Here is a 72,089-nt window from a genome sequence, read left to right on the forward strand (position 1 = left end):
ACGGATGGCACTCTCATGATTAAGTTACATTATGTAAGGCTCCATTTTAGAAGACTGCAGTGAGTGATTTTCCTGCTGGCCCTGAAGAAGCAAACAATCATACTGTGAACAACCTATGGGAGGGAGGTAAGTGCAGGTGGACCCGAGGGTGGCCTCCACCCAGCAGACAGCCACAAGGAAATGAATTCTGCCAACATCCCTTCAGGATTCAGCTTCACCTTGGAATCTGATTCTCTCCCAGTCACGCCTCCAGATGAAAACACAGCCTGGCTGACTCCTTGATTGCGGTCTTGTGAGACTGAGCAGAGAATCCAGCTACACCATGCCCAGACCCCTGACTCATGGCAACTGTGAGATAACAAATGTGTCTTTTTCATCCTTATTTCCCCATTAATTCCCACCAGCTGTATCCCAGATGGGTCTGAATTGTGCTATGCATGTTAGTCTCTCTGGCTGAATTTTTGTTCCCACCATTCCTTTCAATCCAGAATCCCTCCCTTCCTAAGTGCCTTATCTAGGAAACCTTCTGAACTTCGAGACCACTGGACCATTGCTTCCACTGCATTTTTTTTTTTTTTTTTTTTTTTTGCCACACCACGCGGCTTGTGGGATTTTAGTTCCCTGACCAGGGATCGAACCCGGGCCCTCGGCAGTGAGAGCATGGAATCCTAACCACTGGACCACCAGGAAATTCCCCCACTGCACTTTTTATTTGCATCACTTGTTTGTCCCTGATTCATACACTGCTATATGGCCTCTTCTGAAATCTTATTTTTATGAAAATGTTATCGAATATTGATTTTATATATATTACAAGGAACATATCAAATGAAGTCGTAAACTCACTGAAGTTCAGGATTCCACGTTGTGCACAGCATACTGCTGGGAATACACACCTCCATATTTAAAATTCGAGTTACATGGAGCAGTCAGCCAAGCGTGGTTGGCCACTCATTGAGACTCTCCGTAGAGCCAGACCTGAGAACATCCCTCAGTGTTGTCCTCATCTCCCTGAGCTGCACTTTCCTTTACTGAAAATTGAACATAATGCCACCTACCACAATTATTTCAAAGACTAAATGAGACTAACGTGGGTGGCTGACACTTCATAGGTGCTCAAAAAATGTGAGATGAATCAGAATCCAGGATGGCAAACCTTCCATGTGTAAAGGCTGCACAGACACGACAGTGGGTGGAATTATCACAGGCAGGGCAATACTTCAAAGTGCTCAATGAAACTGAAGAAGCTTGTGCACACAAAAGGCCAGTTTAGGTAACTGTGTTTAAGTTTTAGTTTCCTTTCTAAGTAGATATACGCGGAATGCAAGGCCAGCGACCGACTTACAAACACTGATCAAGCGTGGGGAGGGATCTGAAGGAATGCGAGTAGGTCTTGCCAGGAAAGAAGTTTGCTGCTTCTGAAATGTTTTGGTCTCAGCCACTGGCAGGATTGATCGATTGCAGTTAGCAAAGCGTCTTCTGTACAGCCTGTCCAAGCATCTGTTTCTGTACCTCTGCACAACTGTTGCTCAAATTCACTCTTCCTTTCGAATTATCATCTTTGAAGAGCAAGAGAAAAGTCCATCCAAACCACCGTAAGTATCCTAACAGCTTCCAAGTCCTTTAAATGAGGGTCCTTAACATTTCCCCTTACCCCCTGCCTGGGTTCAAACTTCAACTCCCAGGGTTCGCCCAAGTCCCTCCCCTTGCCCTGTCATCTAATGAATATGCAAATGACATATAATTGGCAGCCAATGGCGTGGGTTCTGGTCACGTGGCACCCATGGTAGGTGAGCGGACAGAAGTTGTGTGTCGGTTAACAGAGACAGCTCTCAGTCTGGGGCGAGCGCTTCAATGAGCTTGGACCGATGCTCGGGCAATAGTCCCTGCGGCGGCAGCGGCGGCGGCGGCAGTAGTGGTGGCAGAAGAGAGGAAGGGGGAGGGCCCCGAGGGCTACACACGCTCACACTTTCAAGTTCCCTTGGAGGGAGAAGAGGTGCGGCTGCAGAAAGAGGAGGCCAGGAGCAGTTCCATCCGTCCCGTCCCGTCTCCCCCTCTTACTCTTGCTCCCTGCACCCTGGCTCTGCGAGAGTTGAGGGTTCGGGTGGCAGTACGCGGCAGTGAGGGCAAGAGGGCCAGGAGAGTGGGGACCGGAGCCAGGGGTGCGGGGGAAGATGCCCATCCTGCTGTTCCTCATAGACACATCCGCCTCTATGAACCAGCGCACTGACCTGGGCACCACCTATTTGGACATTGCCAAAGGCGCTGTGGAGTTATTCTTGAAGGTAAAGGGAGGGGAGGGGAGAGATGGGGAGAGTTCCCTAGGGATGGGGGTGGTGGTGGATTTAGGTGCTTCTGTAACGTTGGTATCGCCCCCTCCTCCCCCCTTCCCTTCGCGGCCCCCTCCGTCATCCCTCGTCCCGCAGCTGCGCGCCCGGGACCCGGCCAGCCGCGGAGACAGGTACATGCTGGTCACCTACGACGAAGCCCCGTACTGCATCAAGGTAAAGGGGCCATCCAGGGGGTGGGCCGGGCGGGAAGCGGGAGCCGGTCGGCCTGGGCAGCCGAGCCCCCCTGCCCCCGCCCGAGGCGGTCCTGCGTCGCCCGGCGGGGCGGGCGGGGCGAGGTGGGGGCGAGGGCGGGAGTGAGTGGCGCCTCCGCGGCTTCCGAGGAGCCGCGGCGCCGGGGGTCGGGGAGGGGGCCGGGGGAAGGGCGGCCCCGGGGAGAAAGCGCAGGAGAGCCGGGCCGGTGGCGGCGACGAGCGCAGCCGCCTCGGAAGATGGCGGACATTTTGCTTTTGTATGAGCCGGAGAGGGAGACCGAGGGCGCTGCTGAGATGGAAAGGAGGGAGGGGAGGGAGGAGAGGGGAAGGAGGGCCCGAGACCCGGAGGGAGGCTGCGGGCGGGCCCGCCCCTTCGGGGCGCACCGCGCTTGGTGGAGGCCGAGGGGCCGGACGGAGCCGGCGACTCCGCCCCGAGGTGCTGCGGGCTCGCGCGCGGGTTTTCCTGGAGCCCTGGCTCCGCCCCCGGCCCCTCCTTCCCCTCCTCCTCCCTTCCTTCGCCGCTTCTCCTCCCCCTCTTCCTCCCGCTCCCCTCCCCTTCCTGCTGAGAGCGTGGCAGAGCCGGCCGCCGGCCTTCAAAGATTAGACTACTGCTTTTGCGCTTCTGTGGTCCCCACCCAATGGAAAATCAGTCCGCGGAGCCAGCCTCCCAACCCCCAGGCCCGGAGAAACTCTTTTCACTTCTTCTCCGGCATCGGTCCGGTTAAGCCCGGCTCTGTTACCTTAGCTACTGTTAGTGTTTGATTGGCGATTCCACCCAAGCCGCGACAGGGTGGGGCGGGGAGATGCAGAGTCTGAACCCGCGGGGACAGAGCTTTTTAGGGACCTGGCCTACCTATTGACATCATAAATTAGGTTTGTGTTAGTCACGTAGGGATTTGTCCAGGGAAAAGAAAGGAAGGAAGGGGAGGACTCGCTGAGCGCGGTTACAATAGTCAAATGCGATGACTCGAACCACAGGGTTCTGACCTACAGGAGAGAAGTAGGGAGCACTTCACCTCCCTACCCTTGTCCTAATGGTGAGGAGATAAAGAACTGCTTTGCCTGCAGTAGCCTGATAAAATAGAACTCAGACTATTAAAGCAACCTGCATAAGAGTCCTGCTTGCATATTGAAAATTTTAAAATACATCACCATAATCCTTGACGTCTTTCGCTAGATACCCTCTTTTTCTCAGAATTCTCTTAACAGGGTCGGGGAGGCACTGGATGTGTTGTAATCCGTTTTAGCCGAGTGAGGTGTTTGAAAGAATGGAACCTACCAAACTGAATAGTTGGCTATAGAGAGCGTTCCTTCAGAAATAAAACCAGAGAGGCTTTACTTTTGTAACTCGTAGCTTCGGTTAACAGTTTGATTAGTAGGTTCCCCTGAAAACCGGTCTGGTTTTGATGCTTTGTTTTCCGTTTTTGATTTATCTATTTAGAAAAATGGAGCAAGTAGACATCTTTAAGAATGCCATAAGCTTTTTAAACATGTCAGTTTCCTGCAAGGGTGTGACCATTTCTTCCACATAGAAAAGCAGATGTTTGTCCATCCTAAGTATGAAAGTCTACACCCTTTGAGTACTAATACAGATAAGAACCCACCGTTTGTAGTGTGGCCATTTGAAATCCTCCTTAATTTGAAGTAGTAAAAAGGATAAACTACAAAGCAGTGTGCCTTTTTTTTTTTCTTGAAAGGAATAACTTATTTAACATTTTCCTGAATGCCAAGACTCATAGTTTAAACATGATTTTTGATCTATAAAACTTTTATGGCAATAGTTACAGAATCTTTTGAAAGGAAAAAGAAAGTCTGGCCCCCTTCTTAACAACCATCATTACAGCGTTTCACCTAGCATTGTAATCATAGTGTACACATTACTTTGAGTTCTGCCTTTTCCACCTATTTTGTCCTATGAATTATTCCCGGTTGCCACATAGTCTTCATACTTAAAATTTTTAGTGGCTATGTAACTTATCCATGGTATTTTAGAGGCTCCAGATAGTTCTGTGAACAGAGGGGAAAAGTTGAATTCTGTTTTTAGTGGAAATTTCATCTGTCAGCTCGTTTTATCTTGCCATCTTCTACACTACATTTTTTCCTAAAGTACAAAACCTTCTTCCAAGTTGACTTTGATCTTTCTTTTCTTATGCAGGGCAGGTATGGGAAGATACTTTGTATAATACTTTCAATTGCTGATCATGAGTTATCTTCTTTAGTCTTTAGGCTTCTCTAAAGTCATTCAGGTTTTTTCATTTTACTCTTACATGGTAACTACATGTGCTAGGGAATGGTTAATGATCTTAATGATGCTCTTGTCATTTTGCTGTCTATACCTGAATTTCTAATGATATGCCATATTTTGGTAGCATTTTCTTTCTGTGAGTCCCTTTCAGTCACTCCCTGCTGCCCGCCCCCATCCCTCCCCTCAGCATGTGGTAACTATTTGTTCTTTTGCTTTTAGGATCTAGCCATTTTGGAAGGTCTGAAATTTTAGAACATTTGGTGAATTTTTCTTAAAATTTAGTCTAATCTTTCACTTGCTAATAGCTGGGAGCCATAAATGTCTGTTTTCTGTCACACTGATTATCAAATAGGTCTTTATTTGACTGTCAGCAGGCGTCTTAGTTGCTACTTAAAACTGCACTCTTCGCTAGGAGCCTGAGGTCCTTTCAGCAAAGTGATGTTAGATAGGGTTTTATTTGTTAACTTGTTTTTCTGCAGAATAACGTGAAGTGTATTTTTGGATTTCTGTACAGTTGGAGGGCCATTGTTTATCTCTTGTCAAAGTAACTGCCTACTTATTTCTCAGGTCTTGGTTATATCCAACTCTAAACACTGCAAAACCGATTTTTTTTCCTAGTAGAAGATTCAGTTCTGCTGGTGGTGTAACAGGCGTGAGTTGTGCATTTGGTTGGAAGGTTTTTTTTCCTAATAGGCGTGGAACTATTCCCAGTATATCCACTTACAAGCTCTGACAATAAATCTTGTTGTGAAAAGTTACTGTGACTGGAATTCTTCACTAAAGTATACCGTTGAGCATGTGAATATAGTATTTCACCCAGGACTTAGTAGCTTCTTACTGCATACCCCTTAGGACATGGCTATGTGCTCTTTTAAAATTAGTCATACCTGTTACTTGCAGTCAGCTGGGCATGGATGGAATTAAGTTTGATTTGGGGAACCATATAAAAAGCATATGAAATGCAAGTATTTTGTGCTACGTCTGTTTCAAGTGTTGCTTTGTAGACAGGTTTTATACATAGTGTCACAAATGTTAACACTACATTTATACAATGGTATCTTTAGTGTACACAGCTGGGATGAAGCCTTTTAATATTTTTAAATTTCCAGTGTATCCTTATAAGACTAATACATGGTTTTAAGAAGTGGGGTGGGTTTTTTTTTTCTTTTTCTTTTTTTGGTATAATAGTTCTTAATAGTTTTGGCTGAGGTTCTGCTGTCTTGTATGTTTTGTTTTGCTATGAGTCATAATTTCCTTTTATTCAGTGAATAGCAGAGGTAAGCTTGTCGCTACTACTAACTCTGAGGGCACCAAGAAGAAAGTGAGCCGTGAGACTGGAGTAGATAATAAGTATTCAAAATGGTTTGATGTTTGAAGCTACTTTCTTAAAGCGATTTCTTTTTTATTGAAGGAAATGCTTTTTTTCTAAACATAAAACTGAGTCATTTTTCTAGAAATAGCTGAAACACATGTATAAATCATGTACAGACTTTTTTTTTAATAAATAGGGAGAGTTGTTTCAAAGAAATATCCCAAGTCTGTAATTTGAAACAGAGAGCATTTGAAAAAGTGCAATTTTCCCTTGAGTGTTGCTTTTTCACATCCTGTAGCCAGCCTTGCTTACTGGTATCTGTGTGCCTTCGTCAACATGTATCAGCAAAAGGCAGTATTTTGGCTTACAGATTTAAGAAGTAAACCTATGCTTTCTAAAGGATCTGTGTTCCAAGCATTTAGTGGTATTTTTAACTAAGGCTTAACTTTTTCATATGCCCATGAGTATATTTTACGGGGTTTATTTGGAAAAGGAGTGACTTTTAGGGGAGCCTTTCATTGTGGTTGGAAGCTAAGGAAGTGGTTTTGGGTGAAACAGTGGCAACGTGGCCTGTGAGAACAACCGGAGGCAATGGAAGGTGCATTGAAAACTCAAAATGCCACGAAAGTGGGGCATTGACTTTTATAATTAGTTGTTCCTCCCCTGATCTTGCTTCCTTTTCACCTTCCTCATTGGCCATTTGAAGTGTGTGATGATAGTTATTTTGAGATGAAAAAGGGGGAGAAAAATCATCAACAAAATGAAAAGGCAACCTGCTGAGTGGGAGAAAATCTTGTCAAATTATATACCTGATAAGGCGTTAACATCCAAAATATGTAAAGAACTCATATAACTCAATAGCAAAAAAACTAAACAGTCTGATTAAAAAATGGGCAGGGGATCTGAATAGACATTTTTTCAAGGAAGATATACAGATGGACAGCAGGTACATGAAAAGATGCATAACATCACCAATCATCAGGGAAATGTAAATAAAACCACAATAATATCACCACAGGCCTGTTAGAATAGCTATTAACAAAAACACAAGTAACAGGTGTTGGAAAGGATGTGGAGAAAAGGGAACCCTCCTCCACTGTTGGTGGGCATGTAGATTGGTGCAGCCACTATGGAAAACAGTATGGAGGTTCCTCAAAAAATTAAAGATAGAACTAACGTATGATCCAGCAACTCCACTTCTGGGTACTTATCTGAAGAAAATGAAAGCATTAACTTGAAAAGATATATGTACCCCCGTGTTCATTGCAGCTTATTTATAATAACCAATATATGAAAACAACCTAAATGCCCATTGATGTATGAATAAAGAAAATGTGATATATACATACAATGGAATATTATTCAGCCATAAAAAAGAAGGAAATCTTGCTATTTGTGCCAACACAGATGGACCTTGAGGGCATTATGTCAAGGGAAATAAGTCAGACAGAGAAAGACAAATACCATGTGATCTCACTTAAATGTGGAATCTAAAACAAAACAAAACGAAAACAAAAACAAAACAAGCTCATAGATACAGAGAACAGATTGGTGGTTGCCAGAGGCAGGGGGTGGAGGGTGGGCAAAGTGGGTGAAGGGTGTCAAAAGGTACAAACTTCCAGGTATAAAATAAATAAGTCATGGGATGTAATGTACAGCATGGTGACCATAGTTAACACTGCTGTGTCGTATATTTGAAAACTGCTAAGAGAGTAGATCTTAAAAGTTCTCATAAGAAAAAAGAAAAAATGTTGTAACTTTGTGTGACAATGGATATTAACTAGCTTTTCTGTGGTGATCATTTTGCAGTATATACAAATATCAAATCATTATGTTGAACACCTGAAACGAATACAATGTTATATATCAATTAAACATACATACATACATACATAAAAAGTAAATGCTTCCAGACTTCTATCCAACCTGTGAATTAAATATAGTTTACTGGAAAGAATTTTAAGAATGAGGTACTCTGCCTGATAGCTCTTTTTCTTTGTATAAGACTAGAAGGAGGAATTAGAACTTTAGTGAAAGCTTATACAGAGAACCCTCCATCGGTCATGTGTATACTACTATGTTTATCTGCACTTTTGTTTGTTTATTGTTTTGTCTTGCAGCGAATAAAATATTTCTTGTTAAAAAAAAAGAAAGAAAGAAAAGGGGAGTTTTAGGGGTAGAAGACTAGATCCCTGGTCAAGGGAGTAAGTGCTACTTTCACATTAGGTACCAGCTGGGAGATGACTAGGGAGTGCTGAGACAATTATGGAGTCCTGTCTGTTCTGTATCCTAAACCTGTCTTGTATCCATTCTTTCTTATTTGCTCCTCCCTTGTTTCAACTTTCATCTGGACCATTGTTTCAGCAGGCACTCAGTTGGTCTCCCTCCTGGTCTTGCTTGCCACTGATTCTTCACGCTCATCGCCACTAGATTGCTGATTCTTAAAATAAAGTAAATTTAAAAGTCATTCCCCTACTAAAAATTCTTCAGGGACTCCCCATTATATTTCAGAATAAAATCCAAACTCCTTAACCTGGTTTTGCCAACAGTGTCTCTCCACACTCTTCAGAGTCACTTCTCCAGACTCACCCTGCCTCTTGCTTCTGTGCCATTGCATATGTTGTTTCCTCTGCCTGGGACACACTGGTTGGCCTGACATGCCTCACGTCTTCATTCTACATTCTCAAAAGTCATCCTGCCCCTCTGCCCACCCCTACTCCAAATAGTGTAACAACTTCCACTATGATCCCTTAACCCTCTGTCTAGAACTTAACCCAGAAAATGCTTCTTGCTTCTTCCTGCAATCCCTTCCTCCCCTGAAGGTAGCCGTTGGTCTGACTTTTACCACCATTGTGGTGATATGACCAAAATGGTGTTTCTGGAAGATAAGTCTGACATTGGATTGCTACTATAGCAATCTAGGCTTTCGTATACCATATGTTCATTCAACACCCTCTGTGGACTGTACTATACTATACTTGGGGCCGAAGGTGACACCAAGAAAGACTTGGCCCAAGGGGAAATTGGAATAGTAAAAGATATGGTCCTAGTCCTCAAGGGTCTTGAGAATAGTCATTGGAAAAAGGTGACTGGAGAATGTGGATTAAGATACGGGAGATGTCAACAACAGTGGACTCTTAACCAACAGATTGCAGGTGAGGGAGGGAGAATTGACAGGACCCAGTGATGATTCAGTTTATCCAGTCAAGATTGCAACTAGTTAAGACTGGATCGCAAAAGGGCTTCAAAACCTACAAGCTAGAGTTTGTACATTTCTCCTGGAATGAAGAGCTATGAGGTGGATTTGAAGACAAATAGGGTAAGGCTTGTTGTCTGTGTGCTTGCGTGGTTATTATGCAGAAGCGTACGTTGAGGTGGGCTGGGGAGATGAGAGAATGAGAGGTGGGGGAGATCTAAAATATGTAGTTGAAATTGCCTAGTTTTGCATTAGTGCTGGCCACTTGAGAGCTTTTGACTTTGAGGTTAGGATGGGGGTAGGAGGGGTGGCAGAAGGGCAGGGCACACATAAGGAAAGGGCAACTATTGTCCTTTTCAGTTTGCCTTTGCTTCAGGAAGATAACTAGAACTGTTCAGAAGACAGGGTTCTCAGTTTCACAGAGTGTTCCAAAATGGCAGCTGTTCCACATCTCAGGGAGAAATGTGCTTTCCAGAGAAGGGCAGGATTGAAGGACCCTCTGAATGCGGGGAGGAGGGGACAGGGATGAAGAAGGGAACCAACTGGCTTACTTTAAGTACTTAAATGAAAAACTCTTTGTAAACATGGCTGGCAGTTCCCTTTTACCAAGAGTGTAGATGAGAGATCCAGGCAGTCTCTTTGTGTGCCTATTGGAAGGTTGGAACACGCTATCTCCTAGATACAGTGTTCTAAATGGTGATTAGGTTCCCAGACCTTCCTCCCCAGGAAAGCCTATTTAACCCTTAATGCCACTTAGCCATAGAACTATTGTGTTTGCTATTGTTTCTACTGGGAAATGGAGTTGGGTTTCCAAGGTGCTTTGTTAAAAACACATCCTTTCCCCCCCTTCTTCCTCACAACTCCAGGTGGATTAGTGGTCCCAGAGAGGGGTGGGGACACTGTAAGAGCTCCAGCAAAGAGGGTGAAGGGCTGAGGTGTCCGTGAGTCATTCATGTCAGATTGGCTGTATTTGCGCCGTTCAGTACAGCACCCGCTAGCCACGTGTGGTTATTGAGCCCTTGAAGAGGCGGCTAGTTTGAATCAAGATGTGCTGTAAGTGTAAACTGAACACGGGATTTTGAAGATTTAGTACCAAAAGTATATAAAATATCTCATTAACAATTTTTATATTGACTACAAGTTTAGACAATATTTTTGATATATTAGATTAAATTAAATATATTATTAATCTCACCTGTTTCTATTTTTTTAATGTGGGTACATGAACATATAAAATTACATATGTGGCTTTCACTGTGTTTCTATTGGACAGCAGTGTTGGTCTCTGTTTTTTCTTAACATATTTATGATGTTCATGTCCTAGAAATTGTTTCTGAAGGGGGATCCTCCCTCTCAAAGTTCTGTTTTAAGTGAGCACCTCCATAATGGAGTCATTTGTGCATGAAAGGTTATCATACAGTTCAGAGTTGATTGGGTTGATAACCCTTGGCCCTGGGGTAAAAATATGAAAGCATCCCATTCTTGTTCGTATTGAAAGCCAGTTTGGTTGCTTAGACTTTTGGATACAGTTGGTGATCCAACTGGTTGGGTTAGAAGTTTTTTTCCTGGGCTAAGTAGAAAAAAATATGTATGTGAACTCCTAATGTAACTACAGTAATTCAGAATTCTGTTTGTAATATGTGGTCACCAGTGGCACAAAATGTTCCATGCTTTTAGTGCTATTAGAAATATGTAACATATCCCTTATTAGATTTACATAGCTACTTGGCCCAAGAATTCCCAGGAACAGTATTCATCAACAGAAACAAAGAGGGGTCTGTATCACTGCTCTTGTTGAAGGGTTTCTTGAGGTTCCCTAGCAAGGCCCTTGTCTTATATCATGGGAAGTCATCAGTAGCATTAAAAGGAGGGGGGAGGTCCAAGTGGAGCCATGGGCGGGCTCCCATGATTGTTACTTTCTCTAAGCTCAATCCTCCTAAGGGGGATTACAGGAGTGACAATGTTATTTTTTGTTACTGTAATGGCTCCCATTTAAGGAATAAATACCAATGTCTAATTCTGAGCCTGGGTGAGAGTACAGATATGTTGATGAATAGCATGTATATGGTGTGGAGCCATTTCACAGCCCTAGTTTTAGATCCTCCTAAAACCTATCTTATAGTCAAAGGTGTTATCTGGCTTTTACAGATATGATTCGACTTATATCTACTTCCTTATAATAATGAACAATAATATAATAGCTTTCTAATAATAGCAGCTGACATTTATTGAATAATGCTTGTGTACAGGGCAATGTGGCAATGAATGTACAGTGCTTATTTCATTTATCTTCCCAACCAGCCTAAATCACAGGTACTATTATTATCCCCACTTAACAGATAAGGAAACTGGGGGCCAGAGAGGTTAAGTAACACAACTGAATAGTAACCCAGGTCTGTCTCTATTCCAAAGTCTTAAGTAATGAGCCACTTCACTTTCCCTATCAACTATGGTAGAATATTCCTTTTAATAATTTCTCAGTGGTATTTTCTCATTATGGTATATGTCCTGGAATCATGTTTTTTAGACAGAATTGTCATGCTGTTATTTATAGTTGCTTTTGATATAACAGTGTTTGATACTAGAGCAAGCACTCGATGAATGAAAATGACTACTGCTAGTGTTACCATTTTTATTATTTCTCTGATTCTTTGTAGGTGAATAGCATGGTGCATTTGTTTGTGAAACACTTTGGTCTTTGATATCACAGTTATGCCCCTACTCAGGGAAAGAGATGGAGTTGTTGGGACTCTCAGTCGATGGAACTTGAGATAGTTGGGGAGTAGAGGTTGAGCACTGGGGCCTAGGCCGAGTAGGCCCCGTGGGAAGAACGGTAGGCTTGAAAAAGCAACAGGGTGGTTTTTGGCGATCTAATGGCCTCCAGAAACTGATACATCATCTTCACCCTGTCACTCTCCTGATAAATGTTTCTCTTGTAGGGAAAAGAAAGACAGTCAGTGTACTCCACAGTAGCCATTTAGTTTCCTTTAATCCACAACCTGTGGGAGAGGCAGAAGCCATTTTGTAAAAGGCCTGAGTGTGCCATACTGCCTTCGCCGAGTTTTATCTATCAGCCTGTGCCTGATCTAATGGTCCGCTCCTCATTTCAGCCAGATCTCCCACTCTCCTCAAGCCACACCCCTGCCATAGGCAGATAGCTTTTCCCCCGCTTCCTGCTTAGTTACGTTGGTAAGGGATGAATTTCAGAGGATTGGAGGTGCTGCCAACTTAGCCACTGGGGTCTTAACCAGAGAAAAGTTACACGAAGGCTTTTGTGCCAGATGTGCCAGATGTTCGTAGAAAAAATAGAATTCTGTATCTTAAAGCATATGTGCGTGATTATCTTAATATATATGTGCCTGTATCTTCAGCCATATGCACCTGCTCTTTCGTTAGTTATATCCTGCCCCGTTAAGTCGAATAGTTCACTAAACTTAGTACTAAGAACCAAACTCTGGACTTGAATGTTATTGAACAAAAGGCTCAAAACGTTTGTTTGTGTGAGTAGGGAGTAGTACTACTGAGGAAAGTAAATATAGTTTATTAAGGTCTTAGGATTTACTATATAGCTACTTGGGCTAATTTACTAATGTTTATTCTTTTTGTCCTTGCCTATACTTGAAACTGTTAATGCTTCTTCCTTCCAGAAACTTATCACCTCCTCCATTCTGTTTCTCCACCCCTCTCTCTGATAATTCTTTCCCTATCTGCCAAATTCTTTCCCTTGCTGAATGCATCCTGCCTCATTCATGATTTCAAATATTCCTTCTACTCCCCAACTTCAGCTTCTCACCCGGGCATCGCTAGCTGACGACGGGACATCTCTCCACTTGCCTGTCTATCCTGCCATCAGCTCATAGTTAGCATGTCAAACAGACCTCCTTATGGCTCTAAAACTATCCCCTCTTGTATATTCCCCATCTTTTAGTCACTCAGGATTGCAAGGTGGACATTATTCAGCTTTGAGCCTGTCCTTCCTTCTTCTTCTGAGGCCTATCCCTTTGCAATGTCCCTTACATATGTTCCTTCAACTCAATGTCTGCTGCCAACACTTCGGTCCAGGTCCTGACTTCTATGCTTTGGCCACTATAACAACCTTCTTATGTAGTCTTCCAAGTACTTCCCAAATTCCTACTCTCTACCCATACCAACTGCTAACTTTCTAAAAAAGGTGGTTTCACCATATCACTCCCCCGCTCATAAGCCTTCAGAGACTCCCCAGTGCCTATGGAATCAAGTCAAAAGTGCTCAGTCTGCCATTCTGAGCTCTCTAGGACCTGCTCCACGTGTCTGTATAAACGTATTTCCCATCATTTCCCCGCAGGAGCCCTGCCCTTCAGCCAGACCTCTCTCTTCCACCCCCTGAGTTTGTCTCCCCACTCCTGATGCCAACTCTTAGACCATCAGTTAACCAAAGGGAGAAGAGAGAGAGAGCCAGAGGAGCCGGAGGCCTGGGGGAGGAGAGAAAATGAACTGAAAGCATGCCAGCGAGGGTGTGACTTGAGGGGGAGGATGTGACAGAAGGTGCTTTAAATGCTGTTATAATGATGAGAAGTTGTAGGAGGAAGGGGGAGAGAGCTGGACTCTGACGTTTGGTGGTTGATTAGCCTGAACCAGACCAAGATGTTTTGATTTAAATTGGCCTCAAGATGCCGGGAAGCCCTGCCGTTTATCTAACCAGTCCCTCTCTGCCTTTGTCTCTGTGCCATAAGATCTTTAGAAAGTAAGGAATGGCCATTCTGCTCTCTCCTGTCTTCAACTCTTTCTGTAATGTTTGGGTGGCTTAGTCTCACTCCTGTCCTTGTGTATTTTCCAAGGCCACTTTTGTTGATTTTTGTCTTGTGTATGTGTTCATAAAAATATCTCCTATCAGAACCCCAAACCTAAGCAATTGAACATGTGCTCTGCATGATAGCGTTTTTTTGTTTATTTGGTTGGTTGGCTGATTTTTGTTTTTGTTTTTTCTAATAATGAGTATTGGTCAGTAGCTACAGTTGAAATGAACTGGGAGTGAAAGAGGAAACTTAACATTTATATCTGACCGAGTTGTTTGGTAAATTCTTTGCAACTCTATGGTATTTTTCTTTCAGTAACAGTTCAGTTGCCTCTTGGACAGAGGAGAAAATTTGGTTTCTACATGTTAGCATCCTCTGGTGAAGATCAAATTTCTTTTGATCTTATGCTTTCACGTGAACTCTGAGAGGTGTGCTACTTCATAATTTTATCTTAATTCCCTTGGGTAAGAATTGAAAAGTCATAAATGAATTTTGCAGATATTTTAGACTAATCCTTATGATTGTTAATCCACTAAAAAAAAACCCTCATCCTAGGTATCTTAAAGAGACCAGTAACACAAAATGGTGAACTTTGTGAGGGTGGAATCAAACTGAATCATGTCTTTGCCTGGTTTACTTAAAAATATGTGGTTATGAGAGTCTTTAACCATCTGCTGAAAAAACAATTCAGCAGGCCACAGACTGTCAAATAAGTTTCTGCAATATATTAGGGGGTCAATTTCTAAAAATTTTTTTAAAAAGTAGAAGACTCAAGTAAGCTAGATTTCTTTTTTGTGGTCTTGGCTGGTAGTATTTCCTGAAGCTTGTGGATGAAAATTGGTAGACTGAACCACAGAATGATAACATTCAGAGTTCTCTGGAAGAGAACTGATGTAATCAAATAAAATGGGCTTCGAGTATCTTAGCAAGTTCAGGACACTAAGAAGTGCCCCTGGGGAAGTAAATTTGACAAAAAGGAATCCAAGAGAACTGGATATTCTGTTTTGTTTTTTTTTTTAACATCTTTATTGGAGTATAATTGTTTTACAATGGTGTGTTAGTTTCTGCTGTATAACAAAGTGAATCAGCTATACATATACATATATCCCCATATCTCCTCCCTCTTGAATCTCCCTCCCACCCTCCCTATCCCACGCCTCTAGGTGGTCACAAAGCACCGAACTGGATATTCTCTTTTTTTTATTTTATTTTATTTTTTTACTTTTTCTAACTAACATTTTATGCTGAAGTAATTTTAGATTTACAGGAAAATTGCAAAAATAGTACAGAGCATTCACTTAGCCTCCCTTAATGTTAACATCTTACGTAACCATAACACATTATCAAAGCCAGGAACTCCCATTTACTCTTGAACCCATAGCAATTGTACTTTCTTGCCTCCAAATAAACAATGACCGTCACATCACTGAACCCAAAAGTCAGTTCTCAGACCTTATCTTATGTGACCCATCAACTCTCTTTTATAGGGCTGGTAATTCCCTCCTCCTCCATACACTTTCTTCCCTTGGATTCCAGGTCATTACCACCACATTTTCCTTCTTTGGTTTCATTGTCAACCCTTGCCTCTTCTCCTCGGGGCTCTTTGCTAGGTTTCTCTTTCTCTTTTTTTTTTTTTTAACCTTCTTTATTGGAGTATAATTGCTTTACAATGGTGTGTTAGTTGCTGCTGCATAACAAAGTGAATCAGCTATGCATATACATATATCCGCATATCTCTTCCCTCTTGCGTCTCCCTCCCACCCTCCCTATCCCACGCCTCTAGGTGGTCACAAAGCACTGAGCTGATCTCCCTGTGCTATGCGGCTGCTTCCCACTAGCCATCTATTTGACATTTGGTAGTGTATATATGTCAATGCCATTCTCTCACTTCGTCCCAGCTCACCCTTCCCCTTCCCCGTGTCCTCAAGTCCATTCTCTACGTCTGCGTCTTTATTCCTGTCCTGAGAACTGGATAGTCTTAAAACAAGTAATTTTACAAGAGAAAGCTGTATTAGTACACATAAAACACAGAATAATAGAATGTCTCCTTTGAACCTAGAACTGTATCAGTACCTTGAGTCAAGTGAGAAAACCACAAAAAAAAGTGAAATCAGACCAAATTGCTAGAGTATTAAGGGAAAAATATTGCGTCAGATAGGGTCAGAAAATATAGTGCAAGAAGAGTTTTCAAAGTTGATACAAGAAGCGAGACAATCCTATTCTTTCAATGATATAGCATCTGCCTAATGTGTATTTCATGGTTTTAACAACCTCCTTTAAAGTGCTCTAGCTGTAAACACAATTTAAAAAGACGTTTTATATGGAGACACACACAAAAAATAAAATAAAATACTGAAAAAAAAAGACATTTGAACATATTAAAGTGATTTCAGCTGTTACAGTGTTCTGTTTACCTAAGAGGGCAAGTAAACCTCATCTTATACGTATCAGAATTGGAGTCCATTTTAGTTGTGAGAAGAAAATTCTCGAAGTTGAAAACTTTTAACTCACACAAATATTCCATATAAAGCTAAGGGCAAAGACCAAGGGAAAAGTCATTTGTCTTCTCAGGAGAGAGAGTTGATTGGAAAAGCAGGGCTTCTTATTTTTCATGTCATCCTGTCCCACTGGTCACTTTACCAACACAAGAACAGTTTGTGATGACAAAGATGATATAGAATGTTAAATTGGAGAAGAAAGTTAAGTTAGTTGAAAAATGCCGTTGAAGTTGATTTATTCAAATTGTCTGGGTTGTTGCAGAGCAAGTTTCTCCCCAACTTGTGGAGGGCAGATGGAAAAAGGAAAATAGTTTATCTTTCAACAAGAGAAATGATGGCCCTGCTAAATTTAGACTCTTTGGCTTTAACTTGCAACATCTGGGAAAATACTTAAATCCGTTAATCATCTTGTTTGTAAGCACCTAGAAGAAGAGCCCAAGGTTCGGTATAGCCCTCTATATGAGTTTATGAAGGGCAAATATTACCAGGCTGATTTCATTTCCTTTAATAGAAGTTAAAAACTCTTGTCAAGGAGAGGGAAACAACATGTATTTTCTCTCTGCAATCCAGTGAGGCTTTTTATTCATTGTGAAGGGCTTGCTAACAAGCTAGGAAGCCTTGGATTGAATTGAACTGCTCTTCAGGGTAGGGTCCAAAGAGGCTTTTGGGTGCATTTTCCCAAAATGGGTTAGTGCAGTGGCTCAGCACCCAGTCAGAGGGACAGAGCAAGTGATGCCCTTCCAGTGAGAGGTTCTCTCGCTGCATGTGAGAGAGCCTGGCTTGTGACAATCTGTAATAGAGAAGGATTATTTTTGCTGTTTGAAAAGATTCACTGCCATTCTTTCAGGAGCTGTCACCCTAGAGGATTTTAACTATTCAACTGTTTTTTTATTTATACATATTCCATTTATATGGTCTTTTAAGGGGCGCTTCTTCTGTGGAAAGCTAGATGCAGCTGCCCTAAAAAATGTTTTTCAGTTACCTTGGATGGAGAAGTTAATACCGTGTTCATTAAATCTGCACTATATACTGAGTCTAACACGATCATTTATATTTTGGAAAAGGATTGCAAGTGACCTTCAGAGATAGAGCAGGCGTTTACAGAAAGGGCCCTAACACCACTGCCACATGGCCCTCTGGCTCCCGAGTGCTCCTGCCACATCCTCTTCAAGGACAGTTGATCTGTTTTTATCTCTTTTACTTGTTTATACTTCCTGGCAAGATTTCCTTGGAGGAAAGGGTTCTTCATTTTAAAAAATAAAAATAAAATAAAAATCAATGAATCAGAGAAATGGTCCTGCCGAAATGGGATGAAGTTCAGGAAGGACAAGTGTTCGGATGCTGAGGTTTGGGGGAGCCATTAAATAACACCCCTACCTTTCCCTCCTCCATTGAAACCAATGGAGAAATAAGACACAGGAGCCAGCCAGAATTCTAAGTAACAGCGTTATTCCTGAGAAAAGCTAGACTGGAGGGTATAACTTAGATGTGTGTTCATAAAAAGCTTCCAAATAGTTTGCATGTTGACAGACCTCCACTATAGTTCTGTCATAGGGGCAAAACCTACCCTTTAAGCACCATATGGCAGAGAACATACCAGATAAGGACATGGAAATAGGGGTGCAGAGGGTAGTAGAAAATATTTCTTTTAGGCTTTGCCCTTCTGAGGTAAGGAGTACAGACTCTCTCCTTTTTGTGGTGATATGAGTAGGGAATAAAAGGCTAGTGGGCTAGTCCGTAGAGCTGCGGGGAGAACCCAAGTCATTGACAGACTGAAAGGCCCATACTCTTCCTGCTGATATTCAAAGATGTCTTTAGTTGGCTATACAAATTTAAACCAGACCTGAATTAGCATATTTATTAAGATATGAGGCATTTTCTTTCTGTAAGTCAGATTTATATAAAGGATGGATACAAGGTATGGAATGATAGGATATGAAAACTGGAAGGGACCTTAGAGTTGGTTTTCAGTTTTTTCATTGCTTAGGTGAGGAAACAGCCCCAGTAAGGGGAAACGACTTACTCTGGACCGCTTGTTTTGCTAGTTAGTTACAGCCAGGATTAGACCAGGGTCTTCCAAGTCCTAATTCACTGCTCCCCACACCCAACTGGTCTGCGTTCTGACATCAGGGAAAGTAGGCTTAAATTAATGAAATTTGGAAATTCCATTAAACTTATGAACCTTTAAGCTAGTATAACGAGACATGTCTATGAGGTGAATATGTAGAATAGGTAGAACAATCTCTAGTATAGTGCTTTACATTGGTGGGTTCTAAAGTTAGGCTACCTGGGTTCAAATCCTGGCTGTGTCATTTATTAGTTGTTTTGACCTGGACAAGTTGCTTATCCTCTCTGAGCCTCAGTGTGCTAATCTATAAAATGGACATAATAGCACCTGCTTCATGGGGTGGTTATGAGGCTCAGATGAGAAGGATAGCTATAAAATGCTCTGCTTAGCATAAGTGAGTTCCTGACACATAGGCACTGATTAATATTACCTATGATTATTATTTATCATCATCATCATTATTCTCACTTTACTTCTGGGAGGCTTTAAAAACTTGACCTGTGAAGACAGTAAACTCTTAGTTTAGGATTTCATTCACCCCAGGTTTTTCCTTTGTCCTAAATCTCTATTCTTTAGTCATCTCAGGTTAGAAGTTTTGTAATCATCTGTTACTCTGTCTCATTTAGGCCTATGGTCTGCCTGTCACCAAGTCCTATCTTGGTGGTTCAAAATGTTTCTCAGTTAACCCCTTCCTCAGGCCTAGATGCCTATTCTAACCTCCTAGCTTATTTTTCCTGACTACAGCTTCTCCTTCTCCAGTCTATCCTATAATTCACTGCCAGACTGACCTTCCTGAGACACTGTTTGATCCTGTTTCCCCCAGCCTTGGAATCTGTAATGAGTCTATTTTCTGCTGTAGCAAGGCCAAGTTCTGCCTGACCTTCAGTTCCCTCTAGATGATCTCTGTCCAATAGATATATAATGCCAGCCATACACAGCATTTCAAATTTTCTAGTAGCCACAGGTGACACTTTTAGTAATATACTTTATTTACCTAAAAGCATTCAAAACATTATCACTTCAACATGCAATCAATCGAAAAATAAATAATGAGATATCTTCATTCTTCTTTGTTGTTGTTCTAAGTCCTCAACATCCCATGTGTATTTTACATTTATATCACATCTCAAGTCACACTAGCCATGTTTCAAGTTCTCAGTGGCTGGGGGGCTACTGGATCAGATAGTGCAACTCCAGACTGTGCCTCTCTGACTATCCACTATCCCCCCAACAAACAAGACATACTCAAGTCTTACTTCCTCCTGGTCTGTTAAAACAAAATAAGGATGGTAATACCATGCCTATTTTATAGGATTGTCTTGGGCAAATGTGAAGTATGAAAATGCTTTGTAAGCTGTAAAGCTCCATAAAAATGTATGGAAGTTATTATCAGGAGTAAAGGTTTTACTGACATGAGAGTAGGATATCTTTGGAGTTACTTGAAAGAAAAGACTGTATTAAGAAGGTCAATGGGCTGTCCTGAATTCATTTATGAAAAAATCAACTGCAAGCAATGAATAAAGAATATAAACATATACTTTCTCCCACTAGAACTAATAATTATCTTTTTGGAAGAATTTTTCACATTAATAAGGTTCTCTAGATATTTAAATTACTCTGTAGGCCTTTTTTCCCCTTCAGCATTCTGAGGACTGGATTTAGGGGCATTAACTCTTCTCTTGAAGGAGCTAAACTGCTACCAAGAAGTTTATTGCTTTGGGTTGTAAATGTAGCCCATACACTGTGTAGTACTGAGATAGGAATAGCATTCAAATTTCAAGTATTGTCTAATTCATTGCAAAGGATTGGAATTGACCTAAAAATTGAATGCCAGTGATTCAGGTGCAGAAACAATTTGTAAAATGTTTTCAATTCATATTAGAAAGGAAATTTTAAAGAGCAATCATTCTGACAGATTGATTAGTGACAATTAGGACACATTATTTTAAACACAGATGAGTTATAGGGTGCTTGCTTAGGTGGTACTCAAACCTTATCCCAACCCTTTACCAGATCAAGTAGTTCACTGATTTTTCTTTAGTCATGCCTTGAACTATCTTGTGGCTCTCAGGAGTTCAACACTCGCTGCAGATATAACTCTGAGTGTACAGTGTAGAAGTTAGATTGCTAAATGAAGCCGTTCTGAAAAAAAAAAAAAGTCAACTTTGTAAAGTGGCTTCTGGGTGAAAGACCCCACCATTCACAGGCTTGCCCAAGCAAGAGAACTCAACCTAATGTATGACCCTTTATCTCCCTCACCCATGCCCCTAATTAGCTACTAAATCCTTCTGACTCCACCTCTGAAATACTTCTTTAATCTGCAGCCTCCTCTCCATCCCCGCTGCCCTCGCTCAGGCTTTCATCACTTTTCTCATAAGCTATTGCAACATTCTCCAAACCAGTTTCCCTGCCTCAAGCTTCAGCTTCCCCTGCACCCCACAATTTATTCTCCAACTCCCAGCAGAACGAACGATCTTGCTAAAATACAGATCTGATCATGCCACGCCCCTAATTAAAAACCTCAAGTCATTCCCAGGGCCAACAGATAAAATCCAGACTACTGAGCACAATGTACACAGCACGTTATAGTCAGAGCCCAGCTTATCAGCCTTGCCTCCTGCTGCGTACTCAGTGACGATAATCAAATTACTTGCGGTTCCCCAGGAAGCCCCGTCCTTTTATAAACTCTGTTCTCTTCCTTTGCCCTGCCCCCTCCACTCCTCACATCAGTGTGGGGATCCCATGATCTTCTCCTCATGCCATTAGACTTCTTCAAATGCCCCGTCTTCTGTGACAAGCCTTCCCTAGCTCCCTGGTCATTTGTTCTTTCCGTTTCCATAACTGCATTCCTTATTCCTTTGCGGCAGGAACTCCTCAAGGGCTAATTCCTCTTGATATCTCCAGCATGTAGCATTCTGCCCAGCATAGCATAGTTGGTCCATAAAAATTTGTTGGATAAATAAAGGAAAGAATTGATGCTATCCCTCTCCCTCACCTGCAGCTGTAGACCTTCTCTTCTACCCCAAATAAGAAAGCTAAGTTTTGAATTCAGTGTGATTTATAATCACCTGCTGATATTTCTAGGTATTTGATGAGGACAATTCAAATCATCATCCTTCCTTTTAACTAAAGTTTAGTTTGTCTAGTTCAGTAAGATTTTCCTTGGGCCACAAGGAATTATTCCCATCCTCTACTTTTCCCAGCTACTATAAGTCATATATACAGTCTGGCCAAAGGAATAATACATGGAAAGTTTCTACCTTTAGATCCTTTGACTTACAGGATATGTTAGGAAACACACACACAAAGAGGAAACTCACATTTAAAAAAAATTAATTAATTAATTAATTTTATTTTTGGCTGTGTTGGGTCTTCATTGCTGCACGCGGGCTTTCTCTAGTTGCGGTGAGCCGGGGCTACTCTTCGTTGCGGTGCGCGGGCTTCTCATTGCGGTGGCTTCTCTTGTTGTGGAGCACGGGATCTAGGTGCGCAGGCTCAGTAGTTGTGGTTCGCGGGCTTAGTTGCTCCACAGCACGTGGAATCTTCCCAGACCAGGGCTTGAACCCGTGTCCCCTGCTTTGGCAGGCGGATTCTTAACCACTGCGCCACCAGGGAAGTCCCTAAAAGCACATTTTTAATTTCACAGAATCCAGACTGTTGGACTGGAAAGGATCTTTTTTTTTTTTTTAATTAATTTTGTAAGTGAAATAGGGAGCATTTTCTTTTTTCTTTTTTTTAAATTTTATTTATTTATTTTATTTATGGCTGTGTTGGGTCTTCGTTTCTGTGCGAGGGCTTTCTCTAGTTGTGGCAAGCGGGCACCACTCTTCATCGCGGTGCGCGGGCCTCTCACTATCGCGGCCTCTCTTGTTGCGGAGCACAGGCTCCAGACGCGCAGGCTCAGCAATTGTGGCTCACGGGCCCAGTCGCTCCGCGGCATGTGGGATCGTCCCAGACCAGGGCTCGAACCCGCGTCCCCTGCATTGGCAGGCAGACTCTCAACCACTGCGCCACCAGGGAAGCCCCTGGACTGGAAAGGATCTTAACCAGGATCACCTTCACCTTGTATGGTTATGGACGTTGCATACTGTTCAAGCCTAGGGGGCGCCATTCTCATGGGTCACAATGTGAATGGCTCTCCAGGGTTGTAACATGCACAGCCTTACACAGTATCCCTTTTTATCTAATCCTCTTCATTTTCAGATAATGAAACTTAGGTCCTAAGAGACGACAGGTTTGCTCAAGGTCATGCATATACTTCATAGTAGGGTACAGGCAATGGGCCCCTTTTCTGCCTTTCAGTCACTCTGACCCAGATTGCTTTAGGAGGCTATGAAACTAGAAAAGATAGCGTTTGCTCTAGTTGTGTGGATAATGGTCTTTAGCTGAACATGAAACTTCAGTCATTTCGTTTAGCTCTGCATTATTTGCGCTAGCTTTCCACCTCCAGCTCTACTGGTCTGGTTGGCATGACTTGAACCTTCAACATATTACACTACTGCCCGCAGGGCTACCAAGACTCAGGTGGCCGTTCGTCCCACAAAGTTGCCGGGCTGTGCTGTCTACTGTCTCCTTTGCTGGCCTATTCCTCTGTGACCTACTGTTAGCTGCCATCTTCTTTTGGCTTCTCTTCTTGGCGTTTTGTGCTGCTTTGTCTTTATAACCACATTGCTGACCAGTCAACGTGATCCTTTCCTTCCGTTCTACAAATGATTCAATCAGAGCATGTTGGCTGTTGACCTTGGGTCTTTGGTTCTTTGCTGCTGTCCATAGCTGCTGGGGGTGCCTAGGCGATGCTGCTTCTTTGTCAAAACTTTTTGTTTCTTTTCTTTCTCCCCTATTCTAGATTTGCGCCTTTCTGAATGCTTAAAGATGCCAGAAGGATTGTCTCCACATTGTTGTGGCTCCATTCCTATAATTCCACCTATACTCTTGTTTAAAGTGAAAATATTGTTTGGGAGAAAAAAATCTTGGTTAGAAAAGTTCATGTAAATCAGACACTCAATAGCTAATTGTCTCTATCAAGGACGATGCATTTAAAAAATTACTCCTTCCTCTGCCCCGTACTCTGTGCTCATCCTCAGTGTCAAACTAAGGTAAATACTGAGGTGTTTTGGTAGGTTTGATTGAGCCTGAATAGCTAACTAGACTTCTTGAGCCAAAGCCCTCCAGCCATAATGGACTGAATGCATTGTTTGCATCTTTGCTCTTGATCATTAAGGCTGGCAGATCTTTCTGAACCTAATGGCCTGCTTTTGTTCCACTTCATCAGTCGAGATATAGAATAGAATTAGATTAAGGAATTATTAATTTGTTAGAGGTTTGATACTTGCTATTTGGTGGTTGTTTGCACTTTATATATTGTTCATTGTATAACTGAGAATTTCTTTGTAAATGTTTGGTTTTCAGGCTGGTTGGAAGGAAAATCACGCAACATTCATGAGTGAACTAAAAAATCTTCAGGCTTCTGGACTGACTACTCTTGGTCAGGCTCTAAGATCCTCATTTGATTTGTTAAATCTCAATAGATTAATATCTGGAATAGACAATTATGGACAGGTAAAAAAATTTTTGAGTGAGTATAGCTAATTTATTTTGGTGACTTGGGGTGAGAATTTAAAATTGGGCATGGCTACCAAGTTTTCTGCTCCTTTTTATAACGTCCAAAAGGAGGTCCATGTATCTTTTAAATACATACTTTAACAAAAATCCTTTTGGGGGAGTCTTTTATGTGGCTTGACCATAAAATAGTTAAAATTGCCTACGCATCAGATCATCAGCTATCATGGGATGAATAAATTGCTGAGAAATATTGGAACAAGACAATTGAAGAGAAACTTTCAGAGTCCTTAAGTCCCTCGTCCCTCTCAATTCAACGAAAAAGCTCTAGTATAAGAGGAAGGCAGAATAGCATTTGCTGATGCTATCATTACACTTTCCTACTGTAAAAACTCTGCTCACAATAACCAGTCACTGGCCAGCTTGCAGAGCATAAGTCACTAATGTCCCCCTCACCGTGCCAGGATTCTGAATGATACACGGGTGTGGAGGATGCTGCCATTATAATCCCTTTAATATCTTTCTTTTATGATTACTTGGAAAGCAGAGGGAGAGGGGGATTTGGATGTTATAGTTTGGGGTGGTTCCTGAATTATAAGAATTCCTCAGTTTATTCTGAATGTTACCTCTGCAGGGATTGTTATTTTGATTCCCACCCACTTCAGTCCCTAATCTTCTCCTTCTTATTGATCCAGGCAAATTTGATCACACACTTGAAAGATCACAGGCGAGGCAAATGTAAAAGTTGAAATACAATGTTATTACTTTACACAGCTCTAATACTTCTTAAATGTATTTTAGGGGAGAAATCCATTTTTTTTAGAACCATCTATTTTAATTACCATCACAGATGGAAACAAGTTAACAAGTACTGCTGGTGTTCAAGAAGAGGTGAGATTTCATTTTTTCAAATTTCGTTTAAATGGCAGAGAACATGCAGCTCTTTCAGTTAAGAATAAGTTTGATCAAACGTTCCATCTTGGTAATCCTTGAAAGATTGCCTCATTTTATTGACGACATCAAAGAAAGGTGAACTCTATAACTCTTGAACTGTCTTCATTTTTGTATGGGTTGTTATGATGAAACTTTTCCAATTTTGCCTTATCAGCTTCATCTGCCTTTGAATTCTCCTCTGCCTGGAAGTGAACTAACCAAAGAACCTTTTCGTTGGGATCAAAGGTTATTTGCCCTGGTGTTGCGTTTGCCTGGATTGGCTTCTACTGAACCAGAGCAGCTAGGGAGTGTACCAACTGATGAATCTGCCATCACACAGATGTGTGAGGTCACAGGAGGTATTGGCAATATTTACTATTTCTAAAGGAAAAATTCAGGGCAGCAGAGCACCGTTTTTCTTAAATGCCACATCCAGTCTTTACTTCTTTTCCTTCCGAATCTTTCAACTCTGCTGCTTAAGCTCATCGTCAGTGTGATGTTTGCTGCCAGTGTAGTTTTGATGATTTCAAGTTGTATTTTAGGATTTCAGATGCTTGTATTGTTAAGTAGTGTTTCATTTGATAAAACTTGTACTATTTGTTTTTCCTTCTGGTATAGGTCGCTCCTACTGTGTTAGAACACAGAGAATGTTGAATCAATGTTTAGAATCTTTAGTTCAAAAAGTTCAGAGTGGTGTAGTTATTAACTTTGAAAAAACGGGACCAGATCCACTTCCTATTGGAGAAGGTACAGTAGATAACCCTTTTTTTTTTTTAACCTTAAAGTGTTATATAGGAGAGTGATCTGAAGTTGAGAAAACATTGAACTAATCGCAATAGACGCAGTCTTCACTAGCCACACACAATCAAGTGGTTACAAACATCCATCCAAACAACTACCATTCATTCATTGCCTGTGGATACATTTCAGGTAGCCAAATTCTAGCTTTAATTCAATGTCAAATCTTCCTCAGAAAATTCTCCCTTTTCCCTACCCATTTCATATTCCTGGTCCCAGTCTTGGGATGACACTGAATTCTTCACTTCTCTATTCATGAAATATCTGGAGATTGACTACAGAGTGCCATTTAACCAGCCATCTGCTTTTGGTCTTGTGAGCACCAAACGTGCCAAGCTATCTTGATGAAATCTGTGAATGTTTAGCCAGGAACTGCTAATATTCTATAAGATCCTACACCAGTATTTTCCTGGCCACTTTTTAACTGCAGAACCTTTTCTCTTCAAATGAGATTTTATAGAAACTTCAACATCTCAAAATATGAAAGCAGAGCTACTTTTGTATTGGGAAAGGGAGTCATACCCCATTGCACGGCTTCCTCAGAGCTCTGTTCTAGGGCATCGCTTCTCCTCATTCCTACACACACATACATACATATGTGTACCTAGACTCCATCATCACCACAGTGCTGGTCTGATCTGATCCATACATTTTAATCGCCGTGCCCACAATTAGTGGTAGCTGCCTGGAGAAGCAAAAGGAGTAAGTGCAAAGGGGCAGAAAGACACACATTTCTTGCTGAAGCAGTGGATCCTGTGGTTCCTGACCTTTTTGCTATTTAGTCCCCAGAACCCTTTGAGAAGCTATTAGAAAAAATAGAGACCCCTCTCCCCAGGAAAATGGACATGGTCAACACATACACACATAATTTTGCATTTCATTTCAGGGGTTCTTGGACTCCAATTTAAAAACACCTGCTGTAGGGACTTCCCTGGCAGTCCAGTGGTTAAGACTCCGGGCTTTCACTGCCGAGGGCTCAGGTTCTATCCCTGGTCAGGGAACTAAGATCCCATATGCCGCGTGGCCAAAAAAAAAAAAAAACACAAAAAACCAAAACCAAAAACAACAACAACAACAAAAACCACCTGCTGTAGAAGACTGAGGCTTCACAGACCACTTTAAAGTAATTAAATTAGTTGTAAAGGAAGGACATGTTATATTGGTAACGATTGACCACTCAGGTCTATAATTTTGTGTTCATTACCTTCATGTGAACGGGGAACTTTCCTACTGAAAACCAATTTGATGGTGTCACGTAAATAGCTCAGACATTCTTTCTAGCTCCATTTCCCCTTTGTCCAGAGTTCTTAACCTTTGAGATTCTGGTGAAAGCTAAGAACTTTCTCCTCAGAAAAATGCACATCCCCAGAATTGTGAGCTCAACTTTAGGGGGGGTGTCTTGGTCCCCTGAAGCATTACATGTATTCTCTAGAGCTCCATGGGCCGCAGTAAATCCCCTGCTCTAAAGTAATTACTTGTTTAAAGTAATGCTTAAGTAAATCAAATGATATTGAAGAAAAAAATGAGACTCAAATCACTAACACATATCTTTTACAAATATAATTTAGACTAATGAATCATCCCCTTAAAGGTTATGTAACTCTGCCTTGTCCTGTTTTCCGGGGGCAAATGAAATATGCTAGTTCAAATGATTAAAATGCATTCAGGATATATTATTCAGCATTATACGATGCCCAGTTTCCATGGGATTTTAATGGTGGGATGGGCAAACTATAATGAATTAGTCCACATAAACTTGATGCATTTGCTTTGTGTTCCCTCCCCAACTATATACATAGATTGTGTTGTCAGCATTCCTTCTACCTTTTGGCGAATTTGCCTTCGTGGTCATGGGGTCTAACTGTTTAGTAAAGAATACTTTTTTTCAGCTAGTTGGAAATAGAAAATCTAAATAGAATTTATGACCTATTTGTCAGATTCGAAAATGTAAAACTATACCAGGGAATGAACAATTTCATTTGCCTAATTTGGAAAAATAACTGCTGTGGTTTATTTAGTGTGTTTAATTTATGTGTCCAAATCTCAGAAAATTTAAAACTAACTTTGTAACAGTTTTCCATATAACTACATATTTTGGTTGTAATTAAGGAGTTGGGGGGGGCAGGGTGTTGGATTAGAGGGGGTGGATTAGATGCTGAAAAGAGTTGCTAGAGAGAACATTCAGAAATCCTAGTAGAGTCACTTTTTACTTCCATCTTTCATGAATCACTGATTTGGTTTTGTTTTGTACTTTGCTTTTAACTGAAAAATCTGTACGAGAAGATCAGAGGCTGTGAACGGAAATTCATGCCTTAGTCTGTCTTTTGTTTAACTTTTAGATGGACTTATGGATTCATCCAGGCCAAGCAATTCATTTGCTGCTCAGCCGTGGCATAGCTGTCATAAGCTCATTTATGTGCGACCTAACTCCAAGACTGGTGTTCCTGTTGGACATTGGCCAGTTCCAGAATCTTTTTGGCCAGATCAGAATTTACCTTCACTAGTAAGTGTCATAAGACAAAAAGGTAAACACCATTCTGGATTTTCCATTAGTTGATTGCAGAGAACCTTTTAAAATAGCTTGGAAGCTTTTAAGTTGTGCCTTCTATTTCTTACTGAAAAGTCTAGCTTGTACCTAAAAGCAAGAGAGGACCTCCTTTCTGTTCTGGCATTCTTTCTTTCAGTTGCCTTTGCCACTTGACCTGCCCTCTTCAGATGTTAAAATATTGTTATTTCTGATGCTGTTGCAATCTGTGACTTGGTTTTTATTTCAGAGCCAGAGCCGCTGACTTGATTTACATGGTAAAAACAATCTCTAAAAAGGGCAGGCATTGATTTTCATGTACATCCCCTGGAAATTAGAACTTAGTTTGCACCTTGTATAGGTTCTAGAAACATATTCAAAGCAGAGGTCATTCTACTTCCTCCGAGGGAGCCATTAGACATGTAGTGGGACTTTGTGGGCCTACTTTTCAGGTTTTTGTAATCAGTGGACTTGAGTTCCTTGGCAATGCACCTTTCAACAATGGGTAATTAAGCAATATTTTTAAAATAATCTCTAAGCAAGGGTTTATCTTTTTGTTCACTGTATTTGGTGGAAGAGGGTTTGATATTGTAGTTGCTCCTAGCACCAGATGAATTGGCTTGGGAGGGGGGAAGGCGTGGTGTCTAGTAATAAGGGAAACCATATGAAACCCACTCTCCCTTTCATCTTCCTCCCTCCCCGCAGCCAATATAAAAAGGCCAGAGTAATCCTTGAGGGAGGGAGGGGGCACAAAAAGGTCACTGCTCTTCCAGCACCTTCTTGGTTCAGCTAATCTATAGTCTATCTAGGTTTTAGACATTTCTGACATGAACTGCATTTTCTCCTGGATTGCTATTTTGAGGCTCCTGCATTTTTTTCAGAGGTGGCCACGAAAGGCCTGAATGTACGACTGAAGGGCCATCTTCAGCCCCTGCCGTGGGTGAGGCTCTGTCTCCTAATCCCATCCCTTGGGGCACCAAGGTGGCACGCTTGTCAAACCTCAGGGCCCAGTTACTCTCAGCCCCTTCAAACCCCAGACTGAATGTTTCCGTTACAAATTTGCTTCATTATGGCTGGTGACAGGGTTTCACTCATGTCTTTTTTTTTTTTAACGACGTTCTATTTTTTTTTAATTAATTTATTTTAGTTTTGGCTGCGTTGGGTCTTTGTTGCTGCGTGTGGGCTTTCTCTAGTTGCGGTGAGTGGGGGCTACTCTTCATTGCGGTGCGTGGCCTTCTCACTGCGGTGGCTTCTCTTGTTGCGGAGCACAGGCTCTAGGCATGAGGGCTTCAGTAGTTGTGGCACACGGGCTCAGTAGTTGTGGCTCACCGCCTCTAGAACGCAGGCTCAGTAGTTGTGGCACACGGGCTTAGTTGCTCCATGGCATGTGGGATCTTCCCGGACCAGGGCTCGAACCTGTGTCGCATGCACTGGCAGGCGGATTCTTAACCACTGCGCCACCAGGGAAGTCCCCACTCATGTCTTTTTATAGATTTCAATCTAATAAGCCAGAAATATTTTGCAAGTTTGATTAAAATAAAAAATTTTTTAAAAACTGGAATAGAAGGAATTTCAGGAAACTCACACATAGCTCGTAGCTTCAGCTTTAAAAGCACATTAGAAGGCTATTTTTCTCAGCTTCCAAAACATCTTGTAGGTTTGTAAATCATAAAGCCAAATGAGCATGTTTTTCCCTTTTATGAAGGAAACAGGTGTTTTGTCGTATTCACATCAGCCTTACAGATCTCTCAGCAAGAGTAGGTAGAGCCATGTCTCACTCTTGACCCTGGAACTTGCCCTATCTCCTTTTCTCTCCATTTGCCCTTGCTGCCACCATTTCGCTCTCTGGTGCTCTCCATCCCCACAAGCTAAAGCCATTAATAAAATGGCTGCTCCATCAATCTGCTCTGGTACCCCAGGTACACGGGCCTTTCAGCCCAGCCAAAAGCATCCCCAGCTCTAGCGGTTCAAGGAAGTGTGTGGGTGTGAGAAATGCTGTAAAAATTCAGCTGCAAAGAAAATTTCAACCAGGCTCTGGAGTTGTGATGGGCTCCTTTTCAGTCTCTATCTTGCCTTTTCCATGCCTTTACAGTCATTCACCTTGCTTGTTAGTAGCTCCAGCTCTGTCATTACCTCATTAGAAAGCTTCATGGATTTCTTCTTCCCTAGCAGTGTCTGGCCTGTCTGAAACCTCATGGTACAAAGGAGTGAAGGGCAGGTAGTCCTTGGAGGTTGCAAAGTGGATCTGAATTTCAGAGTTCTTAATATTCAAAGCAGTTTTATTTTTTACTTCCCTGAAACCGTAGTTATGAGTGTTATAATTAACCTTTCTCAATTCATCTTTCTCAAAACAGTAGTCTGGATCTCAGCGATGGTTTAACAAAACATAAAAGGGTTGCAGAATTGTCAGAAATGTAAGCCCTCTTGATAACGGATTATATTTTCCCCTCTTGTTTTTTAGCCTCCACGAACATCTCATCCTGTTGTGAGGTTCTCCTGTGTAGATTGTGAGCCAATGGTAATAGACAAACTTCCCTTTGACAAATATGAACTTGAACCTTCACCCTTAACTCAGTACATCCTGGAACGAAAGTCTCCCCATACCTGCTGGCAGGTACTTATCCTTTGTTGTCAGCCAAATGTCTGGAACCACTCTGAGATCTGGGAATTGTTTTAAGAAGTTTCAAAGGTTAATCTGGGAATAGTCGAGCTGAGTCTGTTGATAATGTTTCTCACAAATGCTATCAAATAAGCAACAGGTCCAAGCAAATAATTTCAGACTGATATGAATCACTAGCCTACCGTACACTGCCATTTAAGGAAGTATGATCTGATGAAGCCTATGTATTTGAGGATTTAGAGGACTCCCCTAAAGCCTATCCAGGGACCCCAGGTTAAGAATCCCTAACCTAGGGACTTCCCTGGTGGTCCAGTGGTAAAGAATCCGCCTTCCAATGCAGGGGACGCGGGTTCAATCCCTGGTCGGGGAACTAAGATCCCACATGCCGTGGGGCAGCTAAGCCCGTGAGCCACAACTACTGAGCTCGTGTGCCTCAATGAGAGAGCCCGCGTGCCGCAAACTACAGAACCCACGTGCCCTGGAGCCTGTATGCCACAACTAGAGAGAGACCTGTGCACCGTAACAAAAAGATCCCGCATGCCTCAACAAAGATCTCGTGTGCCTCAACTAAGACCCGACACAGCCAAAAAACATAAGGAAAATAAATAAATTAAAAAAAAAAAAGAATCCCTAACCTAAAGGATGTAATTCTATTCAGCTATGGATTCTTCAGCTGAAGCAATGTTCTCAGTCCTTATCGTGAACTTGACAGATTGGAACTACAATATTTTTTTTAATTAAAAAATATTTAAAAATTTAATTTTTAAAATTGGGATGCAGGATCTTAGTTTCCTGACCAGGGATCGAACCCGTGCCCCCTGCAGTGGAAGTGCGGAGCCCTAGCCACTGGACCGCCAGGGAATTCCCAGTACAAGATATTTTTGACCAAAAAATAAATAAATAAATAAGCCTGAAACTACTTTATTTGTGTAATGTAATCAAACCCTTCTTCCTGTAGTACAAACCACATTGGTGAGTGTAGTGTGGATTTTCCTTGGATGAGGCAAATGCACAGGCAAATGCACATACACTGGCTCTTCCAAGGGTTATACTTCAGCCAGAAGGGCTTGCTGATTTGTTAATAGACTCACCTCTGGATTTTAATTTGTGAAAATCCGGACGTGGCAGTCACAGCCTTTTTATTTGAATATAATAAGGAAGCCCTACACTGTAAGGATGTTTGTTCTATTTCTAAACTACAGCACCGTATAGAAATCAGTAATTGTTAGGTTCTACTTACGCAAGGAACACTTTCAGACTGCCATCTGTTTCATCCTAAAATGTGAAATCATTGCTACTAGTTGCCTTTAAGCTACTTGAATTCTCCAAAGATGCTAAAACTGGGTAGAAAAAAAAGGAACAGGCATAAAACAAGGATGTAAAAGTGCAAGAAACAGAACGATCTCATAAATATAATATTGAGCGAAAGAAGCCAGACGTAAAAGATCACATATCATATGATTCGACTTTATATAGTTCAAAAAGAGGTAAGACTGCCTGACTCTGTTAAAAGTCGGGACAGTGATTTCTCTTGGGGGTACAGAGTAGTGACCAGAAAAAGACACGAGGGGGTTTCTGGTTAGGTTCTATTTCTTGATCTGGGTGCTGATGACACACGTGCGTTCATTTTTGAACATTCATTGAACTGTATACTTATAATTCATGCACTTTTTTGAACGTATGTTTATATTTCAATAAAATACACCCAAAATGTGCTAGAAATGTAGAGATAGGGATGATAGAATGCTAAGTTAAAATCAAGACAGAGGCTTGAATTTATGAATTGAAAAACATTTTGGAATAAAAGCAAATAAAATTATAAATTATACTTCTTCCCTAAATGAAACCCTCTTTTCTATATGGCACCTTCCTTGTAAATCTTCTCCAAAGGAACTTAAGAAATCCTTAAGATCCCTGCAGCACCCCTCAAATATGCCATATGTCTTTCTCTTGCATCTTACGTTACTTTGGTTTAGAGTAGTTTAATGCGATGAATTAGTGGGAGTGAAAAAGAATAAGATGAGCCAGGAGCTGGGAAATTTGGCAAAATCATAATGGAGACTGGATTCTAACCCTAGCTCTGCTACCAGCTATGTGGTCTTGGATCAGACACTTTCTCTAGACTAGATGGTCTCTAATGATCCCTTTGAACCCCCAAACTCTATGAATCTGCAGGTGATAAGAAATTTGGAAAAACTCAGTGGGCTTATGGGAAGGAAGGAAGGTATGAAGGTGGGAAGGGAGGGAGTAAAGACAGAAAGGGAGTGAGAGAGGAACAAAAAACAGTGCTTTTCCTTTCAGGGGAATTACAGGTCTGATCCTTGCTGGCCGTAACTTTTTTATCCTTTATGATGATTTTCCCCCTTTTCTATTATACACACTTAGGAAACTGGAGGAAATCCAACATGTTTTATTACAATTATCTGTTTCTATTAAGGTTCAGATTAAGACGTGAAATCTAGTAGGTGAGTCATGTTTTAGCACAACCCATTTTTTTGTGGAAGCATCCATTACATAGGAAGGGTTTATTCTTAGCTACAGCTAAGTATAGCAAGAATTTAGCGAGCTGGTAGGTGATATGGCTGGTACCAAGAATTAGCAAAGTGAGTGGGTTCTGTTCACCATCAGGGTTTGACTTTTGTCTTAAATAATCCTGCTGAAGGGCTTTAGAAAAGGTAAAGGTCTAGGTCCCTAAAAGTACGTACTGATGCCCTGATTTGGGCCAAAGAGTGAACATGGAACACAGAGAAAACATGATAGCCAGAGGACTCCAGAATAGCATATCAGGTGTATGGGACCTGACAATATAATACATATCAAATCAGGAATATCAATAAGGAATAGGATGCTAGTCATATGGAATAAAGATTAATGTTTTCATTTTTATTGAATGTTTGCTCCACCAGGATCATTTACAAGAGAAAGTGCCTTCCAGATTGAACCAAAGCATCTCCTTGCTCAATATAATTGCATCAAAATAATTATCACCAGTGCCTGGCTTGTAACAGACTGCTCAATAAATATTTATTGGATGAAAAATGAATAAATGGGTAGGGGAGTGGGGCATAAAAGGGAAGTAGAGCAAAACTTAATAGTAGTACACATGAGGAGTGTTAGCATAATCCTTTAAATGGGCTTTGTTTTTGTAATTGCATGCTTTAGGCATAGGGGCATGTTCCATTTTCCTAAGAGTCTCCACTCTGGTCACCACTTGTTCTTTTGAGAAGTCAATTTGTTTTCATGGCTGGTATCACTTAGTGGTATTTCAGCCTTATTTTCCATCGTGCTAACCAAGTAAATATTTGGGTATTGTTGATGCAGCCTGTGGTCTCTGAATCGTTACTGCATAGTACGGTTTCATTTCTTAACGCAATTTGCAGGAGAATTGCAATCTGAACATTCTTCTTTAGTATGATATGTTTTGACGTAAATATAGTGAAAGCACTATTCCCGTTTTTAAATTACAATTAAATTGTGCCAGAGATGTCAGTATGGAATGTTGCTGTGTTTAGTTTTACATAAAATCCTTATTGTCATAACGGTACATTACTTCACCATCTTCTCAGGTATTTGTTACTAGCAGTGGAAAATACAATGAACTTGGATATCCGTTTGGTTATTTAAAAGCCAGCACGACTTTAACTTGTGTAAACCTCTTTGTGATGCCGTACAACTACCCAGTTTTACTCCCTCTTTTAGGTAAGTCAAGTATGTGCCACTTAGTCATCTTTGAAATACAACAAAAAAGAAAAATCGACGATGAACTAAGCATTTTAAACGTAGTCAAAGAGTAATGGATATCAGGATATATAAAAGTCTAAAAACTGATTTGGAAGGATAGAATTTGCATCCTGTTTTCTGTTTTGTTCATTTTCCTTTCGTTGTTTTTACATCAAACAGAAGAGACTCTTCACCTCGGGGGGCGTGATTCTTATGCTGTTCTCTGGGTTGCAAGCTCCAATGCTGTCACCCCTCTTCTCTCCAGTTTTAAGTGCACTTGGCTTTTGGTAAACTAGTTTGGGCCCCCCAAAGTTGATTGGGGTTAACACTTCAAGAATCTGATGGTTTTCTTCAGAAAATAGGGCTTCCGTGGGGCTGTTGGCTTGCACTAAGTTCCTCCACAAAAGAATATTGAATGCTCTTGAGGCATGTGTTTTAGGCAGAGTAGCAAGTTAAGGAAATAGATACAAGAGTGAATTCTGCAGTAACTGCAGTTGTAGAAGCTGTGGCTTCCATGGCAAGATTCTAAAAGGAACAGCTCCAGAAGCTGTTACTCAGACATCACTGAAAATGTGTGTGATTTCTTTTTCTCATTTAAAGAGCCACATCTGTTTAGAGTAATACAGTACCACACGGTATCCTTCTCTTTGTAAAGTTGTGAACATTTTTAGTTGCTGAGGTTTCTTAATTTTTGCAAAAAGGATCAAACCTTTACTAAGTTTTAATATAGTCATTGAAAGCATAAGATTTTTATTGCTATCAATATTATATGTATTAAATGTCCTGAAAAAGCAATTCTTTTGAATGTTGCAAGTTAAGAAGGTTAACATAAGAATCATGTTAGTAGGGTGGTAGGTAATCAGATTATCACAGTTGGCAAGATTATCTCTCAATCAGGAAATTAGGAAATTTTTTTTTCTATTGAGGATCAGTAACTACAGAAATTAAGGCATTTGTAGCAACTTGTCTTTTTTTTTTCTTTTCTTAAGTATGCCACATTCAGTCACCTTTTTTTAAAAAAAATTAAGAACTGGGGACTTGTGTAAAAAATAAAGTTCATCTCCATATTAAGACCAGTTATTATCAGGAGGAGGGAAAGAGAATAACCGAAAGAGGATAATCTGATGTTTATTTATCACTATATATCCGCTGCTTCACAGTTTACGCTATTTATAAATTTTATGTAGTGTTTTCACGTACATAATCTAGTTCCTCAGAACAGTCCTGTGGGAAAAGGCAGTTATCATTAAACTCATTTTATGGATGAAATGGAGGCACAAAAAGGTGAAGTGATTTCTCAAAGCTCACTGAGCTAAGTACATAGTATGTGTCTGAGCTTGAACTCAAACCCCTGCCTTTTTGAAGCAGGAAATGGGGAGAAAGGAACCGGAAGAGAAAATATCTGTAGTTTTTGAGGTGTTGGCAGTGTCATTTTACTCTCGTTCCACACTCTCATCTCATCTTTCAAATGTGGATGAGCTGATTGTTGATGACATTTTTACTGTACCATCCTGGAGACTGCATGTGAATGGAAATCTAATACCATGGAAATCATTTTCTGAGCTACAAGGATAGTGACTAAAGCCGTGTCACCCTAACTGCTCTCTACCCTTGATCTAGTCTGTGGAAGATTTTCTTTTTTCCTCTCGCCCCCATTAAAAAATAAATCCGACAAGATGTAATTAGACTAAATTGGCTCCGGGGTGGAATCATTGCAATTGGCATTGTTAGAAATATTGAGACTATTATTGACTCTCATTGTCTAATCTATTTATATCTAAATGTCTCTTCAGTCTTGTAGTATTTACATTTGTCAGTTAGTTTCCAAAATCTGCCTAATTCCCCACAGACTTCACACAAAGACCTGGTATAACAGGATATTTCCACGGTCTCCCGTTCCTTTCTGTCAAGGTATGAATGGTCTTTAAAGGACCTGCATGCTACAATGAGCCAGAAATCTCTTCAGATCTTTTTTCCTTTGTTCTTTCTACCCTGTACCAAAAGAACAAAAGACCTACATTTTATGACTTCGTAAATTCATTTAAATTAGTTTCAGCAGGAGTGAATAATTTATTATAGTAGTAAAAGGAAGAAAATATGTAGTTGCTTTTCTTAACCAAATAAATTCAGAATTTCAAAGAATAGCCCTATTTGTAGAGAAATTGTGCATATGGCATAGGGATGGTTTTGTTCCTGGAAGGAAAGCATTTGTTTTTTGGATAAAAGCCAGTAAAACATGAAGAAACAATATAGAGAGTGAATTTATAATATCTTTGATATTTATAGTAAGTGTGGCAGGTTCATGTTGGTTGATGTCTGGGGATATCAATTTTGAATTATTATATTAAAAATTTTCTTATCCTTGGAAGGAAATAATGAGCTATTTTGGGAATTTTCCATGTAGTGTATATAATGCATTTGGATTATTTAAATAATTAAATTTGAGTGTAAAAATATAGGGGATATCTCCTTTTTTAAGGAAAATATTTTTAGTTGTATTAATAATGCACCATATTCAAGAACCATATTTAGTTGTACAGAATTTTCAACTTCAACATACGTCTCTACTTGCTTTTACTAGTGCCATCAGCCAATTGTTAACTAATGTTTGAGAGACCCAAAGTTTGGCTCAAAATGCCTGACCACTGAAATCAAGGAAATGAAGAGGGGGGAAATATGGATAAACAAAATATATGCTGATTAAGGAGAATCCAAAATGTAATTTAGAGCATGCCATCATTGCCCAGAAATAATTGAGGTATAATTGACATATTCTGTTAGTTTCAGGTGTGCAACATAATGATTCGATATTTGTATATATTGCAAAATGATCACCACAATAAATCTAGTTAACATCCATCACCACACATAGTTCCAATTCTTTCCTTGTGATGAGAAATATTAAGATTTACTCTCTTAGCAGCTTTTAAATATGCACTACAGTGTAGTTAACTATAATCATCACGCTGTACATTACATCCCCATGACTTATTTATCTTATAACTGGAAGTCTGTACCATTTGACCCCCTTCACCCATTTCACCCCCCCCCCACCCGGCAACCACCAATCTGTTCTCTGTATCTATGAGTTCATTTTGTTGTTGTTGTTCTTGTTGTTTTAACATTCTTTATTTAAATAAAAGAAATATTCCATCCACCAGTGACCATGGATTCCTTCTCAGGTGAAAATTACTACACTAGAGTTACCAATATGTAAGATAATATTTCACATAGATCAGAATCAGTGTTTTAATATTATATTTTATGTAGCTTCACAGATGGAAGATCAATATGTAACCTGAGAATTTATTTCATTTTCTAGAAAACTGCTATATATAATTTTGGTACATAGTACCAAAAAAAGATAATCAGATAAACTCCGATGAAATGTTCATCTAATGTAATTGAAACTGGAAATTTCTAGGAAATGATATAATAGATGTGGGTTGCTTGATTTAGATCTTGGAATTTAGGACTGGAATAGTGTAATATTTTCTTGGATTTTCTCTTGCAGATGACTTGTTTAAAGTTCACAAGCTTAAGCCAAATGTGAAGTGGCGACAGGCTTTTGACAGCTACTTAAAAACTCTGCCTCCATACTACTTATTAGTATGTATTAACTCTATCCAATCAATCAAAAACTTCACCCCTGAAATAAGATAGTTTTTTTTTTAATTTGTAAATTTGGGTCGCCATTGTCTTCTCAAATTATGTGTAAGAGCTTGGGGATGTCATGGCGGCACAAAAGAGAACTGCTTATTTTATTTCCTTTAACTGCCATGGTTATTGTTATAAAACACATCTATGTTTCTCTTATAAAAGCTAACCTTGTGAAATTATAATTTTGGAATTTAAGAAAAATAGGACTGGATTTATGTATTATATCAACTTCCCTTTTTAACTCTAGAAATTCGCACTATTGGGTTTTCCTATGAAAAAAAAACAAACAACCTGAAGACATGATATTTACTTATGGCTTGTTAAATGTGTCCTTGACACAACATGAAGTAGGGGCACTGGTTAGAGGGAATCCAAAAAGAGTAAAAAATCACTTGGCGTCATTTGGATTTTTACAATTTGAGAAAAATATTCATAATTATTTTGAACTGGTCATATAATCTAAATCAAGATTATCAAAATCATTTCAGAGGTGGATGTGGTAAACTTTAAGCCAAGTTTCTAGAGGTGAAAAGGCAGAATCTTAAGTGGTACCATTGGTGTCACTGGGAGGAGAAATTGGGGTGTGTTAGTATTTACCATGGCAGGAATGGGGTGCACAATCAAATGCAATATGAAATGATTTTATGACTTGGGAATTAAGACTGAAAGCAATTTTACCTGTTTGAATTTGCTGTTACTTGCTCTTCTTATCCCACTCTCTTCTGATTTTTTTACTTTCTGCTCCTTACTTCTCTGCTATTTTCATTGCCACTTTTTAATGTTCCATGTTTGGTTTTATGTGCAGCACCTTGACTTCTAAGAAATGAATCATGTCCCTTTGCCCCTTATAACTGAAGTTTGAGTATTTTAAGATTTATTCTATTCTTACTGTTGTGTATTTTGTTTCCTTATAGCCATTAAAGAAAGCACTAAGGATGATGGGAGCTCCAAATCTGATATCAGATAATTTAGATTGTGGACTTAGTTACAGTGTTATCTCTTACCTTAAAAAACTCAGCCAACAGGTAGTATTGGTAAAAACAAACAAACAAAAATCCTTTGCCCTCAGAAGTGCATTTCCTTATTCTTTAGTGTAACTGTAATTTTCAAATTAAATGTGTATATATTTCTACACTTTATGGATTAGTAATAATGTGATTCTCTATGGCTTCTAGCTTCACCATTAAACTGCAGTTAAGGGTCTGTCAGTATCATTTGATGCTGTGCCATTTCTCCTTTCGCTTGCCAGTTTGTTCTACCCACAAGCTGGTTGATATTTTGTGGCCTAGGAGGGGCAGAGGCTTAATAGAATTATCCATGGGTCACATTTGGTCTATCCTCAACCTAGTTTCTCCTCAAATCACGTTGGGCTAGAGCATCCCCCTTTTTAGGTCAGCACACTGAGGCATGGTGTGACTAATGACTTGCCTGAAATGCGTTTTTAGGCGATAAATATCAGTATGCTTTTTCTTGGAGAGGGGGAGATGAGACCAGTGCTCCTCGCACTGGAGGGTGACAGGCCCTCCATCTGTTCCCCCACCTCATTTGCCATTATTCACCTTGTCCCTTGCCTGCCCCTCTCTATTAGTACCTCATCCTCCACTCACCCCTACTTATCATACTTCTCACCTCTACCTAGCCCATTCTTGCAGGGTGGAAATGTTTGAGAACTACTGAGTTAGAGCTTTACTGCCATACAAATGTGTTATGTTATATGACAAATTAATGCAGCAGCTTTACTTTCTTCTTGTGCACAAATGTATTCCCAGGTAGGGAATAGTAGTAGCATTTGCAGTGACAATAATGCTTCAAGTTGGATATGTTTCAAAGTTGGGCCTTTAGAAAACAGAGCAAATAAGTGTCAGATTTCTGACACCAAAGAACCAAAATGACTCCACAATTTGGGATGCTGACACACCTTGCTAGGAACTGGCAAAAACTTAAGTATAGTCTGGAGTTTACCAGCTCCTACCAGACCAGTGTGCTCATAAATGCAAAAGAAAGTAAAGGCAAACCCAGATTTCTGATCTATCAAGTGTCCCCTTCACCCCTTTCCCTCTCTGCTAATAGATTTTTGTTGTTGTTAAATGTTTTGTTTTGGTTATTTATTTATTTATTGATCTATTGATTTATATTTTTTTATTTGATGTTTACCTTAGGCCTTTAAGGCTGTGTCAGCAGGGTATGGCCAGAAGGAAGAATAGTGAACAGAGTTGAAACTCATGCAAGTTCTGGGGCTTTCTGGGACACGTTGCTTGTATAGTTTTATCAATGACCTTTCAGGACCAATTTGTGGAAACAGACCCTTCATTTGCTCTTATCCCTTATTTCATGACTGAATTTTTAAAAAGATAATAAACATACTTAATTCCAATAATTAGGGAAAATTTATGAGTATCTCTGACCAGACCACAAGAAATTCAAAATTAATTTGGGCTTACTGGACATTGGTGGAATTCCACCTTTTAGGGAAAAAGAAAAGATTGTTACTAATTTATACTAGCTCTAATTACTAATTTAATTACTAATTTAATAACTCTATGTCACCAGTGTTCTTTGAACCATCACAGATGTATGTAAATCACGAAATATGCCCAAATATATTGCTACAATGCATTCTCAAGCAATATTTATCAATATGGTATAATAGTGTCTATTAAGAGGATTTTTTCGTTGTGAGTTAGTAAGAAGCTTACTGAGTGCGTATTACTTGTTGGGGGGTGGTCTGATATTAGAAATAAACACTATAAGTTTTTTTCAGACATAATGCAATCTATGTAATCTGAATTTTAGCGCTAGTGTACTTTTATAAATACAGAGTTTTACCCTTTATGTCTGGGTCCGAAATGAATATGTTGACTTAGACTAGATTTTACAGTAACAAAATGTGATTTTAAATGTCTACGAATGTAATTCTTACCCATGGTTTTCATTCTCTCCATGATTCAATCATAATTTTGACACTAGACAAGAGAAAAAAAAGTGTATTATTTGTCTTTCTAGCCCCCTCTCTCTGTTTGCTGTGGTAGTACAGAGAAGCACAGGAAAATGTTTAATTATCCGTTTTTCTGTGATTTGCGATTGAAGTTTGTTCAATGGGGTTCTTAAAGTATTATCTTTCTTAAGTAGTAAAAACAATAGTGATAATATAGATCTTTTCATAACATACTATGTACTTTCATTTTAGACCAAACTAGAGTCAGAACGAATACTAGCATCAGTGGGGAAGAAACCTCCCCAGGAAATTGGAATCAAAGTGAAAAATCATTCTGGAGGTGGAGTGTCCCTGACTCACAATAAAAATTTTAGAAAACTATTGAAAGAAATCATAGGAGAAACAGCACCGAGACTGGCAGAATTGAATACCAAAGAATTTGCCGGCTTCCAAGTAGGGCTCTTAAACAAGGTAAACTGTGACATAAATAGCTTGTTTGGGGTGGGAGGTGGTAAGGTCTGTGAAAGATAAAGGGGAGAAGGAACAAGAGTAAGCAGAGAGAGCTTTCAGATCCCTTGCAGAACATTTGGTCCTATCCAAAATGTCCATAAGACATTTGGTCCACACCAAAAGGTCCTTGAAATCTGGTTCAATCCAAAACATATCCATGAGCATATTTGGTTCATGCCAAATGGTTTTGGACAGAACCAAATATCAAGGGCCCTTTGGTGTGGACCACATGTCTCCATGGACATTTTGGACCGGACCAAGTGTGACCAATTATCAAGGACCTCTGGCGTGGACCAAATGTTGTACAGACATTTTGGACAGGACCAAATGTCTGCTAACCATCAGATTACGCTGCTGAACTAACACTTGTGAGAGGACAGGGGAAGGAAGGAGGAATGGGTGTGAAGAGCCTCAGACATCAGTATAGCTTGTAGAAAATCTTGACCAGCCCAGAAGGGAAGCCTGGCACCACGATTTCCCATAGAGGAGGTCCACGTTGGGCAGAACTGGCCAGGCCCTAACATCCCCCATCCTTCTCCATCACTGGCTGGGGGCAGCCTGGGGAAGAGCACAGCCCGGGCTCCAATGCTGCCCCAGATCCCGAAGGTACTGCAGCTGGAGGTGCTCAGATCACCGCAGCCCTTGTAGGATCAGCCACTGCTTCCCGGATGGACATCCCAGCAGCTCACCTCCGTGGCTGCCGGCGGACTACATCTAGATTACAAACAGTGGGCCTGCAAGGCTGCCCCCGGCACAGATCTCAGGATTTGATGTTTTAAATGACATACTTGTAAAAGGATATTCCCAGTGGCCTTAAAGCTACGTGGGTGTATTAGAATTCAGAACAGAGCCAGCGAAGGCAAATTTTCCACTGGCAAAATTCTACTGTAGTTAGTTGTAATGAATATCCCTCTCTTCACTAAGATTTTAAGAGGATTAGGAATTATATTTCTATATTAAAAGCCTCAGGAGTAACTGAAATTGTTTCATTTCAAATAGGATTTGAAACCTCAGACATATAGAAATGCTTATGATATTCCACGTAGAGGTCTTTTAGACCAGTTAACCAGAATGCGATCCAATCTGCTGAAAACACACAAGTTTATTGTTGGACAAGATGAAGGTAAGTGAACAAAGAAGTACTTTTTGTTGATTAGGGAAATGTCAAGTCTGACTCTCACGAAGATGTTTATTGCATGACGAGTAAGTTATTTTGTAATACTTTATTATTTATAATGCCTCTTTTCCCTGAATCCCTTCAGCTACCCAGGCACAAGTTTATTGTTCTCGGGTTTAAGGGGAAGTGTGCATTAATCGGTGCATATATTACACTACACGTTTTAGCTCTTGTAAGTCTCAAAACAGCCCCATGAGATAGATGCTGTTTTTATGCCCATTTTTATGGACATTGGAACTGAGAGTGAGCACGTTAGTAGTTTGCCCAGGTTTAGTGAGTTGGAAAGTGGCAGAACCTAGGTCTATCAGATTCCGGAAATTGCATGCCCCGACGCTATACCGCCCAGCCTACTGTGATGAATTCAATCCAAATTCCTCATTTACAGGAAAAGAATGAACCTGATATTGTCTAGGATAATTGGTGACGGTGTGTAATTCCCCTTTACTCCATTTTGCTCGTTTTAAGCAGGGTCATTTGTCCATTAAACTGTGCAAATCTTAGCCTGGCCAACCTCCTGAAATTATACGCCATTTTGTTTTTGTTTTTGTTTTTGTTTTTTTGGCAGGGGGGACTTTTCTAGGAAGAGAGCCTGTAGATCTAATCAAATTTTCCAAGAGGGTGAGGCCCGCTAACCAAGATTCTCTGGATGATAAGAGAAAACCATGGAACCTAGGCTCCTTTTTTTTTAAAATAAATTTATTTTTAAAATTTATTTTATTTTTGGCTGCGTTGGGTCTTCGTTGCTGCGCGCGGGCTTTCTCTAGTTGCGGCGAGCAGGGGCTACTCTTCGTTGCGGTGCGCGGGCTTCTCATTGCGGTGGTTTCTCTTGTTGCGGAGCGTGGGCTCTAGAGCGCAGGCTCAGTAGTTGTGGTGCACGGGCTTAGGCTGCTCCGTGGCATGTGGGATCTTCCCGGACCAGGGCTTGAACCCATGTCCCCTGCATTGGCAGGTGGATTCTTAACCACTGCGCCACCAGAGAAGCCCCGAGCCTAGGCTCTTTAAAACACAAAATATGGGGTTTTGAGTTGGGATGGTGGTATAGGGAATGTCAGCCCATTCTCAAACCTGGTATGAAGAGTGAGGGAGTTGTTCTTGCCCTAGGGATTTGAGCTTGTAGGCCGTAGTGATGGTAGACTGAGTGCTGAGTGGGATGAAGAGAGATGATTTTAGATCCTAGGCTGCTAGATTCGAGATTTTAGACTATCGGTTGCCGAGAGACACAATGCTAAATCAGACTATGATCATGTCCTCTCAAAAGGACCACACACTTCTGCTGTATAGTATCTGTTTCTTTTCCGGTGATTTTGCAGATTCCCTTCATAGTGTTCCAGTCGCACAAATGGGTAACTATCAGGAATATCTAAAGACATTGGCTTCTCCACTTCGAGAGATTGATCCAGATCAACCAAAAAGACTACATACTTTTGGCAATCCATTTAAACAAGATAAGAAGGTGGGATATCTCTTTCTATGTCTGCCTAAATCGTGATATTCTTGCAATAATTCCTTTCTTCTTGGCAACATGTACATAAATCAGAGGTTCTCCTTCTGTTTGTTTAAGAGATAAAATACGCCTCCAGGGCTCTTTGTGAATGGAAAGTGGGAGCCTCCTTATGCAAGAGTGTGTTGGTTAAAAAAAGTGATAGCTGGCATTTATTGCGTACGTAGTAAGAGCTGATGTTTTAAATGATAACATTGAATGCTCACAACTGCAGATGAGTACTACTATCTGCCCTATAATATGAAATCACAGCTCACAGTGGTCAAATGGTTCACCCTGAGTGACACAACTGATAAGAGCCAGGATTTGAACCCCCGTCTTTCCAGCTCCAGAGTCTGTATTTGTTCCCATCTCCACACACTAATTCCTTTAATATTGAGATCACCATTTATTTCCTCTGTTTACATTATTCAGATCTCTAGTGCTGTATCTAGACAGTTATAAAGCATTCCTCTTGAAATATGAAGTACTAAGTGGTGTTGCCTTATTGGCTTGTTCTATATGTGAGATGTGTGCGTGAGATATACATGTGAGATGTGTGCGTGAGATATACATGTGAGATGTGTGCGTGAGATATACATGTGAGATGTGTGCGTGAGATATACATGTGAGATGTGTGCGTGAGATATACATGTGAGATGTGTGCGTGAGATATACATGTGAGATGTGTGCGTGAGATATACATGAGAGATGTGTGCGTGAGATAGACATGTGAGATGTGTGCGTGAGATAGACATGAGAGATGTGTGCGTGAGATAGACATGTGAGATGTGTGCGTGAGATATACATGAGAGATGTGTGCGTGAGATATACATGTGAGATGTGTGCGTGAGATATACATGTGAGATGTGTGCGTGAGATAGACATGTGAGATGTGTGCGTGAGATATACATGAGAGATGTGTGCGTGAGATATACATGAGAGATGTGTGCGTGAGATATACATGTGAGATGTGTGCGTGAGATATACATGTGAGATGTGTGCGTGAGATATACATGTGAGATGTGTGCGTGAGATATACATGTGAGATGTGTGCGTGAGATATACATGAGAGATGTGTGCGTGAGATATACATGTGAGATGTGTGCGTGAGATATACATGTGAGATGTGTGCGTGAGATATACATGTGAGATGTGTGCGTGAGATATACATGTGAGATGTGTGCGTGAGATATACATGAGAGATGTGTGCGTGAGATATACATGTGAGATGTGTGCGTGAGATATACATGAGAGATGTGTGCGTGAGATATACATGTGAGATGTGTGCGTGAGATATACATGTGAGATGTGTGCGTGAGATATACATGTGAGATGTGTGCGTGAGATATACATGTGAGATGTGTGCGTGAGATATACATGTGAGATGTGTGCGTGAGATATACATGAGAGATGTGTGCGTGAGATATACATGAGAGATGTGTGCGTGAGATATACATGTGAGATGTGTGCGTGAGATATACATGAGAGATGTGTGCGTGAGATATACATGTGAGATGTGTGCGTGAGATATACATGTGAGATGTGTGCGTGAGATATACATGTGAGATGTGTGCGTGAGATATACATGTGAGATGTGTGCGTGAGATATACATGTGAGATGTGTGCGTGAGATATACATGTGAGATGTGTGCGTGAGATATACATGTGAGATGTGTGCGTGAGATATACATGTGAGATGTGTGCGTGAGATATACATGAGAGATGTGTGCGTGAGATATACATGTGAGATGTGTGCGTGAGATATACATGTGAGATGTGTGCGTGAGATATACATGTGAGATGTGTGCGTGAGATATACATGAGAGATGTGTGCGTGAGATATACATGTGAGATGTGTGCGTGCGCATGCGTGTGTGTGTGTGTGTGTGTGTATCTCTGTGTGTATAAGAGAGAGATATACTGACTTGAACATATAAGCATGAAGACAAGTGGAGATTATATCTGCATTCATGGAGGAGACCATTGTTATAAAGGTGCAGACCATGCAATAATGTCTTCTGTAACAAAAATAGACTGAAAGGTATTCTGCTTCACCTGAATCTTCAATTAACTGGAGTTTTTCTTAATCTTTCTGTGTCTTGGTTTCCTCATTTGTAGCACTGGAGATAACTATGCCACCTAACTAATAGAGCTCTGTGGAGTATTGAGTTAGTACCTGTACACCATTTAGAACATTACCTGACACGTGGTACATGCTCAGTGACTATGTTTTCCCCTTTATGTACTGTTTTGCTTTGGGAAATGCTTTGGAAAAGTCATTTATCATGATTTTATTCAAATAATGGGAGCGCGCATTCTTGGGTTATCCTTGGATGAGAACAGCTTTTAGTTAACCTTCTATACTGCTGGCTCTCATCTTTTATCTATTCCCAAGGGTGAAAAGCCCCCTCCCTCATTTCTGTCCAGCACCAAGGTGGACATATTTGAATCTCTGTGAGATTGCTGTTGGGGGAATGACATTTTCCATCTACCTGCGCATCACCATTTTCATGCAGCATTCTGTACAGTGACTATCAATATTTCTTAAGGATGCGTTTAAAGCACACAAAAGGGAATGATTTCCCTTACCAAGGGTTGATGCAAAATGGTTTGTAACTTCTTCAGAAAGGTCACTGTGGGTTTATTCCCACTTTGGAACTCTCATCGAGTTGCTCATTCCCCAAGCTTTCTGGTTAATCATGATTGTGTTATGTTTGACCTTACAACAAGTTTCCTCCTCGTTCCACTTAGACTAGATTGAAATTGAGTAGCGTTTTCTGAGAACAGTCTCTGTGGGGAATGGCAAATCTTTGGCCCATGAGTAAGATCTATATTGCTGATGTAGCGTATGATTGTATATGCATGTGAAGAGTTCTTGCAGTGTTGTCTTTAATGGAATATGTTCATTGATGTTTTCTAGGGAATGATGATTGATGAAGCAGATGAGTTTGTAACAGGGCCACAAAACAAAGTGAAACGTCCTGGAGAACCCAGCAGTCCTCTGTCATCTAAGAGAAGGCGGAGTATGTCCCTGCTGTTGAGGAAACCACAAACACCACCTACTGTAACTAACCACGTGGGCGGAAAGGGACCACCCTCAGCCTCGTGGTTCCCATCTTATCCAAACCTCATAAAACCCACCCTTGTACATACAGGTATAGAGTAGTGGTTGTGACTTCCTTGTGGCCCCTAGAGGACTAAGACACTAAACAATTGTCTTTTCCTTTGTATTCATTTCTTTTGTATTCAGTTTTTGTTCATTAAGTAAACCGTTATTAAACCATCTATGTGGTACGTACAAAGGGCCCCATGGGGAGTGGAGACCGTGTTTCAAGGATCTCAATAAATATGAGGGGAGGAAGATCCCTACTTACATAGTAATTAACACAAGTTGGAGAAATGGCAAGAGATACGCCTGTTTGCTTTGCCAGGGCAAGGCGGAAGGATGTGCAGCCATTTGGAGTTGCTGAGTCAGTAGGAGCAAATGGGCTCAATAAGGGATGGGTCTGCATGTGTGCTCCGTGTCCTCAATTCCTCTCTGTGCTCCAACCCAGTGCAGTCTGACCTGGCCTCCTCCATTCCGCTGGATGATGCCCAATATAAATCCCGCATCCCACCATTTCTCTCCATTCCTCTGATCTGTGCTACCCTCATGTCACTAAGCTACTCCAATAGCTTCTTATCTGATTTCCCTACTTCCCATCTTCTTCGCATTTAAGTCACTTCCTGCCCTGCAGACAAAGTAATCACGCCAACATAGAAATCAGATCACGCCACATCCATGCTGAAAACCCATGATCACCTTTCCTAGGCACTCAGAACACAATCTGAACTCCCAACGCTGGTCTACCAGCTGTGCACGACCTGGCCCCGCCATCCTCTCCTAACACGTGGCCTGTTGTCTCCTCCTTGCTCTCTGTGCCTCTGTCCTTTGCTCTGTGCTCCCTGGCCAGTCCCCTCCCCGGGGCTCTGCACGTGCCCTTGCCGCAGCCTGGAACTCTTCCTCTGCATGAGCACAGGCCGGCTCTCTCTCCTCCTCCAGGCTCTGCCCAAAGGACACCTCCTCAGGAGGGCCTTCCCGACCCCGTGGTCCACTGGGGCTCCCCCTCCTGCTGTCTGTCCCATCCCTGCTTACTTCTTCCCTAACACGAATTCAAACTGTAATTGTTTTGTTGGATCATTGTACACTTACTGCCTGGCCTCCCCATGAGCATGGAAGTTCCATAAGGGTGGGGATTGTTTGCGCCTGTCCTGTTGGCTGCCTCTCCCCAGCTCCTGGCACGGTGCCCGGCACAGAGCAGGACGAGTCAACGGAGGAGAGGTGTCAGACCTGGAGTAAAAAGAAACTCACTTTTCTGAGACAGAAAAGATGGATGAGGAGGATCGTATACTGACAGGGATTGGGGGTGGGGTGAAGGGGGACATACAGAGCCTTCAGATCTAATGGCCACCACCTCTGTTTCCTCAGAACTTTTGAGGGAGAGAGGCGGGAGTTTGGCGGGGGGGGGGCCATGTAATCTGATGTCAAGCTCGGTAGAGCATGGCATTTCATAGGTAAATGACAGAAATCATGACACCAAGTGAGACTTGCTGCTTTTCAGCTTGTAAAGCACAAGCTGCAGCTAAACCCTCAGCACCAGGGACCTGAGACTGTTTATTAGTTGTACTGTCTTACTTGGTTTCCATATGTATTCATGGTGCCATGAAGAGAAGAAAGCGCGTTTGTCGTATTACCTTCCTGCGCTCAACTTGAGGGGTCTCAGGCTCCATCTGGTACATCCGCTTGCTTTATGAAACAATTTCCTCAAAACTGAGGAGCGCCGGGCTGTCCCTGTGGGGTTGCCATAATGCACCTACGTCACAGCTCCACTTGTTAATTTGGTTTCCAGATGTTACTGTCACTCACGATGCTCATGAGGAGAAGATGGGAAATGGTCAAATCTCACCCGATGGCTTCTTGTCAAAATCTGCTGCCCCAGAGCTTATGAATATGGCAGGAGATAGTATCCCACCCGACCAAGTGGATTCTCTGTCTGATGATTTCACTAGTCTCAGGAAAGATGGCCTGATGCACAGTCCTGGTAGTAATGCACTCATAGGAGGAACCAAGAACTGCAATGTCTCTGTAGAGGATCGAAAAGTCTCGGTAACATCTGCTTTGGAAACTGGGCCAAATATGTTGCAAATAACTCCTGCTATGGCACAAGGAATCAATGCTGATATAAAACACCAGTTAATGAAGGAAGTTCGGAAATTTGGACGAAGTAAGTAGTGACAGAACATCTATCAGTAATATAATGGGAGGTCGCTTTCCTTTTAGGATTCAGAATAGATTCAAGGTATCTCTTGAGGTGCATTTTTGGGAAGTATTGGGTTTTCACATAATTTAAAATGATTCCTCTTGCTTTACCTAAAAAAGACCCAGTACACCTTTCTCTCTCTTTTTCCCCTTACTTGCTGTAATAGTTTCCTTTTGCTGCTGTAACAAGTTATCACAAACTTTGTGGCTGAAAACTGTAGTATCTTAGAGTTGTGGAAGTCAGATCTGAAATTATTTTCACTGGGCTAGCATGAAGGTGTTGGCAGGCCAGGGTTCCTTCTGCAGGCTCTAGGGAGAACCTGTTTCCTTGCCTCTTCCAGCTTCTACAGGCTGCCTGTGTTCCTTCGCTCGTGGGCCCTTCCTCCATCTTCAAGCCAGCAACTTAGCCCCTTCTCTCCTCTCTAACCTCTGCTCCCAACCTTACATCTTTTCTTTCTGACCAGCTCTACTGCCTCCCTTTTATAAGGATATTTGTGGTTACATTGGGCAACATGTATAAGCATGGATAATCTCCCCATCTCAAGAGCCATAACTTAATCACATCTGCAAAGTAAAGTCTCTTTTGCCATATAAGGTAATATGTTCACAGGTTCTCAGAATTAGGACATGGACAACTTGGGGGGCCATTATTCAGCGGACCGCATTTAATTAGTGTTTAGAGTTTCCCTAGCAGATATGTGCAGATGTCTTGATTTGACAGTTTCAAATACAAATTATACCTAACTTTCCACACACAAGGAATGATTACTGATGATGTATAACAATTGAATTTCATTTTTCATCCATATTTTTAAAAATACTAATTTTTTTAATATCTGCAGAGTATGAAAGAATTTTCATTTTGCTTGAAGGAGTGCAAGGACCTCTTGCAGTGAGGAAACAATTCGTTGAATTTACCATCAAGGAAGCTGCAAGGTGGGTGTAAAGAGAAAGTCTTCATAGTATTTTCTTTTAAGAAGGCAGGCCCAAGGCAAGACAGGTGGAGGGATTGGCACTGCCTTGCTTTTCTTTTTTTTTTAATTAATTAATTAATTTATTTTTGCCGCTGTTGGGTCTTCGTTGCTGCACGCGGGCTTTCTCTAGTTGCGGCGAGCGGGGGCTACTCTTCGTTGCGGTGCGCGGGCTTCTCATTGCGGTGGCTTCTCGTGTTGTGGAGCACGGGCTCTAGGTGCACAGGCTTCAGTAGTTGTGGCACGCGGGCTCAGTAGTTGTGGCTCACGGGCTTAGTTGCTCCGCGGCATGTGGGATCTTCAGGACCAGGGCTCGAACCCGTGTCCCTTGCATTGGCAGGCGGATTCTTAACCACTGCGCCACCAGGGAAGTCCTGCCTTGCTTTCCTAAGCCCTGGCCCTCAGTCATAGTTACGGCTGTCTCCAGAGGCGTTTAGATTAATACTATCTGAGTCCAACTCGTTCATCCAAGTCTATGGAGCCTTCTGGACTCCTCACAGTCTGAGGTGGGCTTGGGCTCTCAGTTGCTACTCTCGGTATTAGCTAAGCCCTATCTTTACATGAACATACATTTTCTATTTCCCATGTGAATGGCCAGTTCCACTTTGTACCCCGTACGGTACCTCACGCATCATAAATGCTTTAAGGACCTTTTGGTTAATAAAATTTCTTTTTCTTTTTTAGGTTCAAAAGACGAGTCTTAATTCAGTACCTTGAGAAGGTACTAGAAAAAATAGAATCCCATCACCTTCTCAACAACGTTAATCACATCAACAACAGATCATGATGTTAATGCAAAGACCAAGGAGGAAAAAAGAATAAGTTTTCTGTGCTGTAGGATAGAATGGGATATTGTTGAGTATCCTACGATGTTTTAGTCAAGGGAACTGCCTTCCAGAGGCTAAGAAAAAGCAGTGGAGCTTTTTGTTTTCAGATCCTCTGGCGGGAAAAGCTGGCTTTTGCCCTATGAGTTTTCTTTCCAAGTATTAATTGGTTGTTTTGTTGTTACTTTTCCCAATTGAGGAAGGTGATGTTATTAATCCAGCAGGTTAAAATCAGCAAACCCTGTCGCCCCTGCCACATGTGATAAGGGTTCACTCTTGAACTTGGCCGTCCTGGGCATTTCCAGAGTGACTAGGGGCCACGTGCAGGTGGAGCACTCCTTGGTGCTCTTACTATGTCCTTTAGAAAGAACAGGTGTTCAGAGGCCAACTGGTAATCTTGTGTGTGCTGAACAAAGTTTTCAACCATTCCGAGTTGTGCCTTTAAAACCATGCAATATTCAGGACAGTTTGGATCAAAGAGTAAGAAAGCTGCTATTTGGGTAACTTATTTCTCCATGGGAGGGGCAGGGGAAGTCACCAAACAATCTACCTCCAACTCTGTTCTATTTTGTCTAGAGACATTACAAAGTGCACCTGAGGCTGCCTCAACCCCTGACATTTGTTCTCGCATGTGACGACAGAAAGTCTTCAGGTGGACTTGTGCATTGTGTGCTTCAGAAGCACTAAAAGAAAAAATAATGTATATATTTCCTTTAATGTTTATACAAAGGTTTATATGGAGCAGTATTGTTATGTTTGTATTAATTTGCAAAAATTTAAGTGTACAAAGAGATTTTGACTTGCATATATAAAATAAATCATTTTATTGATTTTTCACAAGGTCACTGATGCTAGAGAAATTTCTAGTTTTCTCTTTCTTCTGATTTGTTATTCCTTTCAGAAAAAAAATGTGCACACTGTTTTTTTTTAATAGATTTATTTTATTTCTTTACTTCTTTATTTTTTGGCTGCATTGGGTCCTCCGTTGCTGCACGCGGGCTTTCTGTAGTTGCCGCGAACAGGGGCTACTCTTCGTTGCGGTGCGCGGGCTTCTCATTGCGGTGGCTTCTCTTGTTGCGGAGCACGGGCTCTAGGCACGGGGCTTCCGTAGTTGTGGCGCACGGTCTCAGTAGTTGTGGCTCACGGGCTCTAGAGCGCAGGCTCAGTAGTTGTGGCTCACGGGCTTAGTTGCTCCGCGGCATGTGGGATCTTCCCGGGCCAGGGCTCGAACCCGTGTCCCCTGCCTTGGCAGGCGGATTCTTAACCACTGCGCCTCAGGGAAGCCACCACACTGTTAAATTAAGATGTTAGCAGAAGGATCTAAACTTCAAAACGTCACGCACGGAACTGAGTGATATTGGTGAACATGGTGGAGTAGGGCACTCTGGGTAGGGTACTCCAGGAACACTGGAAACACTGGGGAAAAAATGATCGGAATCAAGTTTATTGGAACTCTGGAAGATCGTCAGAGGTTTACAGCAACCAAGCGAATGTTAAGTCAGAAGAAGAGCCATTGAAATGCGATAGGAGAATTTGCTGGCATTTTAAGTTATTCTTGCCCCCGCCCTTCCCTAGTAGAGCAGTGGTCTTGAGGATGTCAGCCTGCATTCCAAGTGAGGGTTCCTGGCTCAGGAGGGAGGAGAGTAGACCTTACTCCCAAGGAATTGTGTTTGTTTCAAGCTGTCTAGAAGGCTCCCTGAAGGACTGACGCAAGGGGATTTTTTGCTTTTCTTTTGTTTTAACTCTAAACTCTTTTAGAGTGGAGAAGCAGCTATGTGAAGGATGTTCCTCAGAAACTTTCAAAGGCAAGTGAATAAGCTGCCGATGCTTATGGCAAACAACAGACATGCCAGAATCCTGGAAAGAAAAACTGAGGAGTGAGATACTTTGGAGAAGAAGGGCTTTGAAATATTCCCATGTATATCTGGGTATCTAGAAAGCCATGTGCATGCCCAGGGCAGGACTCAGTCAGAAAAGACTGGAGAAGACCATAAGATTTCACCTCTGGCTAATCTTTAGGGTCAGCACAATAAATGACAAGAACAACTAGTTAGAAGATCAGTAAGGAGGGACTTCTCTGGTGGCGCAGTGGTTAAGAATCCGCCTGCCAACGCAGGGGTCACGGGTTCAAGCCCTGGTCCGGAAAGATCCCACATGCCACGGAGCAACTAAGCCCGTGCGCCACAACTACTGAGCCTGTGCTCTAGAGCCCATGAGCCACAACTACTGAGCCCACGTGCCACAACTACTGAAGCCCATGCACCTAGAGCCCGTGCTCCACAACAAGAGAAGCCACCACAAGAGATGCCCGCTCACCACAACGAAGAGTAGTCCCCGCTCACCACAAGTAGAAAAAGCCCACGCGCAGCAACGAAGACCCAACGCAGCCAAAAATAAATAAATAAGTAAAATTATATTTTTAAAAAAAGGAGATAAGAAAGGAAATAGAGGACTTGAACAGCACTATAAACCAATTAGGTCTAATAGACACCTATACAACACCCCACACCATAACGGCAAAGTACATATTCTTCTCAAGTACTCACGGAGTATTCTCCAGGGTTGACCATGTATTAAGCCACAAAACAAGTCTCAATAAATTTTATAACATTGAAATCATACAACAAATCTTCTTTGCCATAATGGAGTCAAACCAGAAATCAGTAACAGAAGTCGCACCCTCACCCCATACCATATACCAAAATTAATTAAAATGAATCAGTACCTACCTATAAGAGTTAAAACCACAAAATTCTAAGAAGGAAACTTTGGAGTAATAGTTTATGACCTTGGATTTGGCAATGGTTTCGTGAATAAGACACCAAACACACAAGCAACAAAAGAAAAATATAGATAACATGACTTCATTAAAATTCAAAGCTCTTGTGCGTCAAAGGACTCAATCAAGAGAGTGTGACAGGGCAGCCCATAGGATAGGGGGAAATATTTGCAAAGCACATATCTGATAAGGGTCTAGTGTCCATTATATAAATAGAATTCTTTCAACTCAACAACATAAAGACAATTTAAGGAAGAAATAGGCAAAGAACTTGAAAAGACCTATCTCCAAAGAACATATACACATGGCCAACAAGCACATGAAAAGATGCTCAGCATCATTAGTCATTAGGGAAATGCAAATCAAAAGCACAATGAGATAACATTTCACACCTACTAGGATGGTAATAATCAAAAGAAAGAACAAGTGCAGAGGATGCAGAGAAATTGCAATGGAGTACTGATACATGGTACAGCATGGATGAACATTGAAAGCAGTATGCTAAGTGAAAGAAGCCAGAGGAAACAGAGCACATATTGTATGATTCCATTTATATGAAGTATCAAGAACTGGCAAATCCATAGAGATTGAAAGTAGATAACTGGTTGTGAGGGGCTGGGGAAGGGGGAAATGGGAATGACTGCTGGTGGCGTTTCCTTTTAGGATAGTAGAACAGTTTTAGAACCAGATAGTTCTGTGATGGTTGCACAACGTTGTGTGAAGATACTTTACGCCATTGAGTTGTACATTTTAAAATGGTAAATTTTACGGAATTCCCTGGCGGTCCAGTGGTTAGGATTCTGCGCTTCCACTGCCAGGGGCCTGGGTTCGATCCCTGGTCGGGGAACTAAGATCCCACAAGCCACGTGGCGTGGCCAAAAAAAAAAAAAATGGTGAATTCTATGTACAATTTACAGCAACAAAATGCTCCAGAGCAGCCCGGCTGCCATCTGACACCACTTGATGCCATATGGAGCAGAATGATTGCCAATCTCAGCCATGCTCAAATTCCTGACGTACAAAATTATAAGATGTAATAGTGGGTTTTTTTGGTGTTTTTTTTTTTTTTAATCACTGACTTCTGGTTTCTGGTTCCTCATGTAAAGAGCTTGGAAGCCACCACTCTGTCCCAACAAGTAGAAGACTGAACAAACTGGATCTGTAAGAGTGGCAGACATCAGGCAAACCTCCAATATTGGTGAGACAGACAGGCAAATAACAGGGAGTCATGGCTTACTGGAGCAGAGATTCATGACTGAAAACCACTGTGAGAACCAGTGCCGGGGTAGGAAAACCTGAACTATAACTGACAAATTGCTAGGTGCTCAGTGTGGACACGTCTGAGAATTAAAAACTCCAACTTTTGGTTGTCAAGATGTCAGTTCTTCCCAACTTGATCTATAGATTCAATGCAATCCCAATCCAAATCCCAGCAAGTCCTCTTGTGGATATAGATAAACTGATTCTAACGTTTATATGGAGAAGCAAACAGTATTGAAGGAAAAGAACAAAGTTGGAGGACTGATGCTACCTGACTTCGAGACTTACTGTAAAGCTACAGTGCAACCTAAATGTCCATTGACAGAGGAATGGATAAAGAAGATGTGGTACATATATACAATGGGATATTACTCAGCCATAAAAATGAATGAAATAATGCCATTTGCAGCAACATGGATGGACTTAGAGATTGTCACACTGAGTGAAGTAAGTCAGACAGAGAAAGACAAATATCATATGTTATTGTTTATATGTGGAATCTAAAATAAGGTACAAATGAACCTATTTACAAAACAGAAATAGAGTCACAGATGTAGAAAACAAACTTACGGTTACCAGGGGAAAAGGGGTGGAGGGATAAATTGGGAGACTGGGATTGACATACACACACGACTATATATAAAATAGGTAACTAAGAAGGACCTACTGCATAGCACAGGGAACTCCACTCAGTACTCTGTAATGACGTATATGGGAATAGAATCTAAAAAAGAGTGGATATATGCATATGTATAACTGATTCACTTTGCTGTACAGCAGAAACTAACACAACATTGTAAATCAACTATACTCCAATAAAAATTAATTAAAAGAATAAATAAAGCTACAGAGGTGCGCAAGGAGAGGGGATTCAGAGCACCGTCTAAACGAGCTCCAGAGACGGGCACGAGCCGCGGCTATCAGCGTGGACCCCAGAGACGGGCATGAAACGCTAAGGCTGCTGTGTGCGAGCACAGGTCACTCTCCACACCGCCCCTCCCGGGAGCCAGTGCAGCCCGCCACTGCCAGGCTCCCGTGATCCAGGGACAACTTCCCCGGGAGAGCGCACGGCGCGCCTCAGGCTGGTGCAACGTCACGCCGGCCTCTGCCGCCGCAGGCTCGCCCCGCCTCCTCCATACCGCTCCCTCCCCCCGGCCTGAGTGAGCCAGAGCCCCCGAAGCAGCTGCTCCTTTAACCCCGTCCTGTCTGAGCGAAGAACAGACGCCCCCCAGGCGACCTACACGCAGAGGCGGGTCCAAATCCAAAGTTGAACCCCAGGAGCTGTGCGAACAAAGAAGAGAAAGGGAAATCTCTCCCAGCAGCCTCAGAAGCAGCGGATTAAAGCTCCACAAACAACTGATGTACCTGCATCTGTGGGATACCTGATTAGACAACGAATCATCCCAGTTTGAGGAGGTGGACTTTGGTAGAAAGGATATATTATTTTTTCCTCTTTTTCTCTTTTTGTGTGTGTGTATGTCTATGCTTCTGTGTGTGATTTTGTCTGTATAGTTTTGCTTTCACCATTTGTCCTAGGGTTCTGTCCGTTTTTTTTTGTTTGTTTGTTTTTAGTATAGTTTTTAGCACTTGTTATCATTGGTGGATTTGTTTTTTGGTTTGCTTGCTCTCTTCTTTCTTTCTTTTTTTAAATTTTATTACTTTTTTATTTTTAATAATATTTTTTTATTTTTTATTTTAATAACTTTATTTTATTTTATTTTATTTTTTCTTCCTTTCTTTTTTTCCCCTCCATTTTCTTCTGAGCTGTGTGGCTGACAGGGTCTTGTTCCTCTGGCCAGTGGTCAGGTCTGAGCCTCTGAGGTGGGAGAGCCGAGTTCAGGACATTGGACCACCAGACACCTCCCAGCTCCAAGTAATATCAAACACCATAAGATGCGGTCCTGCCCACCAGAAAGACAGGATCCAGCCTCATCCACCAGAACACAGGCACTAGTCCCCTCCACCAGAAAGCCTGTGCAACCCACTGAACCAACCTTAGCCACTGGGGGCAGACACCAAAAACAATGGGAACTATGAACCTGCAGCCTGCGAAAAACAGACTCCAAACACAGTAAGTTAAACAAAATGAGAAGACAGAGAAACACACAGCAGATGAAAGAGCAAGGCAAAAACCCACCAGACCAAACAAATGAACAGGAAATAGGCAGTCTACATGAAAAAGAATTCAGAGTAACGAGAGTAAAGATGATCCAAAATATTGGAAATAAAATGGAGAAAATACAAGAAACGTTTAACAAGGACCTAGAAGAACTAAAGAGCAAACAAACAATAATGAACAACACAATAAATGAAGTTAAAAATTCTCTAGAAGGAATCAATAGCAGAATAACTGAGGCAGAAGAATGGATAAGTGACCTGGAAGATAAAATAGTGGAAATAACTACTGGAGAGCAGAATAAAGAAAAAAGAACAAAAAGAATTGAGGACCGTCTCAGAGACCTCTGGGACAACATTAAATGCACCAACTTTTTTTTTTTACAAATTTATTATTTACTTGTTTATTTTTGTCTGTGTTGGGTCTTCGTTGCTGTGCGTGGGCTTTCTCTAGTTGTGGCGAGCGGGGGCTACTCTTCATTGTGGTGCACGGGCTTCTCATTGTGGTGGCTTCTCTTGCTGTGGAGCACAGACTCTAGGTGCACGGGCTTCAGTAGTTGTGGCACGTGGGCTCAGTAGTTGTGGCTTGCGGGCTCTAGAGCGCAGGCTCAGTAGTTGTGGTGCACGGGCTTAGTTGCTCTGCGGCATGTGGGATCTTCCCGGACCAGGGCTTGAACCTGTGTCCCCTGCATTGGTAGGTGGATTCTTAACTGCTGCGCCACCAGGGAAGCCCCTAAATGCACCAACATTTGAATTATAGGGGTTCCAGAAGAAGAAGAGAAAAAAAAAAGGGACTGAGAAAATATTTGAAGAGATTTATAGTTGAAAACTTCCGTAATATGGGAAAGGAAATAGTCAATCAAGTCCAGGAAATGTAGAGAGTCCCATACAGGATAAATCCAAAGAGAAACACACCAAGACACATATTAATCAAACTATCAAAAATTAAACACAAAGAAAAAATATTAAAAGCAGCAAGGGAAAACAGCAAATAACATACAAGGGAATCCCCATAAGGTTAATAGCTGATCTTTCAGCAGAAACTCTGCAAGCCAGAAGGGAGTGGCAGGACATATTTAAAGTGATGAAAGGGAAAAACCTACAACCAAGATTACTCTACCCAGCAAGGATCTCATTCAGGTTCGACGGAGAAATTAAAACCTTTACAGACAAGCAAAAGCTAGGAGAATTCAGCACCACCAAACCAGCTTTACAACAAATGCTAAAGGAACTTCCCTAGGCAGGAAACACAAGAGAAGGAAAAGACCATACTTAATCTCTAAATAGAGGCAATAACAAAATCATGATTCTGTCTAACCTGATGCATCTCTCCCACAACCAAGAAAACACTAACCTTTCTCTGAAAGAAGGCACAAAGTCCTATCTTAAGTCTTGTTCATTCTTCTACCTGATTCACACCCCAGTTTAATATCCTGTATCTTAAATACTGAAAAATATAATTAATAATACATCTTGTGTTAGAAGATAAGGAGATGAGAGACTGTCAAAGTCAAAATTATTTGGTTAATATATATGTGAATCAATTCATACAAAAACAAAGAAGTAATACTCATAATCATTACAGTCCTTGTTTATGCATATGGTTATGTGGTTACTTCTACTACCCATCCCACATCTTTTTACCCTCACAAGCCCTTTCCCTGGTGATTGTCCTTTTCCTGATGGGGTGACCCAGCATTTCACTCCTGAGATTCATGGCCATTAGGAGTCCTGAATGAATTAGGATGGTGTAGTTTCCATTGACTTTAATCAGTGGGCATGAGAGCACTGAGAGGTCTCCTACAGGAGCTGCTACAGTGTTGAAAGGAAGGGGTGATGGCTGGCATCCTTGTCTTGTTTTTGATCTTACATGGAATAGTTCCACTTTTTCATATAGGAATAACGTATGCTATAGATTTCTGGTGTGTAACCTTCTTAACATACTTTCAAATTTTTCTTTATGAATAGTTGTTGCATTTCATCCCATGTGTTGTCCGCATTCATTGGGATAATTGTATTACTTTCCTCTTTTAATCTGTCAATAAAATGCGATGGTTCTATTGCCGGTAAGCTCCAAATTCACCTTTTTGTCCTGCTTCCATGAAAATGTTCTGGTTCCTTTCCATTTTTTTCTTGTGGCAGTTGTTACTGAAGTTTACCACTAGAGGGAGCCAGAGACAGTGAAAAGCTAGAGTTTTGCTTCCTGGTCCTAGGTTGCTGGCACAGCTGGCTTCCGCTGGACACCAGGCTTCTCCAGTGCCAGCCTCTGCACCTCACGTGGCTTCTCCAGGGCCCGGCTGGTGCAGGGCAGTGTGGCCAGCACCACTCCATAGCCACAAGCTTCCTTTAGACCTCCCTGGGGCAGTAATACATCAGAGTGTTTCTGGTGAGACACCTCCCCGTGTACAACATTGCCAGTCACCTCAGGAAGATTTCCAGCAACTTCCAGAGCACAGATTTCCAGAAAGTTCCACTGGTGTGGCTCCACTACAACTTTATTGACATTCTGTGAGTTTCTGCCAGGCTCCTCCAGCCAGGTGAGAATTTCAACACTGGGAGAGGGGATCATTTTCCTTGGGTGAAAAAGTATCTCCTGTGTTGTGGGTTAGTTGAGTACTTTATTTCAGCCCTGTAGTTAGGTGCTGTCTCCAGGGCACTCCTAGCTCAGCCATGTTTCGGGAGGGACTTTTCCTCGGGTGACCTATCTCAGCCCTGGGACAAGGGATTTTGCCTTGGGTGCTTCATCTCTAATTTCAGAGGGTGGCACCACAAAAATTCTCTGCCACACATTGAGTCACAGCTGGGCCTCTCCAGCAAGATCTAGACTTCCGCCCTTGAGGGGGTGGTTCCTTGTATGCTCACTCTAAGCGTGGTGAGGACTTTTGCTGGTCCTCCATCTCAGCCTGAGGGTGGGTACTCTTCCTGGGAGAGGGCTCTTACATGAATGCGCTATCTCAACCCCAGGGGTGGATGGTTGGTTCCTCGTGGGCTCTGTCTCAATCTCTGTGGGATGGGGCTATTTCTGAGGTGCTCTATCTCAGCCCTAGAAGGGAACTTTCCATAAGTGCTCTCTCTCTCTCAGTCCTGAGGGATGACATTTCTTGGGGGCTCGATCTCGCCCTTGGGGAGGGATACTTTCCCTTGGATGCTTTATATCAGCACTGTAGAGGACTCGGTTATGTTGAGGATGCTTTCCTTGGTTGCTCTATCTCTGTCCTGGGGTGGGGGATGACTATTCTTTCTTTAGGTGCTGTATCTCAACCTGCGGGGGACAGTTCCTTGGGTGTTCATCAGGGTGAAGTTGGGGGGGTGCTTTCCTTGGATGCTGGACCTCAGCCTGGGTTAGGAACTCTTCGTTGGGTGCTCTATCACATGTTTAGGAGGGCAGATTTCCAGCAGGTTCTGCCACTGTGGTACCACAATGCCTTCCCTGTCATTCAGTGATCCACTTCCAGACTTTTCCAACAAGGTCTGAGTTTCAGCTTGGGGAGGGTGCAGTGGGATTCTCATGGGTGCTATATCTCAGCCCGGGAGGAGTACTTTTTCTTGGTGGCTCTATATCATGTTCCAGAGCATGGAGTTCCAGCAAATTCCACTGGTGTGACACTGCAACATCTTCTCTGCCACTCTGTGAGCCACAGCTGGGCTTCTCCAACATGGTCTGGATTTCTGCCCATGGAGTGGAGGGGAGTGAGTCTTTCTCTAGTGGGGGGGTGCTCTTCTTTGGGTGCTCTGTTGTCCATTTGGGGTGGGAGGACATTTCCTTGGATGCTGTTTATCAGTACTGCAGGTTGTGGCTTCTTCACTGAGTGCTCTCTCTCAGCTCGGGTGGGGAGAATTTTCTTTGGATGTTCTACCTCAACCTGAGGCTCTTCTTTGGGAACTCTCTCAGCTGTGGGAAGGGTCAAATCAGTGGCTGCTTTATTTTAGTCTTGGAGCAGGGTGCTTCTTCCTTTGTTGCCCGGCATCAGCTCTTCAGTTGGGGTCGGGGGGGAATATCCTTGGGTGTACCATTTCAGCTGTGGAGGGATATCTAACTTGGATATTCTATGTCAGTCTGGGATAATGGCTCATCATTAGCGTGCTTTGTATTACTTTTGGGGTGGGAGCTCTTTCTGTGGTTCTTTCTCCGTCCTGGCAGACGACTCTTCCTTGGGGACTCTGTCTCAGCCCTGTTAGGTACAGGCTTTTCCTTGGATTCTCTATCTCAAACCCCAGGTGGCTTGTCCTTGGTATTCTATTTCAGCATTGCTGGGATTTTCCTTAACTCTGAGGAATAGGACTTTTTCTTGAGTGCTGTATCCCCTGGGGAGGATTCTTCTTTGTGTCCTCTAACTCTACCCTGAGAGGATCTTACTTGGTGCTCTGTCTCAACTTGGAGGGGGTAGGGTGGTGGAGAATTGTACTTACGGTGCTCTCTCTTTCCCGGGAGGGGTTTGAAGTCTTCTTCAGGTGCTCTAAGTCATCCATGAAGAGGGCTCTTCTTTGGGTCTCTATCTTAGCTCTGTAGGAAAGACTCTTCCTTAGGAGCTCTATCACAGCTCTCCCTGGTGCAGGGGCAGTGGGGAGGGACTTTGCCTTGGGTGCTCTATCTCAGCCTGGGCAGAATTCTTCCTTGGGTGCTCCTTCTCAGCTCTGAGCAGGAGAGTCTTCTTTGTGGGATCTAACTCAATCTTTGGGGCGTTCTGCCTTGAGTGCCTTAACTCAGCCAAGGTTGGGGGGGAGTGGCTTTCCCTTGAATGGTCTGTCTCAGCAAAGGCTGGGGGATGGGGGTTAGGGGATGGATTTCCTTGGGTGCTATAACAAATTATCATAGACTGGGTCATTTATCAACAACAGAAATTTATTTTGTACAGTCTGAAAGCTGGAAGTTTGAGATCAGGGTGCCAGCATGGACAGGTTCTGGTGAGAGCTCTCTCCCAGGTGTGCCTTCTCCTTTTATCCTCCATCGTGGAAAGAGAGCCAGTTAGCTCTTTGGCCTCTTCTTATGATGGCACTAATCCCATTCCCATGAGGGTGGAGCCCTCATGACCTATTACCTCCTAAAGACCCCGCCTCCAAATACCATCACACTGATATTAGGGTTTCAGTATATGAATTTTGAGGGGTGGGCACATTCAATCCACTGCAGGTGCTCTATTTCAGCTTTGGAGATAGTGACAGCTCCTTATATCTGCTTTCTATATTTAGAGCTCTCTTGACTTCTTACTAGACAATCTCTTGATACTCTATTCCCCATTATAGTCAATAATTCTTTATATTAAATGTTCACTGTTCAAATTACTATCTGGTTTCTGTCTCTTGACTCAACACAGTCTGAAACAGAATTGGTGCCGTGCATGGTCCCTAAGGTAGACCCTTAGGATGAGATTTGGGAACTTATTTGATTGTGCCTTTGGGCTTGAGTACAGTGGTCTGCTTCTTGCTAATGGGAAATGGGATGAAAGTAATCCATGGCATGAAGTGACATCACAATTTGTAAAAGTGTCATGATGGATGATTGCCATAAAGTGCCAACTGAAGTAGTGGGGAGCCAGTGTATCAAAATGGTTCCAGCAATGCACAGGAGTTCACTTGCATCATATCCTCACAAATATATGGTGTAGTCTGTCTTTAATTGTAGCCATTCTGGTGGGTGTTTAATGGTATCTCATTATGGCTTTAATTTGCTTTTCTCTGATGATTAATGAGTTGGAGCATCTATTTATGTTTAGTAGCCATTTGGATATGTCCTTATGAAGTACCTTTTAAGGAATTTTGCCCATATTTGGATTGTCTTTTTCTTATCAATTTGTAGGAGTTCTGAGTTCAACTCCTTTGCTGGATGTATATACTATGAATATCTTCTATGAGTCTCTGATTCACTTTTTTTTAACATCTTTATTGGAGTATAATTGCTTTACTTTTTCAGTCTCTTAATAGTGTCTTTTGATGAAAAGAAGTTCTTAATTTAATTAAATCTGACGAATCAATCATTTTTTTTTTGTATCTTGTTTAAAAATCTATGCCCAGAGTCATGTACCACAATGTTCATTGCAGCTCTATTTACAATAGCCAGGACACGGAAGCAACCTAAGTGTCCATCGACAAATGAATGGATAAAGAAGATGTGGCACATATATACAGTGGAATATTACTCAGCCATAAAAAGAAACGAAATTGAGTTATTTGTAGTGAGGTGGATGGACCTAGAGTCTGTCACACGGAGTGAAGTACGTCAGAAAGAGAAAAACAAATACCGTATGCTAACACATATATATGAAATCTAAAAAAAAAAAAGGTTCTGAAGAACCTAGGGGCAGGACAGGAATAAAGACGCAGATGTAGAGAATGGACTTGAGGATGCAGGGAGGGGAGAGGGTAAGCTGGGACGAAGTGAGACAGTGGCATGGACATATATACACTACCAAATGTAAAATAGATAGCTAGTGGGAAGCAGCCCCATAGCACAGGGAGATCAGCTCGGTGCTTTGTGACCACCTAGAGGGGTGGGATAGGGAGGGTGGGAGGGAGACGCAAGAGGGAGGGGATATGGGGATATATGTATATGTATAGCTGATTCACTTTGTTATACAGCAGAGACTAACACACCATTGTAAAGCAATTATACTCCAATAAAGATGTTTAAAAAAATAAAAAAAAATAAAATAAAATAAAATAAAATAAAATAAAATAAAAGTAAGACAAGATTGCTACTGTCACCCTTTCTATACGACACTGCACTACAGGATTCCTGCCTTGTACCTGTAGTGAATGGGGGTGTGCACACAGAGCGAGCTCTCAGACTGTTGAATTACAGACAAGCCCTGGGAATAGTGCTGATGGGCGTCACCAGGCATGTTCAATACTGACAATTGTCTGGGAATAGAGATTGCTGGGGAGCTCCAATCAGTTTTGCCCCCTCCACTGGCTGATAGGTTGCTGGTGTTCTGAGCTACTCTAGATGTGAGGTCATTGGTGTCAAGGCTACAGTGGAGCTGAGGATAGGGGGGGTGGAATAGCACAAGTTACAACATCCCAAAACTCACTGGTCCTATCGTGATCTAGCTTAATAGAATAAACATTGTTCTTGAATAAATGCTCTCCAAGTTGTTGCAAGCCTTTGGTTAACTTTCAAAGTTTGGGAAATATTTAACAATATTTGCCCATATCCTCATTGCTTTGATGCAGGAGTAGATTTTCACAGGCCCTTACTCTACCAATCCAGAAGTGACTCTTATATAGATAAGTCATATATATGGTACATCTTAAACTAAGTATAAATCCAATGAATCAGAGTGTAAATTATGTATACTGTTTCTCTTTTTCTTCTGGAAAAAACTAATATGGGCATTTCCTGCATACTATAAAGAACTACTTAAAATCCAGACCTCATATACTGCTTCTCTAGCCAACTGGTTATAGTGAAATCCAGTGATGACATGGGTGCATATTCAGAGGGTGTATCAGTTTTTTTATTTTTTGTAACAGATTATCCCGAATTTAGTGGCTTAAAAATTACCTCAAACTTAGTGGCTTAAAACAACACGCATTTATTATTTCATATTTCACAATTCTATAGCTCAGAACTCTGGATAGTTTTGACTTGGTTCTATGTTTCAGGTCTTAAAAGGCCGAAATCAAGATTTTAGCCAAGCTGCATTCCTACACAAACAGATGGAAAGCTATACTGTGTTCTTTCATTGGAAGAATCAATATTGTTAAAATGACCGTACCACTCAAGGCGATCTACAGGTTCAATGCAATCCCTATCAAAATACCAATGGCATTTTCCGCCAAACTAGAACAAATAATTTTAAAATTTGCATGGGACACAAAAGACCCAGAATAGCCACAACAATCTTGAGAAAGAAGAACAGAGCTGGAGGAATCACATTCCCTGACTTCAGAATATACTACAAAGCTAGAGTCATCAAAACAGTATAGTATTGGCACAAAAACAGACATATAGATCAATGGAACAGGATAGAAAGCCCAGAAAAAAACCCACGCACCTATGGTCAATTAATCTATGACAAAGGAGGCAAGAATATACAATGGAGAAAAAACAGTCTCTTCAATAAGTGGTTCGGGGAAAACTGGACAGCTACATGTAAAAGAATGAAATTAGAACATTCTCTAACACCATATACAAAAATAAACTCAAAATGGATTAAAGACTTAAATGTAATACCACAAACCATAAAACTCCTGAAGGAAAACATAGGCAGAACACACTTTGACATAAATTGTAGCAATATTTTTTTGGATCTGTCTCCTAAAGCAAAAGAAATAAGAGCAAAAATAAACAAATGGGACCTAATTAAACTTAAAAGCTTTTGCACAGCAAAGGAAACTGTCAACAAAATGAAAAGACAAGATACTGAGTGGGATAAAATATTTGCAAATGATATGACCGATAAGGGGTTAATATCCAACATATATAAACAGCTCATAGAGCTCAACATCAAAAAACAAACAACTCAATTAAAAGATGGGAGGAAAACCTGAATAGATATTTTTTCCAAAGAGGAAATGAAATGCAGATGGCCAACAGGCACATGAAAAGATGCTCAACATCACTAACCATCAGAGAAATGCAAATCAAAACCACAATGAGATATCACCTCACACCTGTCAGAATAGCTATCATCAAAAACAACACAAATAACAAATGTTGGCAAGGATGTGGATAAAAGGGAACCCTTGTACATTGTTTGTGGGAATGTAAATTGGTGCAGCCATTGTGGGAAACAGTATGGACGTTTCTCAAAAAATTAAAAATAGAACTACCATATGACCCAGCAATCCCACTCCTGGGCATATGCCCAGAGAAAACCATAATTCAAAAAGACACGCACATCCCAATGTTCATAGCAGCACTATTTACAATAGCCAGAACATGGAAGCAACCTAAATGTCCATCAACTGAGGAATGGATAAAGAAGATGTTGTACATATATACAATGGAATATTACTCACCAATAAAAAGGAACAAAATTGGGTCATTTGTAGAGATGTGGATGGACCTTGAGTCTGTCATGCAGAGTGAAGTAACTCAGAAAATAGCGTATATTAGCACATATATGTGGAATCTAGAAAATGGTAGAGATGATTTGCAAAGCAGAAATAGAGACACAGACATAGAGAACAAACGTATGGATACCAAGGGGAAGGGGGTGGGTGGGAGGAATTAGGAGACTGGGATTGACATATATACACTATTGATACTATGTACAAAATAGATAACTAATGAGAACCTGCTGCTTTAATCTTAAAATTCTTCCAAGCAAGAGAGAGGAGTTAATGTAGCAGGAGGCAGAGTCATGAGTTTGGGGCCACTTGCTCATGCAAAGTACTTGTGGCTTCAGGACCTGCTTGAATCCACTCTTGTACATACCTCTTCCATTTGATAGCACACTACTTCTGTGCATACCCTCCACTGTGACTTGGTGGGTAAGAAAACACCCGGGTTAGGATGGGCAGCTCAGGTGGCATGGGAACTTGGTGTCCCATGGTCAAGCATTCAGTCTCTACTAAGGCCCAGGAGTAAGGCAAATGTTTCTCAGATGTACTATTATGATGTTTGTCTCCAGGAAATTAGTGCAAGTTCAGAGCTGGGGTCCTATAATCCTAGAGAAATTGGAGTATTTCTCTTCCCCTAATAAGCTAAGACTGCAGTGAAAATCACAATTACAAAAGCAAAAGAGACAGTCTTCTATTTTTCATATTTGTCCAATCAGGATATACAATTGAATAAAAGGGTTTAGAAATTGGTTTCTGTTTTAATACAAAAAAAAAAAAAAAAAGAAACCATTCTTGTAAAAGGTGTCCAAATAGACTAAAGATTTCTAGTGATATCTGAATAAGATTCAAAACTTAAGTTTTCGTTTGGGGATTGTATTTAAAAGTTCAACCCCTGTCTGCTAAAGCTAATCATTATTGTTAATTGATAGATAGGGGAGAAGAAACCTTATTCAGTTGCATCTATTAATCTTTTGATCTGGAACTTTATACACCTTTTCACTTTCAAAGCTTATATTTTACTTGATTAAGCCACAGCAAAATTATAGAAAGCTGCAGCCCCCAGGGATATAAAGAATGCTCCAACAATGTGAAATCACAGATGCTTGGCCAGAAAGCCACGCATCTGAGGTTTTGTCAAAGAACTGGACGCCATGGTAGTTATTCTCCTCAACACCAACGTCCTTCCAGAATTCAAAGCTTATTTTTGTGTGTGTATGGAATATAGTTTTTCTTTTAATTGAAGTATAGTTGTTTTACAATGTTGTGTTAGTTTCAGGTGTACAGCAAAGTGATTCAGATATACAGATAGATAGATAGATAGATAGATAGATAGATAGATAGATAGATAGATAGATATGCTTTTTCAGATTCTTTTCCCTTACAGGTTATTACAAGCTATTGAATATAGTTCCCTGTGCTACACAGTAGGTCCTTGTTGTTTATCTGTTTTATGTATAGTAGTGTGTATCTGTTAATCCCAAATTCCCAATTTATTTCCCCCCCACTTTCCCCTTTGGTAACCATAAGTTTGTTTTCTATGTCTGTGAGTCTATTTCTGTTTTGTAAATAAGTTCATTTGTATCATTTTTTTAGATTCCATGTATAATTGATATATGATATTTGTCTTTCTCTGTATGACTTACATCACTTAGTATGATAATCTCTAGGTCCACCCATGTTGCTGCAAATGGCAGAATTTCATTCTTTTATATGACTGAGTACTATTCTATTGTACGTATATACCACATTTTTTTGAAGTATAGTTGATTTACAATATTGTATTAGTTTCAGGTGTACAGCAAAGTGATTCAGTTATACATACATCTATATCTATTTTTTTCAGATTCTTTTCCCTTATAGGTTATTACAAAATATTGAGTATAGTTCCCTGTGCTATACAGTAGATCCTTGTTGCTTATCTGTTTTATGTATAGTAGTGTGTATCTGTTAATCCCGAATACCCAATTTATCTCCCCATCCTTTCCCCTTTGGTAACCATAAGTTTGTTTTCTGTGTCTGTGGGTCTATTTCGGTTTTGTATATAATTTCATTTGTATCATTTTTTTTTTAGATTCCACATATAAGCAATATCATATGATATTTGTCTTTCTCTACCTGACTTACTTCACTTAGTATGACAATCTCTAGGTCCATCCATGTTGCTGCAAATGGCATTATTTCATTCTTTTTTTATGGCTGAGTAATATTCCATTGTATAAATATACCACATCTTCTTTATCCATTCATCTGTTGGTGGACACTTAGGTTGCTTCCATGTCTTGACTACTGTAAATAGTGCTGCTATGAACATTGGGGTGCATGTATATTTCTGAGTTAGAGTTCTCATCTTTTCAGGATATATGCCCAGGAGTGGGATTGCTGGACACATGGTAACTATATTGTCAGTTTTTTAAAGAAGCTCCATACTGTTCTCCATAGATGTTGCACCAATTTACATTTGAACAGTGTAGGAGGGTTCCCTTTTCTCCACACCCTCTCCAGCATTTAATGTTTGTAGATTTTTGATGATGGCCATTGACTGGTGTGAGTTGATAACTCATCGTAGTTTTGATTTGCATTTCTCTAATAATTAGTGATGTTGAGCAGCTTTTCATGTGCTTCTTGGCCATCTGTATTTCTTTGGAGAAATGTCTATTTAGGTCTTCTGCCCATTTTTTGATTGGGTTGGGTTTGGGGGCGGATTTTTTGGCATTGAGCTGTATGAGCTGTTCGTGTATTTTGGAAATTGATTGCCGTTCGTCGCATCATTTGCAAATATTCTCTCCCATTCTGTAGGTTGTCTTTTCATTTTGTTTATGGTTTCCTTTGCTGTGCAAAAGCTTTTAAGTGTAATTGCAAAGCTTACTTTCAGTACAGAGAATTTATGTAAAATTGTCATAGCAGTAAAAAGTATTAAAATGAAATTGTTAGAGTATTAATGTGAGAAGCCATTTCACTCTTGACACAGTTATTTGGAAGGGATTGCTTTACTGGTTCTATAATTTTAAAAATATGTTTGTTAAACACCCTGTCAGAAGAGAGTCATTTTCAGTATTACAGATTCCTATACTGTTAAGATTCACCTGTGCTTTGGAATGTTCATGAAACATACTTTCTTTTGGAATATATTTCATTGCTAAGAAAGTTTAAACATTGCTTTCACCTCAATGTAGAAATACCGTTGTTTTGTTCTTCTTTCAATGCTACCAAAATAAAACTCATTTTCCATTAAAAAAAAATCCCACTACAGCTGTACTCATATTAGTGTTTGATTGAGTAACCAGAAGAGTGGAATTTTGAAGGGACACATTTAGAACCCTGCCTACCACACAGGCCAAAAGTGGACAGCTGCAGCACTCCAGTGCACTCTGGGACAGCCCGGAAGGACATGGTGAAGGGTAAGCCTCCCAGAGGGAAGAACTTTGAGCAGTGCACCTGGTTGTTCATTCTGCCTGGAGGAGAGACGGCCACAAGTATGAGTGCATATCCATGCATAGGTAGGTCATGTCCGAATTATTGGCTGAAGGGTCAGGGACTTTGAGGATGCATGATTGAACATTTGGGACAAGGATGTCCAGGGAAAAAGTATGTGGATACACCTGTCCAAATGGATAGATGATATGAAGATACTTGTGTCTTACGAGAGTTCTCAGCAAATAAGCTTAGCAGAGCAGAATTCTAATAATCTGATGGATAGGATATTCATTATCTAGGCATCAATCAGCCTCTTTCCCCAGCATTCAGGTCACAACCCAATGGGCTCAAGAACCAAGTGGCCAAGTGGCAAGGATGGAGGTTCTTCTCAGCAACATGGGCTTCCACTCGCCAAGGCTGATGTCACTATAATCACTGCTGAGGGCCCGATCTTCAAGAAGCAGAGACCAACAATGAGCCCTTGATATGGCATCAGTCTCCAGAGTGATGGGCCAGTTACCAGGTGGCAGGTAATTACACTGGACCACTTCCACTAAGGAAGGGGCAGTGCTTTGTCCACACTCAAATAGACACTCTAGATATGGATTTTCCTTCCCATCTGAAGTGCTTTGGAGAAATGAATATTTACAGACTTGAAAAATGCCTGATTCACCATCATGGTATTCCAATCAGCATCACTTCTAAGTAAGGAACCCATTTCACAGGAAACGAGTGCAGCAATGGAGCAGTGTTCATGGAAGTCACTGGTCTTATTGTGTTTCCCCTCATCCTGAAGTGAAATGACCTTTGGAAGACTCACATATGTTTTTAGCTAGGTGGTAAAAACTTGAGGGGTTGGGGCAACAACCTCTAGGAGATGGTAATGCTCTATCTAAGTATTTATATGCATAGATATATGGTGCTATTTCTCCCATCAAATGGATTCACGGGTCCTGCAATCAAGGTATGTAAATGGGAGTGCCTCTCCTCACTATTAACCCTGGAGATACAATAGAAAAACTTTGTGTCTTGTCCCCACAACAAGAGCTCTAGCTCTTCTGAGGTAGAGATCTGAGTTCCAAAGAAAGAAGTGCTTTCACCATGGGATACAACAGTGACTTCATTGAATGGGAAGTTGGAACTTCCAGCTGACCACTTTGGACTCCCCGTCCCTCTCAATCAACAGGCGAAGAAGGGCTATACTGTCCTGGCCTGGGTGATTTAACCTGACTATCAAAGGCAACTTGATTACCTACTACTAAAGGGGCTATGGAGGACTATGATATATCTAGAGAGCTGCTTGATACTCCCATATTTTGTGATTAAAGTCAGCAGACAGTGTATGCATATCAAATCATCACAGTGTACACTTTAAATATCTTACAATTTTATTTGTCAGTAAAGCTGGGGAGAAAAGTCAATGGATAATTATAATAACCTAATTGAGGCAGAACATCAAATGGCCAAAGCATTAAAAAATGAACGTTGAGTCACCTCCCCAGGGAAAGAACCATGAAGAGCTGAGTGCTGGCTGAGGACAATGGTATTGAAAGAAGGTAGTTATAAATACCAGCAATGTGACCTACTGCACAAACCAGGACTGTAATAGTATTTAGCCTGATGAGTTAATAACATACCCCTCCTCAAAGGGAAAACAAATAAATAGGAAAGCAAACTATATTTTCAAAGAAAATTCTTAGGGCCAAAGCCAGATTTTACTGACATAGAATCATAGCAATAAAAAGCTCCACTGCTTTTTCTTTCTGGAAGGCAATTCCCTTGAATGCCATATTCTAGGAAACTTCAGCAATATCCAGCACCATCCTACAGCACAGCAAGCTTTTCTTTGTTTCTCACTGATGGTTG

General features: G+C 41.3%; 2 protein-coding genes across 6 annotated transcripts; both read left to right on the top strand.

Moving 5' to 3' along the window:
- The first annotated feature begins 1,851 nt into the window (after positions 1-1,851).
- Positions 1,852-24,944, top strand: LOC133081909 (integrator complex subunit 6-like). Its single transcript, XM_061178224.1, has 5 exons — positions 1,852-1,996; positions 2,200-2,285; positions 2,427-2,504; positions 24,046-24,195; positions 24,891-24,944. Exons 1-5 carry the CDS (start codon positions 1,855-1,857, stop codon positions 24,942-24,944), a joined length of 510 nt encoding a protein of 169 aa, XP_061034207.1. The 5' UTR covers positions 1,852-1,854.
- Positions 24,945-25,031: 87 nt separating this feature from the next.
- LOC133082716 (integrator complex subunit 6-like) lies at positions 25,032-52,444 on the top strand. Of its 5 annotated transcripts, XM_061179457.1 has the most exons (15): positions 25,032-25,086; positions 25,304-25,487; positions 25,747-25,875; positions 28,266-28,429; positions 30,912-31,064; positions 34,637-34,769; positions 38,305-38,399; positions 41,638-41,856; positions 42,895-43,018; positions 44,383-44,525; positions 47,476-47,710; positions 49,445-49,819; positions 50,697-50,790; positions 51,510-51,546; positions 52,226-52,444. In XM_061179457.1, the coding sequence occupies exons 2-15, from the start codon at positions 25,469-25,471 to the stop codon at positions 52,334-52,336; spliced, it is 2,031 nt and encodes a 676-aa protein (XP_061035440.1). In that variant the 5' UTR covers positions 25,032-25,086; positions 25,304-25,468; the 3' UTR covers positions 52,337-52,444. The 5 variants fall into 5 exon arrangements, with proteins under 5 accessions (XP_061035440.1, XP_061035436.1, XP_061035438.1 ...); XM_061179453.1 differs by lacking the exon at positions 25,032-25,086 and having other exon boundaries at positions 25,428-25,487; positions 50,727-50,790; XM_061179455.1 differs by lacking the exon at positions 25,032-25,086 and having other exon boundaries at positions 25,428-25,487; positions 47,476-47,578.
- The last annotated feature ends 19,645 nt before the right edge of the window (positions 52,445-72,089 follow it).

Source organism: Eubalaena glacialis, chromosome X (assembly GCF_028564815.1).
Source record: "Eubalaena glacialis isolate mEubGla1 chromosome X, mEubGla1.1.hap2.+ XY, whole genome shotgun sequence".
NCBI lineage: Eukaryota > Metazoa > Chordata > Mammalia > Artiodactyla > Balaenidae > Eubalaena > Eubalaena glacialis.

Bases quoted from the DNA above. Each gene is read 5' to 3' on its own strand.
- LOC133081909 (XM_061178224.1), top strand. From the start codon at position 1,855: ATGAGCTTGGACCGATGCTCGGGCAATAGTCCCTGCGGCGGCAGCGGC. The intron at 1,997-2,199 runs GTGCGGCTGCAG...TGTTCCTCATAG, and splicing joins TTCCCTTGGAGGGAGAAGAG to ACACATCCGCCTCTATGAAC. The intron at 2,286-2,426 runs GTAAAGGGAGGG...CTCGTCCCGCAG, and splicing joins CTGTGGAGTTATTCTTGAAG to CTGCGCGCCCGGGACCCGGC.
- LOC133082716 (XM_061179457.1), top strand. The intron at 28,430-30,911 runs GTAAGTGTCATA...CTTGTTTTTTAG, and splicing joins ATCAGAATTTACCTTCACTA to CCTCCACGAACATCTCATCC. The intron at 50,791-51,509 runs GTGGGTGTAAAG...TTTCTTTTTTAG, and splicing joins ACCATCAAGGAAGCTGCAAG to GTTCAAAAGACGAGTCTTAA.